General features: G+C 38.7%; 2 protein-coding genes across 2 annotated transcripts; one reads left to right on the top strand and one right to left on the bottom strand.

Annotated features, from left to right (window-relative positions):
* Positions 1–14,216: 14,216 nt before the first annotated feature.
* Positions 14,217–57,491, top strand: GALNT5 (polypeptide N-acetylgalactosaminyltransferase 5). The gene is made up of 10 exons (XM_082689897.1): positions 14,217–16,167; positions 29,990–30,156; positions 31,766–31,885; positions 40,699–40,834; positions 41,433–41,552; positions 43,807–43,924; positions 44,885–45,208; positions 50,256–50,336; positions 53,327–53,488; positions 56,433–57,491. Exons 1-10 carry the CDS (start codon positions 14,717–14,719, stop codon positions 56,574–56,576), a joined length of 2,823 nt encoding a protein of 940 aa, XP_082546023.1. The 5' UTR covers positions 14,217–14,716; the 3' UTR covers positions 56,577–57,491.
* A 5,291-nt stretch (positions 57,492–62,782) lies between these two features.
* ERMN (ermin) lies at positions 62,783–70,553 on the bottom strand. The gene is made up of 3 exons (XM_082689434.1): positions 69,990–70,553; positions 69,244–69,336; positions 62,783–65,904 (listed from the first exon to the last, which is right to left on the bottom strand). The coding sequence occupies exons 1-3, from the start codon at positions 70,228–70,230 to the stop codon at positions 65,387–65,389; spliced, it is 852 nt and encodes a 283-aa protein (XP_082545560.1). The 5' UTR covers positions 70,231–70,553; the 3' UTR covers positions 62,783–65,386.
* Between the last annotated feature and the right edge of the window lie 1,536 nt (positions 70,554–72,089).

Below are 72,089 nucleotides of genomic sequence, written 5' to 3'. Positions count from 1 at the left end.
GCCCAGGAAAGTTAAAGTACTTGTCCAAGATCACAAAACGAAAACTGATGGTCTATCTCCAAAACCTTCTCCTACGGGATGAATGGGACTCTATTGTCATTTGTGGAGGTAGAATACTTGATTAGATTAAACTGTCCCTACTTATATTAGGACACTGAGCATTCCACTCCTTCTCCCAATTAAATGCTAGTCGAAGTCCCCAGGCATTATGACAATTAAAAGTGGTTCTCAAATAGCATGGAGGACATGGGGAGATAGAGAGGAGAAGGGAGTTGGGGGGAAATTGGAAGGGGAGGTGAATCATGAGAGACTATGGACTCTGAAAAACAATCTGAGGGTTTTGAAGGGGTGGGGGGTGGGAGGTCAGGGTAACAGGTGGTGGGTATTATAGAGGGCACAGATTGCATGGAGCACTGGGTGTGGTGCAAAAATAATGAATACTGTTATGCTGAAAATAAATAAAAAATAAATTAAAAAAAAAAGTGCTTCTCAAGCACCAGCTTTTCCAAACACCACTTGGGAGAGAAATAGTCTAGGTTAAAAACACTATGAGCCTTATTTCCCCAGCAATAGCACAGCTCACTGAGGATTTACACACATATACATACACATATGCATATTCACATACTCATACACAGCCAGAATTTGAAGTGAAAATATAATTGAGTTAAACATTTTTCTTCCTCATTTTACTTTCTCAACAAACATTACCTTTACTCCATTCCTTACATCTAGAGGGCATAGACAGGATGAAGGAAAGACAAAGAAAAAAAGAACAGAAATATAAAACTTCAAGGAAACCAAATAGAAGGAAAAATTATCATTATCTGTAGGATCTATTGAGATAGGAGTGAGCTTCTCAACAAGATAAAAATAGTCGTAGAGCCAAAACCATTATCTGACTTGACTTGCCTCAAAATATGTTTATGTATGTTCAAAAAGCATTGAATTTCAGAATGGAGATGGCCCAGCAAATGACTACAGTCCCAACGCCCACCAAATGGAAGAATGCCCCCGACAACTTTTGTGACAGATGGCCATGCAGCCTCTGCCACATGTCATTTCCAAGAGCTAGGCAGATCATTATCTACTTTTAGAAGGAATCCATGTCTCTCTTGTATGGTACTAATTGTTAGAAAGTCTTTCTCACTTAGAATAGAAATCTGCTACGCCTCAGCCTCATTTCTACCCCCTGGAACCATATGGAATAAGTTACATTCTTCTTTCACATGATATTGCTCCCAAATTTTGAAGCAGTTGTCATGTTGCCCCTGAGTCTTCTCTTACTCAATATAAACATATGCAAAACATACAATATGTCCTCCAAAAAACAGGATAACTGGTAGAATGACCAATGTCTCTAAACGCCCTGTTTCATTTCTTCTTCAATAGTAATTTTTACAGAGCTCAAAATCAGCACATGTGGTGTGCATTTGTTTGGGTGTGCTCTATAAGCTCATCCATACATATGCATGTAACTATGAATATGTGCACACAAACAAACCACATGTGGAGTTTCTGGGTCTGCCTGGAAACATACAGACACATGTATGTGCACATGTGGAAAATCTACATGTTGCTCATCTTTCCTTCTTTCTCAAGTGTTCCTTCTTTGTGTGGCTCCAGTCTAGCCTCAATATGTGGGGAGAGTTTGCCTTATTCCAGACTTATTTCATCCCCCTGGAATTGGTTGGGGGTGGGCGCTCTAGCTGTCTCTACCTTTCATACCTCAGTTATGAGTGAGCTTGCATACTTCCATCACCAATGTGCCCAGCATTGAGTAATTAATTAATCTTCATTTTCCATTTCACTTAGACACGCTGCATCAGAGGACCTGAGTAACTCTGAAACTGTGTGATGATGTAAACAAAATTCAGATCTTGTGATTAACTACAAGCCTGACGTTAATCTGAATCTATTTGTCTTTTCCTTTTTAAGGTTCATTTCCAATGAGGTATTGTTTCCACCATTTCTCAGTTAGTGCATCACTTGACCCTTTCCTATCTTGTTTGCAGATTTGAAAAATCTACTTTAATATTGAGGGAAATGTCCAAAAGGCCTTGAGTTCAAATCTCTTTCATTTCTCACACTGGGATTTCAGTTTCACAGTTCAGTACTTTAGCAAGCCTCAAATGAAAGGGTTGTTTCCAGGTTATGATAATGTAATTGGATCCAAAGTCATTGTCAGCATTTCATCCCACAGAAAGTTATTTTGATCTTTCTCCTGGGGGCAGAAGTTGAGTTGGTGGGGGGAGTGGGGGAAAGAAGAAACAGCATCTTGCTGTGTTTGAAAGGCTTTAATTTCATCCCACTTCTTCACAGCACATGAAAAGTGCCCTCGTATGCCCTCCATAGCTCCTGCTATCTGCTCCTCCCATGACACTTCTTTTTCTACTCCTCTTTCCTTTGCTAAAATGGAGGTGATAGAGAGAACAGGAAGATTCCAGAATAGGAAGGATGAGAAGAGAAAACAGTGTCAGGATATGTTCTGAAGGCATTTTTGTGTAGACACAGAGAATACCACAGAGGGGGCCCTACACGGGCATGTGGAGCTCCTTGGGGGCACCAGGTGCTCATTCCATTGCAGCTGGCAACTTTGCTTTGGCCAAAAACTTGCCCACATCTCTGTTCTCTTAACCCAAGCTCTACATATGAGAAAATGAAACTTTTAAGTGAGTGATGTCAAAGAGCAGCTGAAGATTAGTCCAGTTTCTGCCAAAAGTAATGCAGGAAGAATTTTTATATCATTGGTAATAGATTTTCAAAAGATAAATCCCTTGCACATCTGCGGTCATCATTGTATATCTCCTTCCACCAAAAAAAGCAAACAGCAACAACAGAAAAAATAAAAAATAAAAAAAAAACAAAAAACCAAAACAAAAAACAAACAAGCAAACAAACAAAAACAGTATCTACTTCCTATTCTAACCTGTACAGGTTCTATGAAATTCTTCAAGATCCAGGCATTCCACTTCCTGTAAGAGGTAAGAAGTGTTCCATGAAATCCTGCTTCCCACCAAGCTGGTCAGAAATCACCACTCAGGGGGTGCCTAGGTGGCTCAAGCAATTAAACCTCTGATTCTTGATCTCAGCTCAGGTCTTGATCTCAGGGTGGTGAGTTCAAGCTCCACTATCGGGCTCCACCTCAGGTATGAAGTCTTCTTAAAAAGAAAAAAGAGGAGAGGAGAGGAGAGAGAGAAAAGAAAAGAAAAGAAAAGAAAAGAAAAGAAAAGAAAAGAAAAGAAAAGAAAAGAAAAGAAAAGAAAAGAAAAGAAAAAGGAAAAGGAAAAGGAAAAGGAAAAGGAAAAGGAAAAGAAAGGAAAAGAAAAGAAAAAAGAAAAGAAAGGAATCACCACTCTGTTTCTGCTTCCCATCACCCTCTGTCACTCTGCCATGAATGCTGTGTGACTGTCCAGATCCCCACTCTGTTCTATTGTCACTCGATCTGTTTTCCCCTGGATTAGAGACATTGGTTTAAATGTCAATAAGACTTGCAAAGTTTTCTGACAATTCTTACTCTTGTTCTGAGTTAGACCCTTTTCTTTCTCTTCATAACTGATTCCAACCTTTTGCCAAGTGCATTGACCCCTTTCTCATTGGTACCCAACTTGTCTTGTCTGACTTGTACTTATTTAAAACAATCTGAAGCTTTGGGGCACAATTCCCCCAACTTCCTTTGCTTCCATTCATTTTTATCTGCCCTGAAACAGTTACAATATCAAAATCAAACATGCCCCTAGTCTTTGCTAATGAATTAAATCATCCACCTGAGTTCTTAGGCCTATTTTATGTCTCCTCTAGGACTTCACTTTTGTCTGATAAGGCCTTATCTCTACTTTATCTTCCATCTTACCATTTTCCTGCCTTACTCTTGAAAAACATTCAGGTAATCTCCATCCTCAAATAAAAGACAGTCTCATCAAGTTACTGTCTCCTCCTTTTTATTCCTTTACTTGTAAGAAAATTTTACAATGAAGGTGTTTATTTAAAAGACATTATTTATTTATAAAAAGTATTCCTTTATTTATAAGATTTATATACAATAAATTTTACCATAAGTTATGTGCTTATGAGAGGCATTACAGTGCAGTGCATGCATTTTTTTTTTTCTCTCAAAGAAATGATGTTGCCCTTCAAGGGGTAAAAATTGGTTCTTTGTAGACAAAAAGTTCTAAAATATTACAACTGTTTTTGGTCTTCCAAAGTTCAACTCTACTCAATAAAATAGTAATTCTTAGTGATTAATTTATTTCTTCAGGGAGAGTTTTAATTTATTTTTCTGCCAAGGAATGGGGTCTGATAATGAAAAGGAGATTGAGAAAAACTGGTGTGGATCCAGACTACCTGGGTTCACATTCTATACCCACCCATGCTTCACTGGTTGTGTGAGCTTTGGCCAGTTACTTAAGCTCACTGTGCTGCAGTTTTCTTACCTGTAAAATGGAGATATTAGCACCTATTCCACCCAGCTGATTTTTTAAAAAGACTAACTGAAGTAATCTATGTAATGCCATGAATTCTAGTCCACTCTTTCAGCCAATTCAATCGTATATACAATAATCTAGCTAGGAAATCTGGTTCCTGCCTACCTCTCCAAATTCACCTCTTTTTTTTTTTTTTTTAAGATTTTTTATTTATTTATTTGACAGACAGAGATCACAAGTAGGCAGAGAGGCAGGCAGAGAGAGAAGAGGAAGCAGGCTCCCTGATGAGCAGAGAGCCCGATGCGGGACTCGATCCCAGGTCCCTGGGATCATGACCTGCGCTGAAGGCAGAGGCTTTAACCCACTGAGCCACCCAGCCGCCCCTAAATTCACCTCTCTTAACTCCAGTTCTCACCCCTTCCACTCCAGCTGCTCTCGCATTTCTAACCATACCCCACGCTCCAGGCTTGGGTTCAATTTCAGGTCTTGGCTTTTTCTGCTTTCTTCACCTGCAATCTCTTCCCCAGGATGTTTCATACACTTTCTCATTTAGTTCATGTTTCTGCTTAGATATTATCTCTCTAAAGAAGCATGCATGGTTTCTATCCTTCTTCATCTCTATTCCCTTTTATTTCTCTCTCTAGCATGCATCAATAACTAAAATTGTACTTTTTGTCAGGTAATTTAGTTGTGTATCTCCCCCTAGAGTGTGAACTACAAGAGGATGGAAACCTCTCTGGTTTAGTCACTCTTGTATTCTCAGTGCCTGGAAAATTGTGAAAAGGTCACATATTGTATGATACCATTTACATGAAATATCCAGAATAAGTAAATCCATAGACACAGAAAGCAGATTCGGTTTTCCAGGTCCTGCTTAAAGATGTGGGTGTCCTGTTAGGATGATAAAATTTGGGGGGCAAGATAGAGGTGGTGCTTATACAACACTGTGCTGTATTAAGAGGCACTGAATTATTCACTTTAATTTAATTTTCTTATATGGATTTCATCTCAATAGAAACAGATTCACTAGAAGCCCACTGAAGAACTGTGAACTAAAAAATCTAAAAGACTATATTTAGAATATATTTGGCTTAACTTCTTAGACACCTCTGACCTTGTTGACTGTCTTCCATTCTCTCCTCCATGGGATCTCATGACATTATTCTTGTCCAGCCTTCCTGCTTGCTATTCTTTCTCATTCTTTTTTATTGTACACTTCTTCTACCTTATTTATACAAGTTTCCCAGCCATTTTCATGGCTTGTGCTCTTTGCCATATTAGAGTAACCTTATGCATACAATATTAAACATATGCTTATGACTCCACAGAGGGCTTGAGCCCTGACTTCTTTCTTGAAATCCAAAACACTTTTTTTTTTAAGCAAAGAGCATATTTAATCAAATATCCATTGGCATCTGAAACTCAACATGACCAATCAAAATCATCATCATCCTCCACACATTTATTTCTCCTCTACTGTCCTCATTCTTGGCAAAAGCCAATGTTTCTCCAAGTGTGGTCGCCTGACTAGCACAATTAGCCTCATTAGGGAATTTATCATAAATTACAAGTTAATTCTGGGACTCCCTCCAAACCCACTCAATCAGAAACTTTGGGACTGGGGCCACTAGTCCTCTGGGTGATCCTGGTTCATGCTAAAGTTGGGGAATCACTGGATAAAAATATATCCACCCTGTCACCTGAGTAGAAATCTTGAGTTTGTTCTGTACTCCCTGCATTTATGCCATATTCCTTCTCCCACTCACGGAGAAATTATAATTGATTACCAAACCCTCCTGATGTGGGAAACAGAAGCAGAAGAAAAATTATTAGATTTCCTTACCCACTGACAAGCCCTTGAAACAGGCAGAGTGACATTCTTTTAGGGACTCAACTACCTCCACCTTGGGGCTTTATTACAGGCAAAGAGCAATCCTAGCCTGACTGACCCCTACCCTCAGCCAGGGTCCTGTCAGTCTACTTTAACAATTCCTTTGGAAACTTCTTTTATCTCTAAACCCTCCACGATAATGTTGACAATCATTCCCAAACATATGGCCCACTGATACACATCTAAAGGGTCTCACGACAATGGTTTTATTACCAGTAATAAATAACTTTTTCCCAACAATAGCTAGCCCCTCAAGGTCCTGGAAACCTTGCTTCCAAAATTCCTTAGAGACTTACACCATCCCTGACCCCCTCCCAACTCACAAGCATATAATGGACCACTCCTCACAACCCAGGGGCAGCAGCTCTTTGTGCCCATGGGTCCTGTCCCCATGCTATAATAAGCCACCATTTTGCACCAAAGATGTCTCAAGAATTCTTTCTTGGTCATTGGCTCTGGACCCCACCAAACCTCACTTACATTCTAAAACTTCATCACTCCTAAGCATTGAGTTCTGTTTCCCCCACCCCTCTCACCCTTCCTTCACATACTTCTAAAGCCTTCACCATCATTCTTGGAAAGGGACCCTGGCAAAATTTTGCCCTGAATCTGGGTCTGGAATCCCTCCCTTTCCATAAGGTGAATTCACACACAATTGTTTTGGGATTTCTTTTCCTTCAATGCCCACAGTTCTTGGTCATTCCACTTCAAAAGAATGAAGAGGTAGACCATATGAAGAGTGGTGGGCAGCAAGGTGAAGTTTTTTGAGTGATAGTACAAAGCTCCTGTAGAGGGAGGGGACTGGGAGAGGGTTGCCACCAGAATTTCTAAATCTTGGGGGTTTTATGGACTTGTTGGCAGGCTTTTTTAATCTGATTAACCCTCCATGCACCTGTCACCTAACTATCCAGTGGGAAAGGGTGCAAAATTTCTTCCAGAGTGGTGCAAAATCCTCTTAAGGATGGTTTCCTCTTATAGAGGGGTCCCTTGTTCGTGCCTGCCTTTCTTCCAACTATCCTTCATTAGTCATCACCACCAGAAGCTTTCTCAAGCACCCTCAATAAATCGGTTGCTTGTTTCACTTTTTTCCTTTAATATTAATATATTTGCCTCTGCCATTGAACCACTGAGCTTCAAAACATGTTTCTTGGTTCACCTGTGTAAGAATCATCCAATAATCTAATTTAAAAATCTAGATTCCTAAGTCCTACATCTGACCTCAAAATCTCTGAGGATAGAACTCGGAAATCTATATTTTAACAATTGCTCCCCATGAGCTTTTTTGATGTACAAGAAAATTGAGAACTACACTAAACTATGAGCTTCAGTTTCTTTGTTTTCCCAAAGCCTACTGCATGGTAGGTACTCAATAAATATTTGTTACACACATACACACACACATACACACACACACACAGAGTTTTATATAGATGCGTGTATATACACACACATACATTATTCAAGTATAAATGACATACAGTGTTATATTAGTTTCAGGTATAAATATAATCATTTAACAATTCTAAACATTTTTTCAGTGCTCATCAAGATAACTCTACTCTTAATCCCTTTAAATCTAACCCATCCCTCCACCCACCTCCCCTCTGGCAACCACCAGTTTCTCTGTATTTAAGAATCTGTTGAAAAATAAAATATGGTAAAGACAGAGAGGCAGGCAAACCATAAGAGACTGCTAACTATAGGGAACAAACTGAGAGTTGCTGGAGGGAATGTGGGGGTGGGGGATAAGGTAATTTGATCATGGCCATTAAGGAAGGCACTTAATGTAATGAGCACTGGGGGTTATCTGAAACTGATGAGTCACTAAATTCTGCCCCTGAAACTAATACAATACTATATGTGGACTAATCCGAACTTAAATAAAAATTTGAAAGAAAAAAAATAGGTCTTTTTTTGTCTTTTTTTCTTTGTTCATTCATTTTGTTTCCTAAATTCCACATAAGTGAGATCATACAGTATTTGTCTTTCTCTGATTGACTTATTTCACTTAGCATTACACTTTCTAGATCCATCATGTTATTGCAAATGACAAGATTTCCCTTTTTATGAGTAATATTCCTGTGTGTGTTTGTGTGTGTGTGTGTGTGTGTATGTGTGTGTGTGTGTGACATCATCTTTATCCATTCATCTATCAATGGACATTTGGGTTGCTTCTATATTTTGGCTATTACAAATAACACTATAATAAACATAGGGGTGCATATATTTTTTCAAATTAGTATTTTTGTTTTATTTGGGTAAACACCCAATAGTGGAATTACTGGATCATAAGGTAATTCCATTAATTTTTTTTTTTTAAGAATCCCAACACTGTTTTTTCTTTTTTTTTAAATATTTTATTTATTTATTTTATTTGATGCAGAAAGAGAGAGAGAGCACAAGGGGGAGCAGTAGAGGGAAAGGGAGAAGCAGGCTCCCTGCTGAGTGGGGAGCCCAATGCTGGACTCCATCCCAGCATCCTGGGACCATGACCTGAGCTGATGGCAGATGCTTAACTGACTGAGCCACACAGGTGCCCCAGGCAATCCTTTTCAAGAACAAATGTCTAAAAGAATATTACAGCAGCTCTCCTTCTGTGGGCCTTAGCCACTGAGGCCATTTTTTTTAAATTATGTTTGTTAGTCACTATACAGTACGTCATTAGTTTTCGATGTAGTGCTCTATTTCTTAATCAGCTTCCAAAACTTCTGAAGAAGAAGACATACACCAATGCTTAGATGGCTGCCAGAATTTATAGTCAACCATCTTCTTTGGAAGAATTGGTTAAAATAGAATAAGATTCTGATTTGTATTTTTAGTCTATCCATGGATTTTGCAATAACTCCAGTCTCAAAATTATAATTTTCAATCTTCTCTCTTTTTTTGTAGATTTTATTCACAGGATGGTGGTATCTTACTAAATACACCTTTTTCCTCAAAAAAAAAAAAAAAAGAATTTTGAAGGAAAAAAATGACCATATTAAAATAAGAAACCAAAATGATGCATAATATTTATTTGATTTTCCCACTTGAATTTCTCAAATGAATAATAACTTCATCCCATATTGTCTTTAACTAGATTCTCTAAATTTAAATCTAAATTCAAATTCAGTGATACACCTATAAATTATCATTATTCTCCATAAAATATATGCCTAGATGCATTTTTCCTTTTTATATCTTTTGTACTTAGGGCTAAGCAGTTAAGTAAAAATCATTAAAGAAAACAGATATTAATTGGAATATACATATATATTCAAGCAACACTCAAATATCCTGAAAGAGTAACACTATTGCAAATCCAGAGAACTAGAATCAGTACTTCTAAGATTCTGTATTTCCACTAGGGAAGTTTGAGGCTAGAAATAAAAACGTGTTTATTAATCTTCAATTAACAATGAGGATGATTCAGAGATATTTGCCATAGAAGTAGTATAAAGGTTCAGATCCTACTCTAAAAACAGAGCTTTCCTGTTGAACAGTCTGTGATCTAGTCCAGGAGAACCTAGTGGCAGGCATTCAGTAATTTTCAATAAAAGGTTTTTGTTAATATGGTATTTGACAGCAACCAAGTAAAGGAGAGCACTCCCTCTTTGATATAGCCATTTTATAGAGAAAAAACTTAAACTATTTTTATTTTTTTTAATATTTTATTTATTTATTTGACAGACACAAGTAGGCAGAGAGGCAGGCAAAGAGAGAGGAGGAAGCAGGTCCCCTGCCGAGCAGAGAGACTGATGCGGGGCTTGATTCCAGGACCCAGGGATCATGACCTGAGCTGAAGGCAGAGGCATTAACCCACTGAGCCACCCAGGCACCCCTATTTTTATTTTTTTACTAGAAGTTGAAGTCAGAATGAAAATTAGAATAGCACCTCCAAAACCCTCCCAAGGATTACTTCATTACTCAATATTTTTAGACTGATAGTCACTCCAACTAAGTATGTATAGATTTTTAAGAAATTTAAGCAGCTAAATCTATGATTTAGGATGATAGCCAGAAGTATCTTAAATAGTCAACTCACCCCTCTATTTAGGTTTATGATGGTAACATGGAAATAAATACAACTAAAATAAAAAACAGCATCATTTACCTATATGAAAGGTCTTCTGTTGGATAATATGTGTTTTGACTTCTATTAAGTGTAGAATTTCTTAATTTCTTTGTTTTCTATTTCTTTTTATCTACACTCTGTCATTGGTATGAACACCATATGTCCAGATAAGAGAGGGAAAAGAGGAGATATGTATAGTTCCTGGAGGCCACCAGAAATTATTGTCGGGTTCCTGAAGATCCATCGCATTAGGACTATAATGTACCTTATAACCAAATTCTGTCATTCCTACAGATTCTTATAGACTCGCCAGGGAGAATAAATGGAGAAGTGGCTGGAAGAGGCCTTTAGAGGAGCTCCTTCCTGTGTGATCCTATCCATGATCATGTCTATTAATGGTCAAGTCAGTACTTTAGACCAAATCTGCCAATCTACTCCTTCTGTTGCAAGGGACTAGGTCAACATTTCTTTTCTTTCTTATGTACTCTTCATGTCTTATTCTGTATTCTACATCAGTTAAAACTCAAAACTAAGCCAGAGTTAGTAAGTAATTTTGCCTAAGGTAGATAAGCCAAGACCCTCCTTTAATTTTCTTAACAATTTTTCCTCCTGTTGCAAGTGCTTTATATTTTTAATTTATAAAGACAGACCAGAGAGAGAGAGAAAGAAATCATTGTTCTTAGATCAAATAAATATAAAAGACTTAGGATATTTTTCAAGCAGTGTTTTAAAGCTGTCAAGATTAGTAAGGATGTAATAAGTGTTGACTTTTCTAACAGGAGTTTGACTAATTCCAGCTGCCATTTGAGTTGGGGATGTGGTTGGACAAGATTTAAATCTTGGATAGTAAAATATTCCAAAGCATTCTGCTTTCATATCTAAAGCAATATTGTAATGTAAACCATATATCCATCATATGAAAAACAATTTCTCACTTTATTTTGGAACTTGGATCCTAAATAGTTGTGCTACGTTTGATGTCGAAGGTGTTCTATTCAGTGGCATTTTAAAGTCATTAGGACGCAGAAACAAAGTTACCTACTTCAATATTTTGGTCATATAGTGAAACTGTTCATTGATCGAATCCAAAATAAAGGAATTAAGAACAGGAAGCCAAAAATAAAATACTCAAATATCCTTCTAGCCCTGTTGCCAAAAGCATGTTAGTCATCAGTCTTATTTGATTTTCGAGAAGAGATGGTATGTTGTCTCCCCCATGCTCCCCATACTCCTATCACACGAAATATCAGCAACCGTATCAGAGGCAGCGACTACATCATTCAATATAACAAGAACTTTCAATTGTTTTCTCTAATCTTTACATTTACCTGCAAGGTAGAATTTATTTTCTTTTTTTTAAATCACAGAGTAAACACACAAAATTAACTAACTTACAAGATTAGAGAGCTAGAGAGAAGCAGTACCATGTGGCATTTAAGTACATGGACTATAGCATCGCAGTCATTTATTCCAGATCCAAATCCTCCTTTTCTACTGCAAGTGGTTTCACCTCTCGCAGCTCTGTTTCTTTGATAATAGAGTGATAGTTCTCACTGCATCTCCTCTATTGGGTTTTTTGGAGATTGAGTGAGATATTCAAAGGAAAGAGATTAATAAAGTGTTTGGGACATTTGGGCCCATCCCCCCTCACACACACACACACAAACTCATGCCCATTCATGGCAAAGCCTATGTTTCCAGTCGTGCTTGTTCTCAGACATTTGTGCTTTCCCCTCATGTACTGTATGTACTCTGTCTTCACTTCTATGATTTTGCTAATTTAGCTGCCTTTCAACATCCAAATAGTATTTCTTTTCTCGGACCACAATACAAGCAGAAACAATTATGTTCTCATTCACCCCTCAAGTCTAAGGATAGTTTCTTCAAAAATTATTCATGCAGCCCAGAACTTAGCTAGATCCCTATAGAATCCAGTAGATTATTCTCTCATATTACTTATCATGTCCCCTGTAAACCCTCCTACCTGTCTGTATCCACCAATAGAGGGTGAGATCTCCAAGACAAGAGCTATGTCCTTTTTTGTTTTTAAGATTTTATTTATTTATTTGACAGAGAGAGAGATTATAAGTAGGCAGAAAGGTGGGCGGGGGCGGGGGGAGCATGTTCCCTGCTGAGCAGAGAGTCCAATGCGGGGCTGGATTCCAGGACCCTGAGATCATGACCTGAGCCAAAGACAGAGGCTTAACCCACTGAGCCACCCAGATGCCCAAGAGCTATGTCCTTTTACTCCATATCTCTCAACACTTAACACAGGATCTAAGCCATAAAACATAACAAATATTGGAAAGGTGGATGAATCATAGCACGCAGGAAATGACTGAGATACCAATGCTGTCCTCCATGTGGACAATCCAAACCAGAGTAAGCAGGCACTGAATAAAAAGGAGAATCACGAATTCAAGACACATGTTACCACAGCTGCATTTATCAGGCTTTTCTCCTTTGGGGCAAGGTACAAATTTAAAGACCAAATGCTACAGAAGGTAATGCAGACATATAGAGAATTCAGACTTTGTCCTTCTTCCCTTCCCAAGTCTGTAGGGGGCTAAATTTACCTGATAACAGAGACGCTATGGGCTCCCAACCCTAGAGTAATAAGTGGTATTGCCGTCTACAGATCCCTCAAAGTTCCCAGGAGAACAGGGCTCCTGGAAAGTGCTTCTCAAACTTCATGGGTAATGTTTTTAACAGGTGATGTTAAAAATGCAGATTTTGATTTAGTTTTACTCTGTCTGGGAGGGAATTTCACAAAAATTATAAGCAGTGCTCAAAAACAAACAAAAAACATGGGGCACCTGGGTGACTCTGTCATTAAGCAGCTGCCTTCAGCTCAGTAAGAATCCTGGGGTCCTGGGATTGAGCCCCATGTTGGGCTCCCTGCTCAGTGGGGAGTCTCTTTCTCCCTCTCCCTCTGCCACTCCTCTTGCTTCTGTGCTCTTTCTGTCAAATAAATAAATAAAATCTTTAAAAGAAAATAAGAGGTATTTTATTCTAAACCAGTATTTCTCACGTTTGACTGTACATTATAAAGACCTGGGAAGCTTCTTAAGAGCACAACACCTGGGGCGCCTGGGTGGCTCAGTGGGTTAAAGCCTCTGCCTTTGGCTGAGGTCATGATCCCAGGGTCCTGGGATAGAGCCCCGCATCGGATTCTCTGCTCAGTGGGGAGCCTGCTTCCTCCTCTCTCTCTCTCTCTGCCTCTCTGCCTGCTTGTGATCTCTGTCTGTCAAATAAATGAATTAAAAAAAAAAAAAAAAAAAACACAACACCAGACCAACTGCTGTCACTGCCCTCGCCCCCCATCAATCAATCAAAATTAGGGGCCGGGGGACCTCTTTAGAGTGAGCCTAACATGAAACCTGCATGGTGACCACTGCTCTGCCAGCCCCCCAGTGCCTCCCCAAGTCAGGACACTCTGCAAGGTATTTGTTACTGCTTGGTATGTGGTAACTGAGGGTAAGAGTTTAGAAGCTTTTACAGCAGTATGACAAACTAAGTTGATGTCTCGTCGATCTAATAATGAAAATAGAGTCATTTTAAAACACCATTGACTTCTAAAGAAACATTTTGCTTTTCACTCAAGGAAAACCATTGAATAATTAAATATCCACTACTGGAATTGAGATCGTGTTAGACCCCTTCTTTAAGCTGTTGCCTCTCAAAGCCAAAACAGGAAGGTCAGAGATTATTTGCTGGACCAGATCATTCAGAGACCTGGACACAACAGGGTTAATGAGCAGGCATGGGGTAGGTGGGGTTACAAACCAGGAACACATGCCCTTCAAGTTTTCTTTCTCTTTAATTGCCAAAAAAACATACACACTCTCACATAACACAGAAGGTGAGAGCTGAATGAAGTTTTCTGGGTAATGGCTTGAAATGTTTTCCTTATGAGAAGTGGTGTTGAGTTACAGCGTGCAGACGGAGCAGAGCGCTGGCAGGAGAGAAGTGGCAGCCCCAGCCCGGCCCCCACCTTTTCTTGGGCTCATAGGACGGTGGACGTGGGCTCGGGGAGACAAGTGATATGTTGAACTGTCTGGTGGCTGGAATTGACTGCTTCCAGAGTGACCTAAGGACAGTGTTTAGCACAGTTTAGCCAGGGGCCAGCTGAGCAGGCACAGATGCTCCGCTGGGAAATGCCACGCAGGCAGAGACTGACAAGCAGTAGGAGCTGAGCTTTCCCCTCTTGGACTGCTGTTTCCTGCTGTGTTCAGGGGAGGGGGCATTTCTGGCAACTCTGCTGCCTCCGCTGCTACTTCAGCTCTCTCTCGGATCAAGGTAAGCAGGCTCCAAGGGAGGGTAGGCAGCAAGCAAAGCCTCTGCACCATGAACAAGATTCGAAAGTTTTTCCGAGGAAGTGGGCGAGTCCTGGCATTTATATTTGTCGCTTCTGTCATCTGGCTGCTCTTTGACATGGCAGCTCTCCGCCTGTCATTCAGTGAGATCAACACTCGGGTCCTCAAGGAAGACATCGTCAGGAGGGAGCGGGTAGGATTCCGAGTTCAGCCAGACCAAATGAAGATCCTTTACAGCAGCATAAAAGAGATGAAGCCCTCACTGAGGGGACACGGGAGGGGCATATGGGGTAAAGAGAACTTTAGAAAAACTGAAAAGAGTATGCTCAAGGTTGAGGATGTCTTGGACCAAACCCAGAAGGAAAGAACAAGGCAGAACGCCCCAGAAAGGGGCAAGGTTGCCCCTTTGTGGCATCCTGAGTACCTACAGACCCTTCCAGTGAGTTTTACCAAGCAGAACTCAGAGGGGCAGGACCTCAGACCTGAAGCCTACTCTCGCCGCTTGGCAAAGCAAATGAGAACTCAGGGGGCTCAGAAAACCCCATTCATAGCTGCAAGAGAAACTCATTTGGCCGAAATCTCTGTACACGCGGGACCTGCTGGTGTAAACCAGGAAGCCTGGAAGAGTCATGGTCTCGGCAGTGACACATCAAAACAAGCAGCTGAAAGAAATCCAAATGTGACCATCAGACCTAATACTGACGGATCAAAGCAGCAATCACAGGCAGTAGCAAATGAGAGGACACACCCTGCCGGCCCACTGTTGCCAAAATCTAGGGAAGCTATAGCCTTAAATAAAACTGAGACTCAGAGCAGAGAACTAGATTCAAATAAACGTGGAGCCAATAAGAGCCTTCCCTTTTCCAAGTTTATTGCCAACTCAAATCGCTCAAAGAAGCAATCTATTAACGAAGTACTATTGGGAGGCTTGCCAAAGGATGATGGAGCCAAAGTGGCTGGTGGGAAGAAATTCAGTTTCTCTGAAAGCCACGTTGTGATTATAACCAAAGAGGAGGAGCTCCAGACAGACTCCAAACAGGCCCCCAGTCTTAAAAACAAAACTGTGCTCCCTATTATTTTGGGTGAAAGCCGAGGGAAACACATTTCTGGGAATAGAAGTGAAACATCTTTCCCCACACTTGCTCCACAGAGAGCAATGGTAACTCAGTCTCATCAAGCCTTAGCTGAGGGGCTAGAGCCAGCAAGAATTGACTTGACTGCCAAGGCCCAACTTCCAGAACTCAACCAAAGTCACATAAAAGCCTTGTTACCTGAAGAACATGGACTACACCGTGTGTTAAGAATTGATGTGACACTTTCTCCAAGGGACGCCAAAGCTCCAGGCCAATTTGGACGGCCTGTAGTGGTTCCCCGTGGAAAGGAGAAGGAGGCAGAAAGAAGATGGAAAGAAGGAAACTTCAATGTCTACCTCAGCGATTTGATCCCAGTGGACAGAGCCATTGAAGACACCAGACCTGTTGGGTAAGATCCATTTCTCTTCTCTTTCTTCCACCTGAAGTATTTTGGCCCTTGTGGAGAAGATTTATTTCTAGGTAATTTTGCATATTTTTGGTCACCTAGAGAAGGAAAGCAACATTAATCGTGAGACAGAGCCCAGATAGTCCACCATTCACACAGAGAAAAATTCAGATAGAGCATACCCACTGTGTTCTCTCTCTACACTTAACTTCTCTGAGATTTCGGCTCTCACCCTTATTAGCTTATGCCCCATTGTTTTCCTCTACTGAAAACCTATTAAGACTATTGATGAACTTAATTCCTAATAAGGTCTATATGAATGGTAGAACTTAAAATGTAATTCCATTAAAATAGTGACAATGACATGGATTCCCAATTTCAGAACTTTACATTATTAGCAAGGGTGTCAGGAATATATTTGGGAAATGAGCACAAATAAAAGGAGCCTTCTAGGCCTCCCTGGAATTATATTCTAACCAGCAGAATTCCACCTAATCATGAGTAATGATCACCATAATAGGAACTGAAGAAATGACTTTACTCCCTAAAATGTAATATCCTTTGTAGGTGGGATGGTAGATATTATAAGAGTTTAGTTATAGAGGGAAAAATAATGTTGGGAAAAGCAATCAATCAATAGCTTGTAACATCTGCAGGATGTATAAGAGCATATCAAGAACCACTTATACGTTTAGAATTTCACCATTTACAAAGAGCCTGCATACACATCACATGAACTGCATAAGAGCCCCCAGGTAGGAGCCAGTAGATATGATGGGTTCAAATTCATAGATGAGGGCCCTCTGAAATGTTATCACTTTCCCAAGGCAGCACAGCTCCAAAGCTGCTCAGTGAGCCTACATGAGCCAGCTCTTCAATGAATTAAAGTCCTGTAACTACACCACAGGGATGTGGATCAAATCACAAATATCTCATCTGATCCAAATGCAGTTTGGTTCCTGGTTCTTTTTTTTTATTTTTATTTTTTAAAGATTTTATTTATTTATTAGAGAGAGAGAGAGATCACAAGTAGGCAGAGAGGCAGGCAGAGAGAGAGGGGAAGCAGGCTCCCTGCTGAGCAGAGAGCCCTCTGTGGGACTCGATCCCAGGACCCTGAGATCACGACCTGAGCCGAAGGCAGCGGCTTAACCCACTGAGCCACCCACGAGCCCGGTTCCTGGTTCTTTTTAGTAGTCATATGTTCACTATCCATTAATTGACAATACGGTTCCATGTAGGCCTTGATCGTCAGTTCCTGAGCTAAACGATGCTTGCCTTCAAGTTGGAATTATGGAATGTCATAATTCAGAACTAACACCTGGGTAGGTAAGCCAATGGCCTTGTTTGGCCTCAGTGAAAAACTCTTGTTTATGATCTAAGTGGCCAGTTACTAGGAGGAAGGCAGGTATAGATGGGCCTCTCATATTAGTAAGAGGAGCCTCTTCATGATGATGTCTATCTATCTATCTATCTTCAACTCTTTCGGCCACTGGCAGGTAGCTATCAGTTAAGCACCAATACCTGCTAGGCTAAGGACCGTGCCACTCATGTCCTTTTCTCCTAAAACTCAGAACATGGGGAACAACACAAATATGCCCAAAATAAAGATGATAAAACTGAGGCCATGGGAAGTTATATTGTCCGTGGTCATAGAGCAGTAAATGTAAAGAAATTTTTAAAATCCATGCTCAGAATTAGGCTGTGCTCTTTATCGCTGGCTGATTACCCCCCAAAAGGATCCTAAAAGTTACGTGGGACCAGCTCTGATCTGAAATGCTGTATATCACATGCCACACATATATTTATGTATGCATATGTAAATTTGCCAGTTTGGAACACAAAATGCCACAGAATGAAGCAGTACATTTTGATGTCCTTTCGGTGGTCTGACAGACTGCTTTGGAACCTGGGGAAGAGTCAGGCACTACACAGAAGCTCAGGCTGCAGTTCCAAACCAGAGAAAGGGCAATTGTGTGAGGACCAGCAGCAAGTAATCATGAAGTTAGTGGTCCTCTGAGCTACTGAAGGCTCAGCGGTGCCCAGCACCTATTAGGTTCTGAAAATTGGTGTGCGGAAGATGAAGGTGGCAGAAAAGTCACAGTCAGGCTCAGTCATCTGATGGAGGCTGTCCCAGCTGAGGAGATGCTGACACGTGTGCTTGAGAGCATGAGTCAGCCAGCATGTGGCCGGGCCCCCTCCCTCTTATCACACAACCCACCTTGGCTAAACATAGGCGCTCTCCGCAAGCTGCTTCCCTGATGCTCCACGCCAACAGGAGGGAGGTGACTCCGTAGCCACCAGGAATCCTAGGCAGAGGGCCCGCTGAGGTATTTACAGCCCGTGTGTGCCACTCTTCCTTGAAAGAGGGTGAATTATTTTTCCTCTCTTTTATCCGAACGCCCTGACTATAAATATGTGCCAATTATGGATTCATATGGATAAAGGTTGGGGAAAAAATACAAACGAAAAACATTTGATTCATCATTGGCACGTTGGCACGATTTGAAGTCTTCTTATTTTGATTTTATTTATTTTCAGCCTTGCTCAGAAAGTATCTGAAATGGCTTACAAGAATGCACACATTAAGATTTTTTGAAGATAATACATTCTAGAAGTCAGCAGAAGGGGAAAACTGTCATAGAATATAATAAGAAAACATGTGAGAGGGAGAGACAGAGAGAGACAGAGAGATCTATAAGGACACAGGAGGACAGGAGGGCTTGCCTTGAAATTAGCCACAGTAGCAACCCACGGAAGCCCTTTAATTTTAAGAGTTCTGGGGAATATCTTCCACACTGCTCTTTACATTTTCCAAAATGCACTGCTATGGAACGATTAACACAGTAACTGGCATAACTAACTGCCTATTGAATACACACTGAGCCAAATAAAGGATGAAAACCTTTTACTAGATTGGCTAGTACGTTCCTTTAAATTCAGTTCCCCTGAGTAAAAATATTAACCAGTACCAGTGAAGTTAATATCTTCTTAAGGATGATTTAACTGATGCGCCAGGATGAGGTTGGCCCTGAGAAGGAGAGGAGACAAGCAGGATGTCCAGGACAATTTCACTGGCTCTCTTTTCAAAATCAAACTCTCTTTTCCAAAGCTCCTCTTCCCTCCTATTCTCCTGAGTCCCAGAGAACCATTTCTAAGCTGTTGAGATGCAGTCATGGCCTCTTCCAAAAGCACAAGGACCCCTGTGGGTCATGAACAGTATTCTCGATCTCCTTTTCAGTGTCACCCTAACCTCTGTCCCTTGCATGATAGCTGGAGCTTTCTGCATATGACCTTCTCTCTACTGTGGGGTCTCTGCATTAGGAAAGTATCTCATGACATTTTCCTGCAATCATGGTCAGTACCATCCACTGATGTTCCTCTTAACTGGTGCCTTCCTACTGGCCCCACCAGCCTCACCTTGCGGAATCCTTACCCTTTCCTCCCACGCACACTGGTCGGACATTACTCAAAACCCAACTGCAGCTTATCTCCTCTTAGACCATGATTTGACTGTGACCTCTAAATTCCAACAACCTTTAATGCGCCCACAGTCACTGAAATAGTCCCTATCATGTGCTCTTCCTTCACGAGAGCCTTAAGAATTTGTTTGTCTCCTCAGTGAAAGTATAAGCTTCTCCAGGGAACTCTGTCTTTTCTTTCATTTTCTGCCTCCTTGGCCCTGAACAATATGGTTTTGTTTTGTTTTGTTTTGTTTTTTAAGATTTTATTTGTTTATTTGACAGACAGAGATCACAAGTAGACAGAGAGGGAGGCAGAGAGAGAGAGAGAGAGAGGGAAGCAGGCTCCCTGCTGAGCAGAGAGCCGGATGTGGGACTCGATCCCAGGACCCTGAGATCATGACCTGAGCCGAAGGCAGCGGCTTAACCCACTGAGCCACCCAGGCGCCCAACGATATGGTTTTAAAAGATATGTTTCTCAGAAATGCTTTTTGAAAATTGATACTATTTTAAAACAATAAATGAAAGGTAATAATTCAAATACGGCATGCAATAATTCTTTTTATAAACTAATAATGGCTTCCTAATTTTTCATTTTGGATATATAGAGTATGTTATTAGTATCTGGTTTAAGGTAAATACATCCTGTTCTAACACTATGATCTATTCATTGATTCATACTTGTTCTTCAGTCCATAAGTTCATTGTTTGGTTTTTCCTTTTAATGTTTTGACTTTCAGGGGAGGAAAAATCTCCTTATTTTGTTTATAACAATGCTTGGTGTCCGTAAGTAAAATACAGTTTCATTTTTGCCTAGAACTTTTGCCTATAAAATATGCTTCAAATAAAAAATTTTTGATATAGTTATTTTAAAGTTCCATATTTATTTATTTATTTATTTTTAACAAAGAGCCATCCTTACAGTTCTTGCTCTCAACTACTGAAGTTCGTTTCAGTCAGCAATAATCAATACACGCAGATTTTGCTAAAACGCTGTCCTATCTATGAGAAAGGCAGGGCCTTTGTATGGCAAGAAGTCTGTCTTCTGGCCTGCCACGATCTAGTTAAGATAACACTCCAAAAGTGAACTTATTTTAAGAGTGCACTTCCGGAATATGTTTTAGAGAAAAATGACTCAAAATTATTTTTTTGCTGCCAGCCTTTAGTTTTTAAAGTACAATAAGAATGATAGCATGCTGTCCTACCACTGCTGCGTCGTCATGAGGTTACTCGGTTGCTTAATTTAATGCTTTGCTTTTCTACAGAACTCCGGCAGCTCCTTTATAAAGCAATTAAAACTGATGTTTACTCTCTTAGCCCAGAGCCAGAACTATCCACCAATGACTTGATTCCTTCCCACACAGCTACAGAGACTTTTTCTTTGGGCACATAGGAAAAGGAAAGGATAGCGCCACGCGTTTGCCACAGACCAGTCTAAATTACTGAGGGGACAGAAAACCCTTTCTAGAACGTTAATTTCCACTCCTTCCTCCCCTCTCAATCCTACTGAGGTCAAAAACCGTAACTAATAAATTACTAGAGGAGGAGGAGCAGTCAGGAGAGAACACATAAACCGACCACATGTGTTTCTGAAGTTCAGGCTCCTGAAAGTTTATCTGGCTGGGAGAAAACAGAAACTCGAAAGTTAAATGAAGTTCATATTCTTTATTTTTACACAGTGTGGATATTTTAATTGACGAAAGGAGACTGCTTTTGTGACTAACAGTGAAAAGGGAATATTATCTAAAACTGATTGCAGGAGCTCCCTGGGAAACTAAGCAGGATCATCATCTGACAAGATGATTTAAAAGGGTTATTTCGGGTGCTTCTGAATTGTTTGTGTGTGTGTATACATGTACATTGGTGCACATCTGTGTGTTTGTGTGTTAGAGCACAGTGTGCTATTTCACTGAAAAGTCATGTCGGAGAGCAGGAAATAAACAGCAAAATTTGTTTAAGCGGTACAGGCTACACCACAGCATAACAAAGGTTAAACGTAGCTGAAAGATGACACAGGGCCTTTCAATACGTTCATTTATCCCACTCTCCCCATCACTTGAGAGCAGTAAGGAGAAAGATGATCAGAGGACACAAAACACATTTCTGCTACTAACTCAGAAGAAAACAGTGAAATAGTGCCTGATTATGTAAAACTGAGAAATGTTAGAGCAAATCAGTGACTTTTTCCCCTAAATACTGCCAAAGACCCAGAAATGTCTCTGAAAGAAAGGAGGGAAAAAAAAAAAAAAATGTAGGAATTCGAACCTTTTACACTTCTCTTTTACTCATCTAATCCATGTGCCTAATTTAACCGCCAGCCTAATTTTATCAGACTCTGGCTGCAGTATTGCCCTGGGTACACTTTGTCTCAGAAAATAACTACCTGTTGCGCTGTTCTGGGTGACCCATTCCCCACAGAGCCTCTCAAGAATGAAACACTGTTTGCTCAAGGGTCAGAAAATTGGGGAAAAATAACAGTGTTTAGAAGCTCTCTTTTGTTGTTTGCTTTCAAAATGAAAGGAGCTTTTTAGAGTCCCTTCTATGTTTAAAAAAAGTCTACATTATTCCAAACTAAATTATCTCCAAAATTGGCTCCGCTTCTAAAATGTTGTTATATGGACATGTGTGAGAAGGAGTTGTACGGAGAAACAGTATTTACAAGGGCCTTCCGACTTGCCTCCTGTCATCTGATCCTTCAAACCGTTCCTTGAGGCAGGGACAGTCACCATCCCAGCGCTGCCTATGGAGAAACTGGACCTTGAAGAGGCAGCTGAGCTTTTAGACAGCGGCCGATAATTCACTGGTGGCAGTCGTCTTTCTTCCATGTGCTGTCTGCTCACTGCCTATGAGGAGTGGGGCTCCCTATACCGGGGAGCTGGGACCGTTCATCCTTCACGCTCACCTTCCCACTTGAGCCTTACAACAGTCGTGCCAGACTGGTAAGCGTTACATCCCCTGAAGAGATGAGGCGGTAGAAAAAAAAAACTCAAGGAAAGGTATTCTGGCCCAGGGTCCAACCGCTCCCAAATGACACCACTGGAACCCAAACTTTTCTGATTCTTCCTCACTCCATAAAGATTCTACCACCCGGGGTTGGCTCTCTCCCCGAACCAGCTCCTCCTGCCTCGGAGTCACCATTACCCTCACCTCTCCTGTGTTGGCCGAGGCTGTCTGAATAAGGGGATTCTCGCTTGCAGGGCCTCACCGAAAAAGGGCTTATTTATGTTCTAGGCAATGCTGTGTTTGTGTGTGCACGTGCATGTGTAGATTTTATAAGTGTATGTGTATGCACACTTTTGTTCCAACCAACCCTCACAGCAACACTATGAAAGACATATTATCTCTCAGATGTTTTACAGGTGAAAAAATGAGGCCGAAGCTTGAAAAGAACGGACCATGTATCTGCTGTCCCTGCGAGCCAATAGCCAAATTGCTAAAACTTCCTAACATCTAATCCCAGTCCTCTTTCCATAAGGATACATCTCCTCCTTCCTTTTCCTTTGCTTCCTTAGAATCATACAACTTTGACAGAAATTAAAACATCTCTCTTCCTCTTCCTTACACATGAGTCAGAGTTGTGTGAAAAGAATTAGTGTTGTTTATCAGCTACCTCCTCAGAGAGAAAATTGGTAGGAAAGTATTTTCTATACAGCACTAAGCAAATGTCGACCACAGCAAATGGCTCTGAGCTCCCACTAGGTGATCTACCATCTGAGCAAGCTCCCTGCCTCCAAGGCAAGGACTGCAGAACGTTTTGCGGAAGCACAGGGTATTCCCAGAGTAAGGAAGGGAAACCCTGTACCTGGCCTGAGAGAGGACAGAGACCGGAAGAATAGGGAGTCAGAGAAGTGGGGGAAAAGCAGAAAAAAAAAAAAAATCCATTAAGAAACTGAAGGAAATCCGACATGAGGTTGGGGAGTGTTGTGGAAATGAGATCATGGAAAGTAAGCAGAACACAGATCCCCTCAGAACCTTGTTAAGGTTCTTCTAAGGACCAGTGAGAAAATGTGGAAAATAAAACCACTTGTACCTTTTCTCAAGGGTCTTGTGACACAGAGGGAAGCACTTACAGGTGAACAAGGCTCAAGTTGCATAGACAATCTCAGAATGTTACTACTGGATGAAGCATCAAAGTTGATCTAATCCAGTCCCTTAGGTTAAAGAGAAGTCTGAGAAGGGAAGTGACTTGCTCAAGGTCATAGCTACCCCCAAGGTGCCCTGACCGTCACCCAGAACTATTTCTGCCACATGACATCACCGCTGTTCTTTTCCCTTTCATGCTGATTTCACTCCAACAGCTGCCTGCTCAAAATAGCCGATTGTTAAACTGAGAAATGTTGATCCAGAGTCCAGTAGCTTTGATGGATATAAGGCGACCTCAGAAACCACAGCCTCAGCTGGCTGAGGCTTTTGGGGTAGAGGGGGTGAGTGTGCCTGAAATCTTCTAAATTAGCAGTCAGGCAATTTTGACTGAATGTCAGGGTCGTCTACTCTAGAAAGAACAAAACACAGAAGTAAACTTTTTATATAACTATACCCTATTATCAGGGAGAAGTCAAGAAGCCCCAATATATCAAACATCTCCTAGAAAAGAATATAATTCTGGAGGAAGCTCCTCAGTGGGATGCCCTATTCCCCCTTCTGATCCTCCCAAAGATAGCAAAGCTTAGAGAGTGAAGGCCCCTGAAGGCTTACCTCCAGGCACTAGTTGAATTGCAAATCGGACTTGAGAAATATTCTCTACGACCTTCTGTTCAAACCTGAGAAGACTGAGACTTGACCCACATAGTACATTTTGACGGTTTCGGAATAAAATGAAAAATTCATAAAAATGAGAGAATGTTATCATTTCCCCAATCTTATGATTTGAAACCTTCTTTATGGGACAGACTACATTCAAATCGGGTTAGTGGCTGAGCATTCAGCACTCACAAGCCAAAAAGGCAAAACACATCACTCCCTGAGTCTCTTGATAACTGACGAGCCCTTGACAGATCTGAACTAAAGGTTTGCCTGAGAAAAGGTCATTGTACCCAGTCAAAATGTGTGTGTTTGCATTGTGGATACTCTCAAGTCCTCACATGGGTTTTTGCTATGGACCCTACACAGTACTTTTATATCCATTATTGCATCAAATCTTCACAGACACTCTGTGAGGAAAGCATTGTAATCCTCACCCTAAAAGTAAAGAAACTGAGGGTGTGCACAGTTACACGGCTTACTTGTGGTCACGCAGCCAGTAAGTGTCAGAAAGGAATCAAAACTCGGTCCCTTCTCATCTTTCTCAAGTCTAGAGAAAGTCCAGAAAGCTGTTCCATCAAAGTAGTATCAGCCATGCGATGGTCAGCTGACCTCACGTCAGAGCCTCCATTAGGTCAGTACCTGGATTGGCCGCCATGGTGTAAGTCCTAGTTTTTCCCAAACCGAACAGATTGGCTTAGTTTTTAGAAATAGTACGGAGTCTGTGGGCTCTAAACACCTGACTTGTGAAATGGATGAACATCTAGAATAAAAATATGACTTCTTAACCTCAAAAAAGATTACAAACCCAGGAATAGCTTGCATTTAAATGAGACTTCACCTGAGCTGCAACTCCTCCCCTCACTACAGCAGAAAGCAGGGTTTCCAACAGGCAAATCGTAAGAAAGGAAATTTGCTTTTAGCTGGTCATTGGAGGATCATTTGAAATTCTTTTCACAACCTGTAGTAACCTAGATGACTGTCAGTACATAAAAAGGGTGCAGGCGTTAATGTGGAAAGCCCTCCTGGTCTGGTGTACTGCACCTTTAAACAAAGCTAGCTTGCTAGTTTTTCTAGACACCTGGAAACTTGTTTGCCCTGCTGAGTTGTGCAGGCAAACAGGTACATATAATTGTTAGCGTGGCCCGGCTTCTCAGCCACCCAAAGCAAGGCACACTCTGTAACTTTGTATTTCCAGTCTCTCTCAGCTCCTTCTGTGTCCCTTTTCCCCATCCTTTGATGCTGCCTCTTTTTCCAGGCACCAGTGTGACATGTACAATATAATCTCCCACAGAGTCATCTTCAGTGGGTTCTTTAAATGCATCTGAAATATGTGTCTGCCAATAATTGGCAGATTTCCTGCTTATTTCCTGCGATTCTGGCATCTAGTGGAATCCTTCATGACCCCACCCATTTGGATTTCTAATTTTAAAACTAAGGCACCATGATGGGCTGAGGAGAATGGAAGCTCAGATATTTGGTTATGGAGGGGCCTCTCCCCAAATCTCAAATCTCTGAGAGCTCTTCCAATCTCTAATTTCAAACTGGCTTACGTGACAACACTTCTTGGAACTTCCTTCTAAAAGAGACCAGAAATCTACTGTTTTATTATTATATGAGAAGATTCATCAGCATTAGACTACAAGGTTAACTCCCCAATGTATTCTCGTTTATAACTAGATTTTCTAATATCAACCAAATTTTAACAGTAAAGCAATTCTCAGGACTTCACAGAGAGGCATGTTGGTTCAGACGGCTCAGGCAGAATTTGTGCAGCTGACCCTTTCTTTTTAGAACTGGTTTATTTTTCTTAGCACCGAATCATGTAAGGAGTATTTAAGTGTAAAATGTGCATTTTCCATCCATTTGCATTATAAAATTAGAGATGAGGAAGTCATAGGGAGTCACTGATGTCTTCCTCAGGCTATTAAACTCCTCTTAGCTTACTTCTTCTCTCCCAACATATAGCTCACGATGGAACTTTTACCCATTTTATACCAGTATCCTCAAAATCCTCTACCATTTTTCTTTCTATTTCGTTTGCTCTGATGACCCCTAGACTTGGATTAATTTACCAATCTTCTTTTATCTCCTCCTAAATTTGGGCTGACAGACCCTCGTGGAGTAAATCACACCAGCATTTTGACTAAAATTTTCAGATCTCCTAATTCAGGAAAGCACTTAGTGGCCCTCAGAAATCCTTTCATAAGTAGTTGGCCATTACTCCCTCCCATTATTCATAGTGTCAGTTCGAAATACTCTCTATTCTTCTCAAAGCCCTACACATTAACAAACAACCTTTCCTCCAACATGAGCTACAAATTCTTTCAACTTCTCTGTGCATAAATTCATCTGTATACATTACCACCTTTTTTCTTCCTATCTCAAAGAAAAATGTCTCTTCTTCCACCATTAATCTTTTGATTTAAGCTCCATTCCATTTCCATTTTTTTATCCACCCATTTAATACACATTTGTCAAATATTAATTATGTGTAACTATGCTAGAAACATTGTAGTAAGCAGGAAATTCTGGATGCAGAAAATAAAAAATAAAATCAATAAATTAATGCTATGGCCTCCAGAACCATGAAAGAATATGTTTCTGTTTTTTTAAGCTATGAACTTGGTTATAGCAGCCAGAGGAAAGTAATATAATTTGGTTTCAAAGAGTGGGTTGCTGATGTCACAAACACCTAAAAATGTGGAAGGATTATTCAAGTAATATCGAAAGAATCGAATAATAGATAAAAGCAGGGAAAATTTTGAGAAACACAACAGGCCAAGCCTGGATTGCCTTGAAGAAATTGTTAGTAGAAACATACATGTTAAAGATGCTACAGGTGAGGGCTTGGAAGGAAGTGAGAAGTATAGAAAAGAAAACTTCTGTCCTCTTTAAGAATACACATACTGACTTGAATAGAATGTTGGTAAAAAATATAACCATTCTAAGTGCATCTTGTGAGGGTTCAGAAGTAAATGTAGAATACAATACTGGGAACAGGAGTTACAATGACCCTTGCAAGATAGTGGCAGAAACTTTATCTAAATTGTGTCCAATAGCTGTGTGGAAGCAGAAATTGTAAGCCATGCACTTGGATAATTAACTGAAGAGAATTCCAAGTCAGATGTTGAGGGTGTATACTGGTATTTCTTTTCTTTCATAGTAAAATGTGAGAAGAAAGAGATAAATTGAGAAAGAAACTGATAAGCAGGTTTTTTTTTAATTTGTTACAGCAGCCACAGGAAACTAATACAGCCCTTAAATATCTCACATTATTTAGAAATGCCAATTCATTGATCTCTAATGTAGAATCAGATCAGTTTGAGTTGCCTACTAGTTGATGTTAACACTGGGTACCTGATTACTAGATCAGGGTATCTGGTAAAAATGTATCATTTTGATTTTACATCACTTGAAGATTTGGGACATGCTCCCATCAGCGCTCTCTCTCTCTCTCTCTCTCTCTATATATATATATATATATATATATATTTTTTTTTTCTTAAGATTATCTACAAATGCTAAGTAAAATTAAGTCTACTTTGTCTTAGAGCTCAGATTCCCAAACTGGCCTATCACAACTTGTGGGTTGTCTAATTGTTTGTAGAATTTTACTTAGATTGTTTGTTTGTTCTTTAAGACACAGATTCTCAGGGACTATTCAGAATTGCTGGATAGAATTTCTGGGGCTAGTGATTGGCTATGTATGTTTTCATAAGGCTTTGTAGGTTAGTATCATAACTATCCACTTTAAGGAACCATTGAAAGTACAGACCAAAGCTGGGTTTGCCTATCTTTTCTTAAGTATCTCCTGTGTGTCAGATAAATAGTAGGTGAGTTTTATAAAATACTTGCACTTAATCTCACAATAAATCCATTCTTCATCTCTGCTTGGATGTTCTTAATCTCGGGCAAATTCAGGTTCAAAGGAGTTACACAATTTATCTAAGCCAGTAATTAGGGGACCTGATATTTGACCACATACTTACCTGATTCCAAAAGCCATGCTCTTAGTACAGAAAAATCAGGATAGTGCAGTGGAATGACAACAATTTGTTCACATTTCCGTATATATCCTTTTTAGGTGAATCATATTGGATAAGCCATCTAACTTCTCCAGCTTCAGTTTGCTCTATTTAGAGAAGAGGGTAAAAATATGGATCTCAGACCATTGTATTAGTTATATACATGATAATACTTTATTAAGTACTATTGATAAATGGTGAGTGCATGGAAATATGGTTTTACTATGGTTTTTGCTCTTATCTATTTCTTTTTTAGGGACTAAGCAAAGTGTAGCTATGTCGTCTGGCAGAAGTGCCTGCTCCCACAAAATGCTACATCTGCTGCCAGCTTCTTTTATTCTTGAGAACTTAAGGCTTCCTGAATGGCTATTTCTGGAGCCAAACTGGACAGAGTTTGAGTCCCAACTCTGCCATTTACTAACAGTATAATCATGAATTGCCTTGCCATGATTTTAATTATTCATCCATAAAAAGGGGAAGAGATGTTGTTGGTTTAAAATGAAATAATACAGCATGCCTATAATATTTATTTATGGTCATTATAATTTAATTATGACATTATAACAGTAGTTGTGTTAGAGGATGGCAAATACTCTTTGTGAGGTTCCACTCGGCACCCTCCTATGAAGAGTAACAGGCAGGGGATGAAAGAATGCCAGCAGTGAGGCAGTACACATTGCAGGGTGTGGGGAAAAAAAAAAAAAAACAAGACCAATTACAACCCACCTGAATACCAACTCCCACTGTAGCCTTATCCTCCTCTCTATCCCAGGACTTATTTCAACTGTGGTTACTCTGTAGCACAGAGAGTCTCAGCAAGTAACCCCTAAATAGATAGAGAAGATGAAGAGTTTAATTATATATCTCCATATACATCCATAAATACACTCACATGCAAGGTGGGAGAAAAAATATTTCCTTTGGCACTTGGCAGGAGGCCCTTTGGAAGGGCAATCAGAAACTACTTGGTAACATTAAATAAGTCAGAGTGTTCTCTTGTGGTATATGGTCTAAGTAAGATAGCACTAGCTACCATTTGGTGAATTCCTATGCCAGGAACTGTGCTAGACATTTCATGTGTGTTCTCACTAGACTGTAAAGCTCTGTTGAATAAGAAACTTTACCTAATTTTAAAGATGTAGAAGCAGAGATACAGAGTGATTAAGCATGGTATCAATGGATAAAGACCTGGGAAATATTGGGGGTGAGATTCAAAATAGTGTCTAACCACCTGCAAAGCCTATGTCCTTCCTGTCCACTACAGCGAGTTGCCGCTACGGGGACTTCTCACATCTTGTCTTGCATTGCTAGTCCTTTCACAGCAACTGCTGTTACTGGCTATTCTTACTCTGCTGTCTATTTTGCTTATAACCCTCCCCAAGAAAAACACATGATAAAATCATCACTGATATATATAGTAGATGTTGGATGGATGAATGAATAAACAGATATACAGACAAAGAGAGAGACAAACAGATAGATATACAAACAGATAAACAGAGCGTGTGAGTGTATGTATACCTATATACAATTGCCCTCTGTGACTTGTAAAACCATATCATTAGTTTTAAAATGAGTCCTGCTTGTGTCCTGGCCCAGGTGTGCAGAGCAGCTCGTTCATGATAACCTCCCAACCACCAGTGTCATCATGTGCTTTGTGGATGAAGTGTGGTCCACTCTCCTGAGGTCTGTTCACAGTGTCCTTAATCGCTCTCCTCCACATCTCATCAAGGAGATTCTGCTGGTGGATGACTTCAGCACCAAAGGTAGGAAAACCACTCCTGAAAAATTGAAGTTTGATATGAGGCAATAGCACTTTGGGTGGATGGCAAAAATATCAAATCATTGTTTCATGTGGTGCATTGGAGGCATAAAGCCAAGCATCTATGGGATATAGAAAGTGAATTCTATCTTCAGTTAGCTGTCTCAGACTTTCCTTCCGCAGTGCCTTCTCTGCCATGTAGAAATGATTTTCTAACTATAGCTCCTTGGAGCACTTTGAAATCCCAGAGACCAGAGAAGATACTCAACAGTTTTATGAAATCTAATAAGCTAGAATCCTCACAATTATTAGGATGCCTTTCCCAGTGATAATAACAAGTCAGAGTTAGACTCTACGGAAAACAAAGAAATGGAAGGCCGATGGTTTCTTCTTCAATGGCAAAGCAAGTTATGTGTTAAGTGTTGAGAAGACAAATTGCCAAAAGAACCAAAGAGATGAGGCTTCAATAGAGTGCAAAGGCAGAAACGGTCTGGAAGAAGTGAAGAATCTCCTTTTGGGGTCCTCACATAATTTGTGTATATAAATGGTCCATTTCCACCTGAGGTCCCATAGCTACCACATTACCAATTCCCCAAATGCAGTGCAGTTTAGAAAATTTAAAAAATAGCAAAGAGAGAACAGCCCCAATAGAACAACTCAGTTCTGTTCATGACCAAAATGGCATGAGCCAGTTTCATCAGCCTCAGAATTCCTACCATAATCACCCTGAGGTCCATTAGCACTAAAATGCCTTAAAACAAACAAACAAACAAACAAAAAACTGGTTGAAAATCTTGAGAAGGGGCCTTGAAAACATAAACAGAAATAGTATCCATTCACCAAGCAAATAATAGTCTTTTTATGAATGACAAATCCAAGGACCTGAAGAACCATTTGGAGAGATCTAGCTTACATGGTTTTGAGGGTTCTCTTTAAGGAAAAAAAAAAAAAAATCCCACAAAGTCAGTAAGAAAGTGAGCAGCAGAAGTACTTCTGGAAACCTTTCCTACCTGGGGTATCTGTCAATAGCTTAATTACACATAGAAGTGACTACAAGTCATGTAAATATATCCCATAAAACCCCAACAACATTCCTTTAGATGCATTCCTCCTTGGCCACCCAAAAGACAAAAGATGTATGGCTCCGTGGTGTCATAGTAGGGAAGTGACAGTGCCCTTAACCAATTGCAGTTATAATAACTTTCTTTCACAAATTTTCCAATTTGCATACAATGCTTAGCCTCTGGTCTGGGTCTTGGAAGGGGCCTTTGTAAGCCAGGAATTTTGTACAGAAACCGGAGTTTTCATTTATCTCAGGGCAAATTTGCCCCTGTCCTGACAAATATTTAGAAAAGGTAAGCCCTCCTATGGGTCATTTAGCAACACTAAAAAAAAGGATTTGGAATTTGAGAAACAGATAGCTTGGTGTATTGAATACAGAAAAAAATTCACCCAAGAAAATGACATCAGAAAATAAAATCATGCCCCAAGGAGTAAAATTTACTGACTACGGTAAACATGGTTTCTGGAATTTGATGTTGAGAAGCCACTGCTGGTATTATCCCCATCTTGTTACTTAACATGTGTCCTTGTCTGTTCTTACTGTGATATAGACTACCTAAAAGGTAATTTGGATAAATACATGTCTCAGTTTCCAAAAGTTCGGATTCTTCGTCTCAAAGAGAGACATGGCTTGATAAGAGCCAGGCTGGCAGGAGCACAGAATGCAACAGGTAAGAAGCTGCCAATTCTTTTTTGTTTTACCTATATTTTCGTTTTAGTTTATTTGCTTTCAAATACATAGCAAATTTGAAATAATACTTCAGTGAACACCCACATGGCCATCATCATGCTACCAATTTGAACTTTCTGTACCGTGTGCTTCATCACACATATACACAAGCACGTGTCTATACATACACAGTTTTGTCTTCAACTTTTTAATTCACAGACATCATGACACTACAGCGCTGTGTACCTTAGTAGGCATCTCTGCAAAATACAGACATTCTCTTAGATAAGCACACTTTCCTATCTAAATATCCTCTGGTTTATACTCTTTCAGACCTCCTCATTGCTCCTAAAATTGTTTTGTATAACTACTTCTCTCTTTTGAAATTTGAGATCTTATTACGTCTCATGCACCACACTTAGTTGTTTAGTTTCCCCAGCTCCTCAGTCTAGCGTAGACAACACACTACTTCCAGTTGACGTGTTTTCAGAGTCCAGGCCACATTCTGAAATTTTCTCATTGTTTCCTGATGTTACACTCAGCATAAATGTTTTTGGCATGAATAGTTTGTAATATTCTACTATGTAGGTGGTAGGAATTATGTATTGCTTAATGGCTTCAAATCATTGACACATGATGTCAGGTTGTCCCACTGTGGATGATAGTAATTTTGAACATTTGGTTAAAATATTGACAGCCATATATTTCTTTTGGGGGTAGGAAGTATTTGTAATGTGATACTTTTGATCCATATGAATACTTTTTTCCTTACATTTTACTCAGTGGTTTTGCACCCATTGATGATAATTACTTGAATCAGTTATTACACCGGGGGCTGTCCATTTCTCTGTCCTTCCCTCCTCTTTTTATTCCTCCCTTCCTCTCTCTCTCCTTCCTCTTTCCCTCTTATGCTCCCATCAACAGGAATTTATGCTTTAAAAAATTCTATGTGTATATTATTAACTTCCTTTCTTCTGTCTATTCTTCCCTCCTTCCTTCCTTCATTTATCTATTTCTTTATTTATTGTACTCAGATTGTCCCAAATTGGACCACTTGGAGCCCCTTTAAGCCTATGCCTTTTTGACCTCATCTCATTGGTATTTGTGGACTTAGAATTGTTTACTTTTCTCTTCCTTGACCTATGTGTATGTCTGCTCTTCTAATAGGGCTGTGTTCCCAAAGAGCAATATAATCTTCTTCTCTTCGCTTCTTTTTAGGGTGTGGGTGTTGGTGAGTGAATGGGGGGAGCCAAATCTCTTCTGCCCATGAGTACTCTAAAAAAAAAAATCAAACATATTGATTTATTTTCACAGCCTTCTGTGGAAAGACCCATTCCCTGTAATAATAGCTGAACTTATGTACCAGGTTCCATTCTAAATACTTTGTACAGTAATTGATTTCATCCTCACAATAACCCTAGGAGCTAGGTACAATAATTTTCCTCATTTTACAGATGAAGATATGGAAGCACAGAGAGGTTATGACTTGCCCAAGTTCTCCCAGCTAGTAAGTGCTACAGCAGGATTGGAACCCAGAAAACTTAGCTCCAAATTTGCACTCTTATCTGCTACATTTTCCTACCTCTAGACATCTAGCTACTCTCGCCCTAAGCTATGGCATTATTGATCTCCACCAGCTTGAATTTAAGCATGTTCTTTTTTTTTTTTTTTTTTTAAGATTTTATTTACTTATTTGAGAGAGGGAAAGAGCATGAACTGGGAGAGAGGCAAATGGAGAAGGAGCTCCTCACTGAACAGGGCGCCTGACGTGGGATCACTACCTGAGCCAAAAGGCAGATGCTACTGACTGAACCACCCAGGTGCCCTGCATTTAAAAGCATGTACTAATGATAAATTATCTGCTCATCTAGTTATACTTCCTTGTAACTAGGCCCCAAATTTTGAACTTTTCTTATCCCATTGGTTTGCTAACAAATTTCTTTGGCCTGTAATGGATATCTAAAATGAACTACAAATACATCACACCAAAATTGACATTGTGGTGATAACTAAGATTATTAATGATAAACCGTATTTGGAACATTAAGTAAAAATCCACGTTTGATTTCTTTTGGGAATAATTACACGCAAATGATACAAAAATAGGATAGTGAGGAAATAGGCCAAGTGGGCAAGTTTGGGGCTAAGATCTGGTTGAAGAACCTTCCCAGGCAAGTGGAAAAAGAAGTGCAAAGTCCTGGTGGAGAAATGTTCTGTGTATTAAAGTTAAGGAAAGCTTATTCTGGCTGATGGGTGCTGAGCCTGGAGAGAGTGACAGGAGATTCATCTGTGGGGCAAGACAAAGGTGGGCTTTTGTAAAGCACTGAGTCATTTAAGGAGTGTAGGCATTATTCTTGGTATCATATGAAAACAATGAAGTGCATTAAAGAGGAGGATAAAATTGTTTGGCTTAATTTAAAGCTCACTTTGACCACCTGTAGACAATGGGTATTAGGAAGAGGAGAGAGGAAGGAGGGAGACCAATTAAGAGGTTACCATAGCAGCGCCTGGATGACTCAAGTCAGTTGAGTGTCCACTTCTAGTCTTGGCTCAGGTTGTGATCTCGTGGGTGGTGAGATTGAGCCCCACAGGTGGCTCTGCACTCAGAGGAGAGTCTTCTTGAAGATTCTCTCTCCCTCTGCACTCCCATCACTCATTCTCTCTCTCTCTCAAATAAATTTAAAAATTTTAGAGAGGAAAAAAGGAGGCTGTTATAGTTGTCCAAGCACAAGGGAGGTACAAGGACAGTGAAAGGAAAGGGTCAGAGGAAGACTATATTGTGGACATGGAGACCACAGGACTTGTCATCAGATAAGATATGAAGAGAGCAATAATGAAAGGAGTCCCTCCAAAAAAACCAAAAACCAAAACAAAACCCTAGAATTGGCATCTGAGCAACTTGGTGGGCTGTAGGGCCATAACCAGAGGAACAGATTTGGGATTGCAGTTGAGTTCTGATTCTGTCCATGTAAATTCGAGATGAAAATGAGACATCCATGTAGAGAAAGCTGACAAGCGCAGAACCAAAAATGTACTGCTTTTAAAAACCTTCTCTGTGCCTGCCTGGAGCACAGAGCATGCTGGCGATGATCTCCAGAAGAGTCCAAACTGTTAGACAACATAGGAGTCCTCTTCGGATGGGCTGCATGAACTCGCTCAAAGCAGCTGCCTAAATCGGCCTGCTCAAGTACTTGCGTTTATACAGCCAGCAAATAATTTCTTTGAATTTAGAAAATCCAAATGTAAAAATATAAACTTGGCTCTCAGTCAGTCATTAACATGCTTGAACACATTAGCTCAGTTTTTGTTGGGTAATTCTCAAATTATTTGGACCATGACCCATGTTAAGAAATAAATCTTACATCACAACCCAGTGCATATATATATATATATATATATATATATATATATATATATATATGTTACCCATATAACTACAGTAGACATTTCATGAAATAACATGTGTAGCAGATTCTAATACCTTCTTTGCTATTTTATTTGTTTCTTAGAGTCTGACAAAGCCCACCATATTGTCGCAATGACTTGTTAATGGGTCACAACTCTACTTTGGAGAGTCCAGCTACGTACATCTTAACTGCTTGCCACTGTCTAGTGAAGAGTTGCTTCTCAAACTATCAGAGAAGAACTTTTTTTCTTTCTAATTTCCAAATTTTGTGGACCCACCCCTTTGTAAATTATAATAAAGATAAACTACCTAAGAGAGAAAAAATAAAGCTATAATCACAATTATATGTGCATACATCTATACAATATGTATATAGATATATGCATAATTTATTATGTAGAACATATACATGTGTATATCGATAAAATACATAACATAAAAAATGACATAAAATAAATACACAGCATAAATAATGACATATAAGTTATACACATGCACATATATAAAACAGAGAATAAATTAACAAATTCCAGCAACCTGCTGGAATTTTAAAGCAATCATTTTCAATTTCTGTTCCTGTGTCTGATGGCAGGGTCTGTGGCCCACAGTTTGAGTAGCATTGGAGGGACACCAATCCCTGAATTTGGAAAGGAGTTGAAACGTGTGTTCTGTTGGGATCAGTAACAACTTGTCGAAGGATACATCCAAAAGGCCTAAAGTGTACCTGACTCCTGTGGGCAATTCAAAGGGATTCAGAAGCCCATACCAGTTTTGGCTGAGGAAATAATTCAAGGACCATTCGGGGACTGGCCCTAAGTGGGGCTGGCCAGCCTGTTCACTCTCTCAGACTCTCCCTGGGCATTCCACAGCCATCACAAGTAAAGCACAGGCAGGAGACATTGTGGGCCTAAAAAGTCTCTGTAATCAGAGATCAGCAAAGATACCAGGGCAGAAATTTTCTCTAGACCACCTCGGCCAAACAAAGAGATGAGAGACAAGAATCTGAATTCAAAATCTGACAGGCCCTGACAGCTTTTGTTTCCTAAAGGATTTTTCCTTTAGGATTCAGAGAAAAGGGAGGGGTAGCCACAGGCAAGGATGAGAACAAAGATCCAAGCACCTACAGAAACTATCCAGATGGCCCCATTTTGGTCCCAGGGTTTTTATTAGACTCTCCAAAAGTATGTAATATGAAATAATAAGTCACAAAACAGTGACTCTCTGAACACTAGCAATGTTCACTACATGTTTAGTTTCCAGTGTATGACAGGTTCTTCATCTGGATATGATTCAGGCAAAAAGATCGGGTCCAATCAGTCATTTCCTGAGATGGAGGAGATAGAGACTTCAAGTAGGACTTAAAAATCTGAACGGCGGTCCAGGGTCAGTGGGTCTCTAGGGGAAGTGTCCTGCAGGAAGCCAACAGGAGTAAAAAGAGATGCAGTAATTGAGGTACAGGGTGAACAAGCCGAACATTTGGATCTCATGTGAGTATTGAACAAAAGAGCAAGTTATTGCCCTGCCAAGATGAGTCTACATGGGCAGGTTCAACAGTACACTCTGGAGAGTCAGAGTAGAGATCAGATTCTCATTTCCTTTATAACAAGGGCATTTGGCAAAATACATGACATTGCCATGAGCATTCCAAAGAATCAGTTGGCTAACTTTAAGTATCTGAACTAAAATGATATCTAACTCCTGGACAGCCCTGAGGTCTTCTGAAAAGCGATAGTCCTTCTGTAAATTTCTACAACTTGTTTCTGTTGCAAGTAAAACAGATGGTTTCCTTAGCATCACTTATAAATTATTATGTAAAATTAAACAACCAGCCAGGCCCACATCCCTCAAGGAACCCTAAACACAACATGCCAACACTAATTGGTGCTGGCAACAATATCCCAAGCTGGTTGGCTCAATAGAAATGGGGGGCCTGTACTCAACAAGGAACCAAAGCTTTCTGGTACATTGTGCATCTCTAGGTTGGTCAAAAAGTAAATAAATAAATAAGTTACAATCAAACCCATCTGCAAACAATCCAGCATCACTGTTATCTACTCAGGAAACAGAAAAACCTGTCATGTGGTCATCAAGATAAAATTCTTGGGACGCCTGGGTGGCTCAGTTGGTTGGACGACTGCCTTCGGTTCAGGTCATGATCCCGGAGTCCCCGGATCAAGTCCCGCATCGGGCTCTCATCTCCACGGGGAGTCTGCTTCTCTCTCTGACCTTCTCCTCACTCATGTTCTCTCTCACTGTCTCTCTCTCAAATAAATAAATAAAATCTTTAAAAATATATATATATAATTCTTTGGGCTCTAGCTTAAACACTCATTGAAAAAACAGTAATATCACTAGCTATTTATAAGAAATTTAGGTTTCAGAGAGATCTTAGAACTATCCCCATAAGGTAAATCTCAGAAAGGGTAAGTAATTATCCAGTGTGGCTAAGGAAAGCAGAGCTCTGTGGCTTCGATCCTATGTTCATTTCACCATGACACTTGGGGTTAGGAAGAGTGTATGAAATGTCCACAGATCATACCCACTACAAGTAGAAGTCCTAGCCAGAGTCAGCTACATAGACAGCTCCCTGGTCTAGTTCCGGAGATCTTATTTTAAGTGAAAGTGTCTGAAAGTGGAGCAATGACATTCATGCATGGGAGGATTCTTTTCTCACCCAAAATAAAACAGTATAAAATTCCAGTCTATGTTTTGGGCAGAAGCTGCTTCCTTTGGGTTCTGGCAACAAGTGAATGAAAATCTGTATGGGAATCTGGGCCAGGTGGGAAGTGAATGTAGGTTTGGGTACCCATCCTGCTGCCACCAGGGATTTAGGAAGTTGATCCAGGCATCTTTCACCCTGCCAGCTTATTCTGGGGACAGGGACTGGTAGTCTGGTAGACACTGTTCTTTAGTTTGAATGGACCAACAGTCACTGAAGTAGTGAGAAAAAGGAGGTTATCTTCTGCATATGGTATTTATAGCCAAGTGGGACCTTAAGCAGGCCATGTTTGCATACCCTACATACCTAGATAACCCCTATGAACTTTCCCACACAGGGAGCAGGCTGTGCAAAATAACACCCTTAGTTGATTATGAACCATAATCAACTAACCTATAATCTCTGAAAATAGGACTCCACCAGCATGATAGGGGTTGTAACCACTGTCTCCAAGAGTTGGGGGTAAGAGAAGAGGGACTTCAGTCTAGCACAGCCTGGTTATGCCTGGAGACTTCTCAAGGACATTCCTCAGCAAGACCTTGGCTAAGGTCAGTTTCCATACCCTCATGCGAAAATACCATTGTTGATCAGTTAATAAGATATGGAACCACTAATTAAGAGGTAGTTTATCGTTTTTAGTGGCTAACTTTAAGCTTTCTCATTCTCATAGCCCTGCCTCTTTATGGCCATTTTTTTTCTTTCTTTTTTTAGGAACACATGCAATGGAATAAATTATGTGTTTTCTGATATCAAGCTGCCACTTGGCTGAGCAAACTTGAAAAAAGTGCTTAAGTTCTTTGTTTCTATTAAATGGGAATAAAACTCAGACCTACATCTCATTTCTTAAGGGACAGACAAATTAGATTGATACATCAGGTTTGTTGTGTGGATTAAACAAGACAACCATGAAGAATGTTTAGGACCGTGTCTGGCATAGAGTAAGCACTTAATAGAAGGTAACTGATGTTGTTACAGGTTTGTCAAGAGCTGAGGGGAGCAGCCAGGGGGCAGAGTGGTCGATTCAAACAATAAAGCCAAAAGGAAAGTGACACTCAAATCTGTATTTCCTCCACTAATATAACTAGGAAGTATAATTGAAACAGAAGAAAGTTCTGACTCCCTGAATGTTCCATGTTTCCCTGTATAGAAATGGGCTGGTAGATTGGGCAGATGTGAGAATCATCTCACGGCCTAAGGAGCCCAGAACAAAAGGCTCCTCCTATATGCATTACAGCCTGGGCCTATAGTGGGAAAAGGAGAGGACTTGGAGTGGGAAAGTACTGAATGTTGAGGCAGGTGAGGAAAATGTCTTGGAGACCTCCTGACCTCCCATGCAGTAAGACAGAGATCTTGGCCTAAAGGAGGTCTCCAATGGAGGAACCTGAGCTAGGAATGAAGCTATGCTGAGAACATGTCCTCTTGACTGCAAGTCCCTTCACAGGCTGTGGTGTACTGGCTGCAGACCACGTCTGGTGTGAAAGGACAGCCTCCACACATGAGGACTTGCCGGAAAAGCCTTTGTAATTTGGCTATAGTTGGGCCTGAAGAAGCACATCTAGGATTTTGGTCATAACATAACCCAGATTCCTCAGGTTATTATTCATCTTCTCTCTCTCTCTCTCTCTCTCTCTCTCTCTCTGTCTCTCTCTCTCTCACACACACACACACACACCACTTGTATAAAATCATTTGGAACAATGTAGATGCTACAGAGAGAGTGTTACCTCACACAACTAGTAGGAAAAAGAATTTTTAATGCTTGTTTTTTGGACTACAAGTTTTTTTGTTCTTTTTTTTTTTTAAAGATTTTATTTTATTTATTTATTTATTTGACAGAGAGAGATCACAAATAGGCAGAGAGGCAGGCAGAGAGAGAGAGAGAGAGAGAGAGAAGCAGGCTCCCCGCTGAGCAGAGAGCCCAATGCGGAACTTGATCCCAGGATCAGATTATGACCTGAGCCGAAGGCAATGGCTTAACTCACTGAGCCACCCAGGCGCCCTTCTTTTTCTTTTCTCTCTCTCTCTCTCCTGCAAGCTTTGGATTTTTTATTGTGGTAAAATAAACATAAAATCTTAGTTATTTCTTCAGTGCAGTCCAGTACTCTGAAGTATATTCACACAGTGGTGCAACCAATCTCCAGAACACTTTTCCTCTTGCAAAACTAAAACTCTGTCCCCATTAAACTATTCACTATTCTCCCTCCTTATCCCTGTAACCCTTTTTACACTACCTTCTAGCTTTGCTGATTCTTCCTCTTTTGTTTTCACCCCTGTTATGTAGAATGATTTCTCCTTTTTGTCATTCCTAAAGCCCACCTTGGAATACCAAACTCTGCCTGGTCCACAGGCCCCCATTCCAGGTTAATGGGACCCACCCTCCTTAGAAAAGACAAAGCAGCCACCTTTACTACTAAGGATTCCCTTCAAAGTCTTGGCTATCCATTCTAAGTGGCTTATCAAGTTTTCACAAGCGAAAATGATGCTTGCCCTAAAGACTTCTAGAAACAAAATTCATTTTATTTCATTATAGAATGAAATTCTAGGGACCATAGAAGCCTAGAAGACTATTACCCTTATAATCACCTTTCTGGAGCAATCCCCAAGACCTTTGGACATGAAGTACACACACTCAGTAAATTGCGTTTTTTGTTTTGTTTTGTTTTGTTTTGTTTTGTTCCTGGCTCTCTAGGTGATGTGTTGACATTCTTAGATTCTCACGTGGAATGTAATGTTGGTTGGTTGGAACCTCTTCTGGAAAGAGTTTATTTAAGTAGAAAGAAAGTAGCCTGTCCAGTAATTGAAGTCATCAATGATAAAGATATGAGGTAATACTGTCATATTCTACAAGATACTTCTAAGTTATCTTTAACTAACAACAGCAGAAAGTACTGGTCATATTCCATATGACCATATGGAATGACCATATGACCATTCCATACACAGTTCATCCATTTAAATAAATGAAAATACATAATAGATATCTTGGGATCAGAGAAAGTCAATCCAGTAGTTTATTTGGTCATCAAAATACTTAACTCTTAATAGCAATAAATCCTAATATTCATTGTTCAGTTCTTTCCTCTTTCTAGTCAGCTGTACCTGAACCCAGAAAATATCTACCTTCCTTAAGATTAGTTCATCTTTTTGTGGGAAAAATACATTTGCTCCTAAATTGTTTTTTCCCCTCAAAAATAGTCAGAACATTGTTAAAAGTTAAGTTAAAAACTAACAATCCAACCAGTTAGTCACTAATATGACTTGCACTCATAAATTTGCTTGAAATGTTATTAAAAAGTTTGTGATAATCTAAAATCATTTGTGTAAGCACTTCCTCCATTCATTTGAACAAGACATGGTATCAGGTTGATTAAGTATATGTGATGATCTCAGGGAGCACTTTTGGTTTTTGTTTTTCTGTGTTAGTTACATGACAGTAGACAACTTCCAAAGAGGCATCTTTGTGTGGCCCATGAACTTTGGTTGGAGAACAATTCCTCCAGACATTGTTGCAAAAAACAGAATTAAAGAAACAGATATAATAAGGTAAGTATGTGAAATTTAAGATTAGAAAGCAATCATGTATCTTTTTATAAATGTGTAGGAAGCTATTCACAAAACGAGTATTTCCTGTCATTCTGTAGACCATCAAGAATTACAACTTTAACCAGTAGATGATCAAAAGTGAACAAAGTTTTCCTAAGGTATTACTTTCCCACTACCAAAACTCATTTTTGTATGGTCAATTGTACCTTTTTCACCATGAACCCAGAGAAATTCACTAATACTTTTCCTGTTCTCTGGGGTTTACAACCTAAGAAATACATACTAATTGAATATGCTGCATAAATGCTATATAAACACACATAATGTTAAAGCCAACATGAGTAAAAATTAGAAGAGTAAGTAATAGTAGTAAAAATATTGTAATAATAGCTACTGTCAGGATTTTCTTTTTAATTCTAATCTTACCCTTTCCATGGGAGGGGTGCCAAATTCTGTGAATGAATTAAGAAATAGATACAGAAGGAAGATTTGAATTAAAAGTGAGGCTTTATTGCTGGAGAACCTGAATTGAAGAACACAGCTTAGACCTGAAGCCAAAGTGAGAACTTCTGAACACTTCCCCCAGACTATAGACCTGCAGAACAAGCATGCAGCCAGCCTCAGGCAGAACAGCAGGAATCCCAAAGCCTTCCCCCTTGGAGAGAGCAGTTGAGCAGACTAGTGCCAAGAGAAAGCCTCCGGCCACAGTGGATTGTAGCACTATTTCTCAAAATTTAACCCTCAATAAAGCATGCCTCATTCCTTGCTAGATGTGATCCCTTCAGAATTGTTATTCCTAGTAAGTCAGGGAGGAGTACCCTCTCTATTACTCTAGGAGAGAGATGGTAGTATTGTCATTTTAGAGATGAGGAAATTGACCCTAAAAGAGGTAATTTCCCCAGGGATGTACAGTTAATAAAAGAACAAATTGGGATTCAAACCCATATCTGCCTGAATTTAACACACTTAATCTGATCCCATATCTAAAGAACCTCTGCCGAGGTGCCTGGGTGGCTCAGCGGGTTAAGCCTCTGCCTTCGGCTCAGGTCATGATCCCACAGTCCTGGGATCAAGCCACACATTGCATCAGGCTCTCTGCTCAGCAGGGAGCCTGCTTCCCTTCCCCTCTCTCTGCCTGCTTCTCTGCCTATTTGTGATCTCTGTCTCTCAAATAAATAAATAAAATCTAAAAAAAATAAAAATAAAAATAAAAAATAAGACTCCGCTTTGAAGGTCAGTGTAGTGATTGAGTTCAGATTATATTCCACGTAACATTAGGAAGAGAATGCATTCTGGATGGACTAGAAAGGACATTTGGGCATTCAGACAGAATATGTGCATAAATTGTAGGGGAGGGGAAGTAGATGTGGGGCAGAAATTATCTTAAATTGCATTGTACTCTAAACCCAAGACAGGCTGTCCACACAATTTCAACTGGGTCAGTGGTTGCCACCATGGAAAGTGATTACTGCCTTGTCCAGTTGCTGATTCAAATGTAGTTTCTATCCCCCATAATCTATAACAGTCGTGAAGACTCTGGAATCTGACTCTTTGGATTTAAATCTCAACTCTACTTCTTCCTAATGGTGTGAGCTTTAAAAAGTCTCTTAACCTCTCTGAATCTCATTTCCTCATATTCGGCCTTAAGACTAAAAAAGGAGCTACCTCTATCATCTAAGAATTAAATCCAATTATATGACGTGCTTTAAAAAGTTTTGCCACCTAATAAGCTGTCAGCAAACTCTGTCTACAGCTGAGGCAGTAGAGTGGAGTGAGAAATCATAGAGTCAAACCAGACCACCTAAAGTGAACCCTGATGTACATCATAGTAACCGGTGACCTTGATAAATTCCTAACCATTTCTTTATTTTAGTTTCTTAATGGTACATACTTGTAGGATTTTCATAAAGTCTGAGATAGTACATATATAATGCAACAGTGCCTGGTACTCCCTTTGCACTGTTAAATAAGCATTGTTAAAAATAACCTATCTGGAGAGTTTGTACCAGAAAGTAAAGGGCAAATAAGAATTCTACTTCCAAGCCCCATCCTTCCTAACACTAATCAAGCTCTGCCACCATGAACCAGGGAATGATGACTTCAGGGCTATTTGTGACTCCATTCTAAGACCTCCCCATGCTTGGTAGCTATTTTGAAATATCTCTTAATGCCATCACAGTTGCACAAGGGACCCACTTGAAAAGTGAATTCCCATGACATGCAAGCTTAAAAACACAAACATTTCTTTTTGTAGGTGCCCCGTCATGGCAGGTGGATTGTTTTCTATTGATAAAAATTACTTTTTTGAACTTGGAACATATGACCCCGGGCTTGATGTCTGGGGTGGAGAAAATATGGAGCTCTCATTCAAGGTATTACCAAGTGGTCCTCAAATTCTCTCTACAATTAAGACTTTATCATTTGGTTTTACTAATATAATTAGATATGGGACTGCCTCAGGGAGGAAATTCCACAGAAATTTTAAGGCCTCTAGATTAATGTTTTAATATCACAGGTTAAATTTGGATGAATCAATGGCTCTCATGAAATTTATTAGAATTCCCTACTTTTTTATAACACTGTTTCTACATGTGACTATGGGGGAAATAATTGTCTGCCATTCTGTATAAGTGCTGTGGGATTCATACTTCATACAAAATATCTCCAGGAATGTTTTTCTAGTATATCAGAAGTAACGAAATCACTGAGTAACGGGTCATGTTAGACAGCGCAAGTGACAGAAGTACAAAAAGTGCCTTTAGAGCAGGCCATCAACAGGCAATGGTGCAGCAACTTTGGACATTTCAGATAGCTCTGGTATTTATAACCATTGATCAACAGCTAAGCAAGTCTTGGCAGCAGCCAGAGTAAAGAGAATCCAAAAGGCAACTGCTTTCCTGAGGAATGGGGTGATATATTATAAAAGGGGTATTATTTTGAGCTCATTTTCAAGTTGTGCTCCATATGGGTCATCTCAAGATGAGAAGGGAAAGTTGAAAACAGAGAAATATATACTCCTTTCCTTAATCCAACCAAAAAAGGAATCCATATTCCATATTTTACACTTTGGGGTTCAGTGAGAATTTCTTCGTAAAATAAGAAGGACACTACAGGGTAGGGAAATATATATATATAACGGATCCTAAAATGGTCCACAGCAATGTACAAAACTAAATAAACCTGTTGAGTTTAACTTGAAACTATTGGACAAAACTACTTCAAACTGGGGGCAGGAGGGAGTGGTCACCAGGTAGTTCTTTGTTATTGTTAACTAACGCCCATGATTTGGGGACATCATTTGATAATTGATGTTTATTATCAAACTGTTTCAGGTGTGGATGTGTGGTGGTGAAATTGAAATCATTCCCTGCTCCCGAGTGGGCCACATATTCAGAAATGACAATCCATACTCCTTCCCCAAAGACCGGATGAAGACAGTAGAGCGGAACTTGGTGCGGGTTGCTGAGGTCTGGCTGGATGAATACAAGGAGCTATTCTATGGCCATGGGGACCACCTCATAGACCAAGGATTAGATGTTGGAAACCTCACCGAGCAACGGGAACTTCGAAAAAAACTAAAATGCAAAAGTTTCAAATGGTACTTGGAGAATGTTTTTCCTGATTTGAAGGCTCCCATTGTGAGGGCTAAGGGTGTGGTAAGTTCAAGCAGCAATTAAGTTCTGACTCCATAAAAATAAAGTTTAAAAGTTCTTGAAAATGTGTGGAAAAGAATAAAGGTTTACATTACAAGTAAATACCAAGTACGAGCGCAGATGAGAGAACACTGTTAAGGGTTAAATATAGGTAAACTTGAGGGAAGCTTTTAGGCATTCAGGTTCATTGATTACCTCAGCAAATATCTACTGGGTATCAATAAACCAGACAGCATTTCAGAACCGTACTATAGGGTGATGTATAAAGCAGACTTGATTCCTATTTGTGGAGCTTAAAGTTGAGTAGGGAAAACAAGGTATGAGTATGTAATGTTTAAAAAAAATAGAACGGCTCTCATTTAGGGAACTGGTCTTAGGGATGAATCTTTCTAAGGTAGAGTATTCAACTCCGAGGAGATGTTGAAGCCTAGGCCTGAAAGACAAGTGTCAGCCAAGCTCTGAAGGAGAGAGTCTTAGGCAGAGGATGACCTTTGTGCAAAATCTCTTAAGATAGATGACTGTCCAGGCCCTGAAGAACTGCCAAGAAGATGAATGTTGTCAGGGTATGAATGAGAGGAATGGGACGATATGAAGGGGAGGAGGGAGAAAGTCAGGTCACATAGTCCTGGCAGGCAGGATAAGGGTCTTCCTTGCTTACTTCCTTCTTCCCTCCTCCTTCCTCTCCTTCCTTCCTCCACTTTTTCTTTTTCTTCCTTTCTTCCTTCCTTCCTTTTTTTTTTTTTTAAGTTTTATTTATTTGACACAGAGAGAGAGGGAACACAAGCAGGAGGAGTAGAAGAGGGAGAAGCAGGCTCCCCACTGAGCAGGGAGCCTGACGACATGGGGCTCGATCCCAGGACCCTGAGATCAGGACCTGAGCAGAAGGCGGATGCTTAACAACTGAGCCACCCAGGCGCTCCTCTCTCTCTTTCTTTCTTTCTTTCTTTCTTTCTTTCTTTCTTTCTTTCTTTCTTTCTTTCTTTCTTTCTTTTTCTTTTTCTTTCTTCTTTTCCCGCCCCCTCTACTGAATGTAACAGGAGGTTATTGAGTAAGGTTAAGCAATGGGACGACATGATTTAATTCCATTTTTACAGATGTCAGACGGGTTGAATATAAAAGAAATTGTCAAATAATGACCAAAAAAAATTCCAGTGCACAGTATAATGTACCAAAAGGGGAAGAAACCACACAAAAGAGGTTGGACAGAGTACAAAGCTAAGAAATTAAAGCAAGAAAGCAGAGAACCTGGATGAAAGCCATTTCAAACCCATTCTAGGAGTGGGGCTTAATTTGAAGAGGATGGCAAGACATGAGATTATTTACCGTAGAATGGGTTTAGAAGTGATTAGTCAAGCCTTGACCTAGAGCTCTTTCCCAGTCAGGCATACGGTTTATCTGCGTTATTATTTTCTCATTTATTTTTATTTATAAATATTCCTGGCATTATTTCATTTTCTTTAAGAATTTTCTTCTTCTTCATAAAAGAGGTTCTCAGACTTGATCATCAGTAAGCCTGCTGTTTTGGGCCATTTTTGTTCAGTTCTCCCTAGAAAGTGAATTGTACAAACCAATCATTCTCCGCCTAGGAAATTTCCTGATGACAAGGACTTAGTAGAGCCATTCTCCCTGACAGTACAGGGGAGAATTCTGGAAGAGTATGGAAGAGAGGAAATGTAAAAAATTCAACTGACAAACCAGTACATGTGACCTATTTGTATGTAACATAATGTAGTATAAAATTGTCATTTTTATAGGTCAAAAGAGAATAGCAACTATTTCTGGTGGTTCAACCTGGTGTCTTTTTCTAAGTAACCCATTAGAAAGAATATCCTGGATTTATACGCTGTTCAAAATTGTGTCTGTAAAATAAATTTACATTTTTCTTTTTTAATTCTAACTCCTGAGTAAGAGAAAAAGAAATTCTCACCATAGTAATTTTTTTTCCTGTCCTAACAGACTCTCAGCAAGAGCATTACTGAACTTTAACCACCAGAGGGAACTAAAAAACTACCTTTTGCCTCCTCTGTGAGATTAATTTATAATTGCATTCCCATGAAAATTTCTGAAACGCTCTTAAAACAGCCTTCCGCTGATGCCTGAGCTATAATATATTAAAATGCAGAAAATATTTTTAAATTATTTTTAAAAATTCTATTTGTTGCTTTCCTTACACAAATCATAAAGAAGATATCATTTCCTCCCTTCTGAAATAACCAGTAAGGAGCATTATTATTTTTTTATTAAAAGTTATTTTCCAGACATTTCAGACTAAGATTAACTTGACCATTATTTTGAACAGACAGTTTTGAAAAGTCCCAAGAAAATAAACTCTGCAACATTTTGTTATTTGCTCCACATTTTCCTTCTTTCAACTAATTTAAGAATTTAAATCCAGTGCAAGGTCTTTTTTTTCCTTTTCATTTTTTTATAAGAACACATCAGATCTTTTTGAACCACAAATACTTAGTGAAAGAAAGAACCTCCCTAATAATGTGTCTTTGTATTGAATTAGATGCTTAGCAAATAGCCTATAGCCCAAGGTTTAGTAGTTCTGTGATAAACTGTGGGGAACTCCACCTCCTCAACTGGAAAGTGAAATAATTCAAAATGGGTGATTTAAAATTTAGATACTGACTGATTTTTTTTTTCAAAAAGATTGAAATGGTTTACAATAAAATCATAAATATAATTTCTTGAAAATAAATGAAGAATCAATTTTTAAAACCATTCATAATGAGATAAAAAGTAACAACTCTTTGGGAGTTCATGAATCATTTCTATGTGAAGAAAAGTAGTTTCTCCAGAAATTTCTGGTGGGGAAGAAGGGAAACAAATCTTCAGAGAAAGCGAAGGGTGGCAGAAAGCAAGGGAAAGAAAAATTTCCCCCTCTCTCTAATGCTTTTCTATGCTTGGCAGACGGGACTGTACAAAATAAATACAAAGAAATCAGTTAAACCAGGGGTTCCCATACACTGCTTTGGGCAATGTTAGTTGTGCTGCCAGAAATAGGATCCCGGGCCAGATACACTTGGCAGCCGCTCACCCTGCATTCCCTCTTACAGCAGAGAGCTAAACATGAGCGAACTGGAAGTTCTGTGAGATTCTGGAGCAGTACAACCTGTTCGGCTGTATTGAAACCAGGTTTCTAAACCCGTGGGAAGAGAGAATGTTTTCTGGGTAATCCACAAATACAGAAGTTTATGTTTATCTCTGTTAAAAGCCAGAGAACAATTGGAGCACATTTCCTTTCTTTAATCTCCAGGATTATCCTACGTTCATGCATTTCTATTAAATCTCTTCTCTGAAGTTAATTCCTTTTGTGCGTCCTGACCGCTCCATTTACTACTGGTAGATAGTCTCTCCCCATATTTGTCACTCTACATTGTGAATAGAGCTTTCTTTGAAGATTTCTGATGGAAATTCTGTCCTTCTAGATTTGTTTCACATGCCAGCTACCCAAGAAGTAACCAATCTGGTACTTGTTGTTGTTGTTTAAGATTTTATTTATTTATTTGAGAGAGAGCTGGGTTGGGGAGGGTGAGCTGGCAGAGGGGGCAGAGGAAGAGGAAGAAGCAGACTCCCCACTGAGCATGAGCCTTTTGCTGCAGGCCTTGGAATTGAGCTGATGTGGGTCTATATCCCAGGACCCTGGGATCATGAACTGAGCCGGAAGGCAGATGCTTAACCAACTGAACCACCCAGGGACCCCCAACCTGGTACTATTTTTATGTCTGTCAAAGTTCCTATCCAATGGAAGTAGAGTAAACTTGTATCTCAAGCCCAGATGAAGGTCCACAGAAGGTTCAGATTCCCAAGAGAGACTCTAGCTACCATGTTGTCTCCCTGTGCTACGGGGTAAATTGTTTTTCCCAGGACACGGTTCTACTGAGGGTCTAATTCTTTAGTCGTCCATCTTTATGTGAAAGACTGCAGTTCCAACCCTCTGGCTTACCCATGTTTTTTCTCCTGTCCTTAATAATGTTGGTCCCTTGCCTACCAATATTTGCAGTTTTCCCACTTTCTAAAGGGTTGTGTTTTACTTCATTTTCTGCATTTTCTGGTCCCCGAAGATGCCCCTGATTTTCTTGCAAACTAAGCTATGCATGTAAAAGGGAGGGCCACCCCAAGAGCACCCTGTTATAAAGGCTTTCAACTCTGAGCTACACAGCTATATCATACAACACCCTCAGAAGAGGACGGGGCACAAATAGTGTCCTTGCCAACATAGACTTCGCCACCTCTCAGCTCAGAAGGCTTTTCTGAGTGTAGACTTGACTCTACACTGCTCTTCCAGAAATCTAAGAAGTCTAAATTGCACTATTAACTCACCATCTCGTTAGCCTTGCCCAAGATGTCAAAGGGGTCCAGGGAATCAACATTTTTCTGCATTAAATGGTGACTTATAGAAAGCTGCCTCCATATTTGACCCTGCAAATCCATTAAAAACCTGGGGGCCTGCCAGAGAGTGCCTTTAAGGTTGGCTCTGTATTAGCTTTCATGACTTTCCTGTAATGAATTGTGGCTTGCCTGAGTCATTAGGAAGATTCTGACAGGGAATCAGCTGGAATCTGCTGTTCTTTGAAGGACTCAATTTATCTATGATTCAGTGCCTAAGCAGTGAAATTGCTTGAAGGGGTCAGCCAGGGAACAGAGCCCATAACTGTTGGTTTGATTAAATTGCAAGTCTGTGCATTGACTTAATGTATGCATCAGAAAAACTTGAGACAAGAAAATAACTACTTTTCATGCTACCTTTTGCTCATTCTCTATTTAGCATTCCAGGCAAGGGTTAATTAAAAGCTTCTGTTTGTTGGCTCTGAGGCTGAATCATAGGCTTAAATTGACAGATTGAAGCTGTACTTTAGCAAGATTACATTATGTCTCTGTTAGAGATAGCAACCAATAAAATCGTATAGTGCTAAGTAATGCTAAGCTATCAACTTAACTATCTTTTAACCTTATTATAGTTTTATAGTCTGTGCTTTCTGAATGTCTTGTTCTACTTTAAAATATTTTTTTCTTAATGCATATTTTATATTTTGTTCCCTAGCTTATTAATGTGGCCTTGGGCAAATGCATTTCCATTGAAAACACCACAGCCACTTTGGAAGACTGTGATGCGAGCAGCAAGGTACCCGCTGGGCTGGGTTTTCTCTCTCATCAAAGACACAGTTGATAGAAGGCCCAGGTGTACCTGATAAGTGCAAGTGTGGTACATTTACTGCTCACTTGAGAAATTCATTTTTGCTGTACAAACAATAATTAATTTATAAATTGCTGCATGATCATAAGGTTGGTGATAAGGTAGCCCACCACTCAGTGTAAAGATAGTGACTAAGGGAGTAAAATTGTGCATACCAAAGTCAACCCACCAGGGACCTAGTTCTTGCTCCATCACTTTCAAGTGTGTTAACATTGCAAATCCTTTAACTTTTAGGTAAACAGCAGTTATAACAGAGCCAACCCCTAAATCAGGTTTTCGGATCAAATTATGTCATACAGATGAAGCATATAGACCAGTACTTAACCCTCAGTGCTCCATAGACGCTTACTGTTCTAATAATAAAGACAAAAAATGTGAAAAATAAAAATTACATCTAAAGGAAAAATAATAAAGGAAATAAAGGCAGAGAATATTTTCAAATAATCTAAGGGAGCCATTTTGTTGATTCAGTTCTCCTGAATCCATATTGAGAGTAATGCAAATTACATAATCTATGATCCATGGTGGAAACCCTTCAACAATCTCTGACAAACTCAGAAAACAATGGGAAGGGGAGGAAGGAGAGGCAGGGAGACCAGAGCAGGGACTCTGCCGAGCTGGAGGTGAGCTCTGAGTGATGGTACCTCCCTCTTCAGTGTATGTTCCCCACCCATTCTCATTCTGTGCAGATATTATTGGTTTGGATGCCAAATAGAACTCATAGAAACATCAATTCATGAGTAGAACTCAGCTTCCTAAAGTTGTAGATCACTCTTTGGTAAAGAAATTCTTTTGTGGTTAGAATCTAGGTTTCCCCAGGCTTACCTATTTGCTTTGACTTAAGAGATATTGCTTCTATTTCTGACCACATCTCCCCTCTACCTCTGAATTAAAGCGGGAAAGACATTTTTGTCCTCTCTGTTGCTACAATTCAGCTACAGACTGTAAACTTGCGGCTGAGGAAGCTCTTTCTTAATTAGGAAAGAGAGGAGGTAGAAGGAAGAGAAACGTGTCAGAAATCATTTGAAAGATACAACTCATATTAACAATTCAAAGAAAAAATAAAATCATAAATTGCAAAAGAAAACCACAAGTAGTCCAAATTATATGAAAGTAAGGTATTATTTAATTCAATCCATCAAGACGCATTCTTCTTGTGATTTTCTGTACCTGATTAACCAGGATTTTTTCTGAAGATCCAAGTTGTAGTCTGGATAACCACTGAGGCTCTCAAGGGGAAACTGGGAGGCAAAAGTATGAATCCGTAGCCCCTGCTTTCCACAAACCCCCATCTCCCTTTTTGTCTTCTTCCTCATTTTTAGCTTGTAGTTTGTTTTAATAACAAAAAGTAAAGGGACTTGGAGGAAGTTAATTTATTTTGGCAGAATTAATGAAGTTTAATACCAAACCAGTTTATAGCATTCAACCAAAAAAGCTCGAAAGGAATAAAGGCTGAGGATTGAACCACCAAGCCTTAACCTTCACTTTACCTAGAAAGTCCCCTTAGCTATTAACTTTTCAACCGTTTGAGATGTCCCTTTTAAAGGTAATGCCTAGCTTCTCTTAGTAGCCATTTAACTTCCTTTTATTATGACATAAGACCATGCTTCTCAATTTTTTTTTTTAAGATTTATTTATTTGACAGAGAGAAATCACAAGTAGACAGAGAGGCAGCCAGAGAGAGAGAGAGAGAGGGAAGCAAGCTCCCTGCTGAGCAGAAAGCCCAATGCGGGACTCGATCCCAGGACCCTGAGATCATGACCTGAGCCGAAGGCAGCGGCTTAATCCACTGAGCCACCCAGGCGCCCCCCATGCTTCTCAATTTTTAATGTGCATACAAATCACCCGGAAATTTGTTTCAATATAGATTTCTGATTCAATAGGTTCCTGGTGGGGCTGGGATTCAGCAGTTCCAGCCAGTTCCCAGGTGATGCTGTTGTTGGTCCAGAGATTACCCTTTGAGTGGTGAGGTCTAACCCAATGACATACCTGATGATCTAAGTTAAATCTCAATTACATCACAAGTGATTCTCTACACAAAGGCATTTAGATAGATTTTTACCAGCCGTCTACTTTTTTTATGTTCACATTGGTGAGAAAAAACAAATTTCCTGCAGACCCACAGACTTAGAATAAATTGACCAGGCAGATGATACTAGGGTGTAAGTAACTGGAAAAATTACTTATAAAAACTGAAAACATGGTTCCATTACCTGAATCAGTATTTATTTTAGACATTGGCAACTCCCCAAAACTGGACTTCTCCCAAGAGTAGTTCTTACAAACCACAGGATGCTAACGGAGCAAAACCTGATCATTCTTTCTGCTATCAGCAAAGAAAGATTTTTAACCTTTCTTTAAATAGGAACATTTTTTTTAGCCTTAAGAAAGATTTTTAACCTTTCTTACAAAATCTCCAGGAATCCAGTAATCTGGATAGTCTTAAACAAAGAAGCATAATAATTTTCACCAAAGCAATTTAGGACTGTGACTTGGATCTCCTTATGGCCCTAATGGCTACAGATGGTTTGAATGTTCCACTACTTCAAGCACCAGGCTTGTCTAGGATTCAGACCACCTGAAATAACCTCCATTTGCAGATATACACTAACTGTACTAAATAATTATTATTATTGCAGCTCACATTTATTGAGGGCTTACAGTAACTTCACAGTCATTACCTCAACTCTCTGAGATACTCCCTATTGCTATCCAACTTAAAAATAATAAAAATGAAATGAAATATGGTAATAATATACCCATGCTGTCAGAATTGAAAGTGGCAATACTGGGATTTGGGTACAAAACATTTGACCCAAGTGCCTATATCCTTAACCATCGCTAACCAAAATGTTTGGCAGAAACCCTACCTGTATCTGCTGCCTAAAGTGACCTTCTCCTTGTTCATTTCCTGACAGCTTCAACAATTCAATTACACCTGGCTAAGACTCATTAAACATGGAGAGTGGTGCTTAGCTCCTGTGCCTGAAACCGGGGCCCTGAGGCTGCACCTTTGTGATAATAGAAACAAAGGGCTAAGATGGCTGCATAAATCAACATCAGTCTTCCAACCAGAGCTGGTAAGTAAAATATGGGTACCTCTTCTTTATTGCAAATCCAACTTCCAGTTAAATGGGACGTAAAACTCCCATTGTCTGCGTCCTCAGTTGGAAGCTTTCAATGTGTTTATGGCAAAAGAGGCAGTGTAAAAAGTTCATAGAGAGAAATAAACAGATATTTTTGCAAATTGTCAAGTCCTTTTATTCTTTTACAAAATTTATTTCAAATCTGTTATTTTTTAAACACAAGCCACCCGTTGCTTTGGTTATATTGCTATCAGCATCTTTGTTTCTATAAGTCATTCACTTCAGTCAACTAACAATGCCAAAAATCCTGCTTATGGGCTAGAACTGGTTCTCCCTGGTTATCAGAGAAGCCTGAAGGAAAGTACATAGGGAAAGCAAGAAGCAGTGTTCTTCCTATAAGCTTTGCACTTTAGAATGACTCTGCTTTTCAGCGTTCTAACTCCTTTCCATAAAGGGAGACTTTTTCTCACCCCCCACCTATTCATTCCCAGAGACCTGAGCCTCAACAGGTGGTGGAGGCAGCTCCCACCTGCTTGTCATAGAAGCTGATGGTGTGTCTCATGCACTTCCCAACATCGCATTCAGTGACATCACCCTGAAAGCTTGAAACCAGCCATGGTGGGAGGAATTACACAACCCTATGCTACTAATCCAGGGATGTTTTTCCAGAGGTCCAATTATTAATACTTACCAGTCCACCCCTGCTATATTCTATTCGCCTTCAAAATGATAAATGTTAAAGTTCTGATCGGTTTCCCCAATTCTATTTTAACAAGATACGAAGTGATAAGTTTTGGTGTAAGATCTTGAGGTAACAAAAATAATTTCAGGTCAACCTTCTTAAACTTTCTATTATCTCACTGCAAGTGACCACCAAATCCACAAAATACATTGGGTATACGAAGACCATCATTTTGCTCAGGGTTGTCACCAAAGTAAGCACTTTGTTTCCCCCTTGGAGTGCATCCATTTCTTTTGATGTCACAATCAGTGACTACTCCCTTCATGGTATTTTTCTTTCTACTTGGGGTCAACATCATATTTCCCAGTCTTTCTCCCTTTCAATCTTCTCTGTTATATTTCAATTCCTTTTGGGCATTTTTTTTTCTTTTTAGTGATAATGACTACCATTGAGTTATTTAGGAAAATTAGGAATTAATAGTGTACCAGTTACTAATTTTATGTTGCATAATGTTGGAAAAATCCATAAACATCTATCAAATATTACCTTCTGCTTCCTTAACCTTATGCCAAAGAAAGCTGGAGGCTGGGCCAGGGGTGAGAAAGGATGAGAATGAGAACACATTTTTAATCTCCGGAAATGAATCTGTTACCAGAAAAAAATTCAAGCTAGTTAGAAAATATGTAGGAGGCAGCAGCCCTTAAATCACAAAGGTCTTATTTATAAACGGGGTTGGCCCCATTGAGAACTTAAGCCCTCATTAGCTGATTTTCATATAGGCTTAATTTTGGTCCCTCTAAATGGCAAGCCAATTAGTAAGACAGTAATTTAATTAAGATGGCAATAATTCAATGTTTCCCGATGCTGTTTGTGCTTATGAAGTTGTAGCATGTCACACAGCTGTCTTCTTCTGCCTTAAGTTCCCCTTTCCATGCTGCTAGATATCATGGAGATTAATATCTTAATAGTCTTCCCTATATTTTCAGTGTTTTGGTAATTTTCATACTAAACCTCCTGAGTCCTCTATATCTTGTTAAGTCTTTAAAAAATAAACAGAGCAAAAGAATGAATAACAGGAACATGTCTTTCCCTTTAGCATTAGGAATTGAGAGCTTCTTAGAAGGAAATAGGGTAACAGTGAGTTTGTTCCTGAATACCAACGAATTGTTAAAATTATACATTTCTAATCTGCATTTAAAAGATATTCTCTAGGCCAGCTCACTCCAAGTGTTATGGATTATAGACCCTTAAGAGGAAATTCTTTCATGGGTAGTTCCTATGTACTGTGACATGGAATGACCCTCCAACCACTTGTCCCTTCATCAAGTATCTTTAGACTGGGGACAAGTTATTCAATTACCTCTTTACAATCCACTGACAGAATGTTGTAGATAATCCAGGATGATTTTGCTCAAGGCCAACTCCTTTACAAAACCATGAGCATACTCAAACATCATATTTCCAAAGTCCTACAAGGATGACAGTGGTTTTGTAGGAATATCTTTAAAATACACTATTATGAAATTACCCCTATTTGTTATATTTTTTAAAACATTTCAAAATAATATACATATAATTAAGATTATCTTTGTCATAGTCATGGAAAAAACGAGAGGATTAATAGGTAAAAATATTATAAAGTCATGAGCAAGTTCTAAGTTGCTTATCTATTATTTTTAGGATATTCAATAAATATTAACAAATAATAGAACTCTGAAATACCTTTGATTTTTTTCTAATTACATCTGGATTTTCTGAACATCAGGCATTACATATTATCAGATATTATGGTGGATAGCTTATAAATATATACATAATTTCTGGCACTTTGTATTCTAAGTTTGCTTTCAAAGGTATGAACTTAATTAAGAAATTAACTGACTCGCTTTTTGTGATGGTTGTTTTTTCATGACCACCATCAGTTAGAGAGCCATCGTCTATCAAATATAGCAAATGCCATATGGAATTATTTCTTTTAAATAATACAGTTACCAGACCCATCAGAAAATAAATCTTTTGTTTCCTCCCTAAGGAAGTCATAAAAGTCTTAAAAGCCCTGTAGCTTAAAGAAGTGAGAGGTTAGTTTGAGATGGAGACAAATTTAATACAGTCCAAAGACTATATTCCTGTTGTTCATTTAGTTCAGAAGAATTCCTAATAAATCAAAAATAAAAATTTTTTATTAGTTTTCATTTCTTTATATTTCAGTTGTCAAATTCATTCTGTGGCTCATTCCCAGATCCCTTTTCTTTCCAGGTGAATCACATTGTTTTTGGGAACTATCATCATCAGTTGTTATGCTTAGAAGGAAACATTTCTCAGAAGACCCTGAAAGTTGCTGCTTGTGACCCAGAGAAGCAATACCAAAAGTGGAAATTTGAAAAATATTATGAAGACTAAAGAACAACTAATATTTTTTATCTAGTAAACCCATTAGACACTGTGAAAATGACAGTGGACGTAGGGACTGTATTTCTCCATGGTAGTTTACATTTTCAAAATTAATGGCATTTGAATAGGAGATTTAAAAACCCGCAATATTTGAGAAACCAAAAGTGAGCTCAGGGAAACAACCTAACATTGAACTGGAGCCCGTCTTCAGCTCTAGGTGGCCTTTTGAATTGCATGCTTCCTGCCCTGTGCTGGATGGACCTCAGCCTGCAAACTTCCCCCATGCAATCAAACAGGTAACAGGAAACACAGGAAATGAAGCCAAAAGTACTTGAGGAAGTACAATGATATTCATGATGACTGAGTTGGATAATAACCAGCTCTTTTGGCCCATAAGTAGGTATAATCAATGAGAACGTACACTTTTATTTGCTTTTTTTTTTTTTAATTAAAAGTTGAGTTCCAATGGCAAAAAGACCTCAGAAACACAGCTGTCCTCTTGGTGAAGTCCCTCCCAGGACACGCCTGCGCACCTAACAGTTTGAATGAGTATCGGTTATCATACTACTCAATGGTAGGACTTTGATCTAGATGACTACATAAAGGTTTATGTTTTTTGTTTTTTGTTTCCCAATCTGAGTCAGTGGAAAAAAAAAACTTTAAGTGAGGAAGTCAAATGTTTATTCAGTTCCAGATATGGACATGGTTTCAATTCATTTTGTGCTTTTAAAGCTACACTTTTAAGAAACGGTCATACTAGTAACTTTTAAGACTTAGGTGGATATTTTAAAAAAGAAAAAAGAAAAAAAAAGCCAAGGAGAAAGAGGCTAGGCCATAAGGCACTGTAGTCACCAGAAAGGCACCAAAAATGCACTTAATTGCAGTGTAATGTAAGACCAAATAAAAGGAGCTGAAACGAATAAAGCAGCGACAGAGCACTAACAATTATTAAAGATTTATACAAAATATGACTTTAGATTTAACAGCATTCACAAGGATGAAATATGCTAAAAGTAAGCTCTAAAAGATTTCAAAGTAGGAATAAAATGAAGTAAACATAATGAAAGGGGAAGAGAATGAGGTAAGAAACCCTCTGGAGGAGAGTTAAGAAAAAAATTGACCTAGACTTGCCAGAAATAAAAAGGAATCCGGCACCTCTGTGGGGTGGGGCTGAGAGATAAGGCCTTAGGTGCAGGTCTGATGATAACATTGATAAATCTGAGGAAACAATATCTCATCAATCCACATTGAATTCCTAACCTTACCTATGCCAGTATTTAGGCATACCAAAAGAGAATCTAGAAATCCTAACATCCTTTATATTTATTTTTGGTAAGAAAACTGATGCCCCGAAAACATATTACATAAGAGTCCTACACCAGTTAGAGATGAGGATTACAATTTGGATCTCTAGAGACAGGGCTCAGTTCACTGCCCCAGGCCACTGGCCTAAATAAATCTGTTCCACAGCATTCTTAAGAGAGACATAAACATTTTTGCTGGGTTTGGGTGTCTGGAGGAAAACCGTGCTATATGCTTGTTAATATAAAAATGAAGCTTTGTTCAGTTGAGCTGGTGGTTAAACTGGGCATCTTTAGTTCTGACTTCCTATTTAAAATTTAATTTTATCTCCCAATTAATTGCACAAAAGCAGAGCTATAGCTATGACTCAGAAGGGGAAAGAATTCTGCCTATTTGCATCATATTTAAGATGTTTTATTTAGATAATTGACATTGCAGATGAGATAAGAGAATGACTAGAAAATGAGATAATTCTTTTCAAAACAGAGCCATATGGGGATAAAACATAAGTCAGTTGCCAAAGGACTAACTGAATTGCTGACCAAACCGAATGTGCTGAGTGCCTCATACAATTTTTTGTGTAACTGCAAAAATGTTGAAAGGTTTTTTTGCCCCGTCTGAAGACGCTTTTTATTCAAAAACAGTTTCCACAAAACACATCAAGTCTGTTCAGAAAAAGACAAATTATGGTTCAGAAACACTTACCTAGGGGCATAGCAATGAAAGAAATTAAAATGTTTTCACAAAACAAACAAACAAACAAAAAAAAACTACAGTCTGTTGTTCAGAGCGTGCTCTTCCTGACTTCACCTTGACTTCATACAAAGCTATATGGTTGTCAATATAGCAAAGGACTGTTTCCATACATGACATGTTTGTTCTTGGAAAAAATTTTTAAAAAGAGCTTTTTCCATGTATTTGCTCAACTACTCTTAAGATGCAAGGAACTAGTCACAAATTAGAAGTCTTATAGACCTAAACGTCAGAGTATTGACTAATTGTGAAATCTCCTACCAACATTTTTTTAAGCATTACTCTCTATATTTTGTTTTCAGAAGACTAAAATAAAAGTGTAAATGCTACTAGGCCTCTGGTACTTCTAGTGAGAAACCCCTGAGTGGGACACATTAGGGTCCTATTCAACCCTAAATTCTTTTTTTTTTTAGATTTTTTTTTTTTTTTTTTTTTTTTTTGACACAGAGAAAGAGATCACAAGTAAGCAGAGTGGCAGGCAGAGAAAAAGAGAAGCAGGCTCTTTGCTTAGTGGGGAGCCCAGTGTGGGGCTGGAACCCAGGACCTGAGCCGAAGGCAGAGGCTTAACCCACTGAACCACCCAGGTGCCCCAACCCTAAATTCTTTAGTAGGAGGCTGTGTTGGGAGACATCAGAGTATTCCGTGGGTTGGCTTAAATCATTGCCTTTTCTTAGAGAAGTGTCTATACGTTTTGTTACTTTAAACACAAGCATAGTTTCGGTATTTTACAGGACTTATTTGATCAAAAACTAACTTACCAGACCATCTGAGTGCTTCTGAACTTTTTGGGTTGCACCATTCCTTTCTCTTTTTCAGCAGTTACCCAGAGCTTCTCCCTGAAGGATGACACAGCTGTTGTTGGTACAACCATGTTTTATCACCAGCATCAAATTTGCTCAATTCTGCTTGCTGACATTCAATCAGCTGTCATTCACAGGGCCAAAAACCACCATATGCCACAATCACAATGTATTGTTAGTGTCTCCACAACTAACTTGGAAATATTCTCTTAAATAAGGAAACACCTTGCTTATAGTATTGCCTTAGGTATTGTAGAGGGGCAAAGATATCAGCTATAGTGTATAGGAATTCAAATTCTCCAGTCAACCCTGAATTTATGAATGGCTTAGGATGATTTTCAAGAGATTCTCATGCAAAGAGAGTGGGGTTGAAGCAGGCCAGATAGTACCATCTTTATTTAACAACTAACTTCCATGTTCAAACACAGAAAAGAAATTATGCCTCAGATGAGGGTCCCAATATCTTTGGTATAAACAAGGAATTTACAGGGAATCAAGGGAAACCTGATGAGAACTGATTATCTTTGAGTACCTGTCATGTGCTAGGCACCAATTATTCCCCATCTCACCGTTGTGTACAACTCAGAGAGTTAGGTCTTAACTCTTCTCATTATGCAGACAAAGATGATGGCTGAGAGGTATTTTATCTAAGAGCATCCCACTAGTAAGAGATTAAAATCTAGTTTCTATTCTACCTGACTGGGGAAAAAAAAAAAAAAAAAAAAAAGAAGGACGAGGAGGAGGAAGAGGAGGGGGAAGGAGAGAGGGAGAGGGAGGAGGAGGAGGAGAAGTAGAAGAAAAGAGTCTCGTGCTCCTGTGACTTGTTTTTTTCTCTAAGTAGGGAAGTCAGCTCAGGTGGGCTCAGTTAAAATCCCTTTATTGTGAAGTCTTAGGTCTCCCTTGGTTGTGATATAGAGGCTGCACCCTTTCTGTTAATCACCTAAGTGTGGGCTTAAGTTTAGCTATCCGCACATGCTTTACAGTGGTCTATCTCCTTGACTTCATGCAGGACATAATCTTTTCCATTTCCTATAATAAATATGAGAAGGAGAAGCAGACATAGAGAGATTGCTTCCCCTTAAATAATATTGCCACCTCTTTCTTTCCCCAACCATTAATCAAAGCCGACAGATTGCCCAATTTGAACAGAGGTGGGAAGTAAACATTGAAGAGTCCTTTAATTTAAAATACGAACCAAAACCTGTAACTTTTTCTTCGTTGTGTAGATTGTCACCATAGTGCTTTTACAACTTTTGTGTAGGTTGTTTAAAAATTGCTATGAGCCACAAGCCTTAAAATGAGAAAAGGAACACTAATCAAAGCTAATGTACAAAATATTTATTTTTGGCAAACAGCCATTCTGTGGACAAGTTTGCGTAAGCTATGTAAAGTATTAAATACTGCTGATGAGGTTTAATGTATGGTATTTCAGGTAGGTGTTGGAACCTTAAAGAAAGGGGAAAAAAAATCCCATCACAATAAGCAGATTCAATGCCTCTGTTTCAACCTAATGGGTCAACTAGGAGTTATCATTCCAATTAGGGTCTCCTTGCAACTTTATGTGAATCATTGTTTTGCAAAAACACAGGAAAGTTCTCATTTTTCAGCAAACAGAACAACTTCTAATATGGTGAGTTTCTAATGATGACAGTTGCCATTAAATAAATAACAGATAATATCTTTGAAAACAGAGGCTTTCTATTTTATTATTGATTGACTGGCATTTACCAGTTCAAGGATTTCAGTTATAAATATCTGTATAAAATAAAACCTTTATATTAGATATAAAACCAATTTTTTGAGGGACTAGATTATCATTACTTGACCAAAATGCATCTATCTTTGTAAATATATATGTATATATACATACATATATTCATATAGAAAAGTATGTGTATATATTCTTATATGTGTATATATATAATTATATCTAGGAATCTCTACATTTTATGCTTTGTAGAGGGAGAAAATAAGACCAAGACTTCCTGCTTACAAACATAAAGAAAACTATGAAATGTTTTTGGATAATTTTAATTCTTTTAAGTGCACAATTTTGCCTGCATCTGGCCTTCTGTACAAAAGTATCTCCAGTGGACTTTGACTCTGGGTATCATTTTCCATACTTGAAGGGAGTAACCAAACTCTAAATCATCAAGATGCTTATACATTTCGGATTATGCACATGTCTTAATTCTCCTCCTTCAAACAACTGCCCAAACATTGCTAGTTTTATACATATTAGCTATTAAAGGTGGACAGAAAAATAAGAGAAGGCAAAGGTCAGATTAGTGAATTTTCTTATTGATTACCTAAAAACTTCTGTTAATGGGACAACAAGATTGAAGCACTGGAATATAAAGGAATTTGGAGTTAAGTTGAACATTTTGAAGTAACCAATTTTCTGCCTCTACTCACTGATGTTATCATAAAGAAGGAATCAAATATATAATTTTAAGTCACTAACTAAAGATTCAGATCACTTTCCAAATTCATTTCCAAAACTCTCCCACACTGGCAGTTGATTATGAGGCATTGTCCTTTGATTTTGTAGTTTGCCATGTATCTGTTGGGTGATTTCTGCTGTTGATTACTACCTGTGTCATTGTGTTTATGTTGATTGTGTGACTGAGTCACTTCATGTTCCTCATGAGCTGTATGCACATTTTGGTATTCATATTTTTTATGTTACTGTCTGATATTTTAATATTGGCAAATGTTTGCTACAACTTTTGACATTACTTTTTATAGCGCTCTTGTTTTTATAGAGCAATGAAAGTTAAGCCTTTAAAAGTAGTTGCCTTTCTCATATGGTCAAACATATTTCTTTTTTATAATACTCTGGTGCTTCATCTTTTTCCATAATTCTCTATTATTACTTATTTTAAGTGTTTTTCCTATCACTTTGAAAAACTTAAATGTCCGTTCTTCATTTGAAAATGTGCCAAAAGTACTAGCCCATGTAAATAGGCAGAAACAGTTACGATAAAAGTGTCAGCATGGTTTAAATGTATTTCCTTCATGGCTAGAGAGATACATATGTGTTTTTCAAGTTGTGGAAGTTAAGGTGTATCTAAACAAGAGCTCATTTCCTATAAAAATAACACAAATTTTTCAGGAACATTAGGTATCTACCTGCCAGAAGTTTTTGTGTTTCTTTTTTTTTTTTTCTTTTTACAATCATTTTAAGACCTTTTTGAAATAAATAATGCTTTTTGGATTTAAATAAAGTGTTCTCTTGATTTCTAAAGCATCATTTCTTAATGGTCTTTAGTAGCTGCTGATATGCAAGCATTCTTCCTAAATTTTAAAGGACAGCAAAAGAAAATAAATCCTTCACACCAAAAACAAGGACACACACTGTTATTGAAAGCAAGTCAGACACAGCAGTTCTTTATTTAAACTGTAGACAGATGATAGGTGGATTCTGACATATCCCATGTCTTCCAATATAGCATTATAGGAAAAGTAAATTTTTTATTGACAAAGAAATAGAGATTTTATTAATTCATATTCACCCCAAAACTAAGAAAAATTAAAAGTCATGTAAGAAATAGCAACATTCTCACAAGAAATCAGTTCCCCCTCCTACCAGGTACCAGAGTCCTTCTTCCATCCAACCCGAACCTTAGATCACAAAAGCAGAAAATCTGCCAGTATTATTACCAATTTGTGTTCTAACTTGTTCTGTAGGAATGCCTAATATGTTAAATATCCCTCATGAAATCAGAACCATACCCTTGCCTTTCCTAGGTTATGAAGAATCAAATAGTCACCTAACCCCATCATTTTGCTTCTGATCACTTTAACTCTGTGGCCTTAGTGTAAGATGGAAGCATCTGGGTGTTAATGTCCAAGAGTAGTTTCAGTGCTCTTTTGTAACTGCACTGCCTCATCCATAAGCATTAAGCATTTGCTCATTGAACATACCCTGAAAAAGTCTTTGTGGACAGTATCTTTCATGCTTGGTTAATTAGATAGTAAGAGCACAAAGCTTTGAAGGCCAGTGTTACTCTGTACTGGATCCCCATAAGAGCCAGTAGCTTGACTATGTCACACCATAGACCACCCAGTTCACTCAGATTCCATAGAAATTCAACACTTCTGTTAGAACAATTAAAAATAGAGGCTCTGTTGATGTTAGGTTAACAATATGCTCCTGTTCCTTGATGGATAACACAATACTGTGCTTTGAAGTTAAGTAGAAAATTGTAGGGCTCATCAGTAACCCAGAAAAGAAAATAGGTTGCCCAGGTGGAACAATTTAGAGGATCTAAATAAATAGGAAATTGTCTGAGTGCACCAATCTTTTACCTAAATTTACCAATAAACACCTGATTTTCTCTGACTTTCTTCTGAAAAACTTGCATCATCAAGAATGAAATCTATAGGTTCTACAAATGAAGAGCAACAGCACTTTTACATGATCAGATTGTGAAATATCTGTTTGAAAGAATAAAAGAAGCACTTCAATCTTGAATTCAAAATTGAATCTTGTAAACAGTAAATAATAGTAAATGATATCCTGGAAATATATTATGTGACCAGGAAGAATTAAAGAAATTTCCATTAGAATGTGTGGGATTTGTTACACATAAATAAGCAATAATCTAAGAAGGCCTAACCCGGGTTTTTTCACAAAATGAAAAAGAAATAAACAAAGGGTTGAATAGTACAATGGAGACTGTATTACATTCAGACAATAAGGAATTGTCTTTTTATTTGCAGGGCCAAAAATATCTTTATCTGTGGTGACAGAAAGTTCAGGGTGATATATATGAAAGCCTGAAATAAAAAATTATGAAACTATCTAAGAATAAAAATATAGACTCTCCCTTTTCATAAATATTTAATACATTATTTGATACACTGGCTTGAGTGAAACTCCATAGGCACAGTCTTAAGCATCTTGATTTGGGCTGAGGTCTAGTAAATTCTATATTCCCAACGACTATCAGAGCTTTCTTACTAAAAATACATGCTCACACTCTACTTTGAAAATATCCTAAGATAATTATTTCCATTTTCATAGTAACTAGTACAGTTATGACTAGAGTTGTCTTGGGTTTCTAAGGAAAGAAAATTATTCTGAGATACTGTTAATAAGAGAAAGTGTGGTAATAGAGAAGGGTATTTTCTTAAAACTGTGCTAAAGCTGTCATTTTCACTTTTAATGACTTTAACTGTGCTAGACGAGATTTTATTTTCAGTCACAAAAATAAACTATCTGACTCCTTAGTCTATTGCCCACCAATCTTCTAGTCCCTCCCTGTATCAACCTCACAATGGATTTTATTCATCTTGACTGCATAAATCCAACATTTAATAACAGAATTCTCCTGACTTGACAACTGCTCAGCCCCTCTAGTGAGAAAATTCAGTCAATGGTAATACCTAGGAAGAAGGCCTATACAGATTTTTCACTCTGTAGATGCCAAGGAAAGCCACTTAAAATCTTTTCTGAAGATAAGAGGAAAGGCAAAACATTTTGGACAGCTTATTGCTAGTGTCTATAAAAACAAGTTGAAATGAAATAGGCTTAATACCAGACTTTCTAGCACCCTCAATGTACAGGAAGAAAGACACCAAAAGAAATACAGGTCATTTCTCATAGTCCTCTTTCATTTGATGACTGTATTTCCCAGTGTTGTTACTTTTAACAAGCCAAATCATGCCAGATTCTCTAGGGGTGCTTGCTGTTTGCTGTTTAGTGCTTATCACACAAGGCCATATTAGTGAAATTTTAAAAAGCAAATGCCCATGAATGAATCTAAAGCTTTTTGACTTGAGGTTACCAGACTGAATTTTGTCTAGGATTATTTCCATATTTTTCCTACAGTGAAACAGAAGTTAAGCTTTCACATCTTTAAAGAGGATGACTCAAATAAGACATGCAAAGATGTGTCTCAGGAAAATAGAATTAGATTTTGCTTTAGTGGGCAGGAGAATTCCTCAGTTCCATTTAATTTATAAGTGCATCATAGACTCAAATTCATCAATTCTCTGCTTGGTGTTCCCCTTTCTGATTTTCCGATAGGATATTGTATTGTATCTTGAATAAGCATTTCTAGAGATATCACTCTTCTTCCCAAAGGTTGGCTGCTCCTCAGGCGTCACAGGTTGGGAACTGGGGCTGCTCAGTGGGGAGTCCTCATTTGCATCACCTTCCCCTTTTAATTGAGAACCCTCTTCATTTTTTTTCTTAAATTCTATCACTCGAACTTCATCTTCATCATCATTGCAATCATCGTCATCATTATTAATTTCTTCATCCCAAACTTCTTCCTCCTCCTCATGTTTAGAATGCAACACATCAACTTGGCTAGGTTTCCGAAATCCCAACCATTCAATTTCAGCTGCCTGGCGAGCTTTGTTCTTCCCAGCCTCCTCTTCCTTCTCTTCTAGAAGTTGTTCAGCAATCCTTTCCTTCTGTCTACTTATTTCCTGGTTACTGATGCTCAGAGGAATCTTCTCCCATTGATGTCCTGTAGCAAAATCAATTGATAATTGAGATACCCAATTCTTTTTTTTTTTTAATTTTATTTATTTACTTGACAGAGAGAGAGAAATCTCAAGTAGGCAGAGAGGCAGGCAGAGAGAGAGGGGAAAGCAGTCTCCCTGCTAAGAGGAGAGCCCTATGCAGGGCCCAATCCCAGACCCTGAGATCATGCCCTGAGCTGAAGGCAGAGGCTTAACCCACTGAGCCACCCAGGTGCCCTGAGATACCCAACTCTTATTCTTTAAATTATGTTTCTGGACAATCATTTCCCTACACATACCTTATAGGATATTATTCTGTGGGTTAATAATATGTTTTACACAATAAAATGGGTTGTACTATCAAATTAGTTTGGAAAATATCACATTAAACACAGTTAAGTAAGCCTCAGAATTTACGCAAGCCTTTAAAATGCCAATAAATATTGTGGATCTCTAAGAAGTTGATGCCTCAACTTCATTTGACCATAAAACGTTTTTTTGTTGTTGTGGACTGTTGTATCTGGTGAGACTGATGTTCCTGAGACAGACTTTTAAAATCCTGTCTAGTCTGTAGTGACTAGAAATGTGAACATAGAAAATAAAATATTTGGACCTATCTTTTACACACATACACACACACACACACACACACCACATTCCTCAAGGAGAATTAGAAATATATCTCACAGGAGAAAAAAGGTTTTCTTCTAGTAGTAAAAACAATGACTCCTCCCAACTGGGCATGCTCAGAGTAGCGCATTCAGTATTTGCTACCATGATTCTCAGAGTTGTGCTAAAGTACCAGTTGTGGAAGGAGGAGCAGGGAGCCATGGGTGGTCAGGGGTCCTATGTTGGGCTAACAGTGACACCAAGTCCATCAAAGCACACACAGTGTCATCTAAGATCTGCCATTGATTTCTAGAGAGCCAGACTTTAAAAATCTTGTTGTGGTCCTCTCTATATATTGGTAGATTAGCCTGTTACGTTAGACATATCCCTACTAACGACTAATTAACTCAAGCTGTTTGGTATCGTGCAGTGACTTTTACAAGGCTTAATTCATGTCAAATTTCACTTTTCAAACAGATCACATCAGCATATCCTTAACAATATTTATTGAGTTTGCTAGAAAGAATTAGAGTGGAGGTTGTTCTCTGGGCTTTCACCTCTCAAGGGGCTACTATGAGAAGCTTCAGTCTACGTGTGACTTTAAAATATTGTCTAGATTGTGTGCCTTGTCAGGCTTCCATTTCTTCATCCCAAACTTCAGTCTAATTACCTGTAGTGTGTTGAAACTACACTACAGTAGTGTGTGTTGTAGTGTGTTGGGTATTCCCTTTCAACACCATAAGAGTCCTTAAATAAAGTGAAAGGCAGTGTTTTTGTCTTTGTCTTTCCCCATCACGGCTTTCTACTTTCACTGAAAGATGTTCAAAGTCCATTTCCATTCAAGATTTTTCATTCTCTTTTTGTGTTTGTTTCTTTGTTTGTTTTGTTTTCCCAACACAGGGATCAGATTGTATACTTAAAGAAAGAGATAGAAGTCCTAACTGGTTGTACACAATTTCTATTGGGTTGTTGGTGCCCAGTTAATTTTCTTTACGTTATAAATAAATATACATTAGCATGTTTTCTGTAATCTTAAGTAAGCTTTCTTTTATTCTATTTTTTCCCATAAGAGCCAAAGAAGCTGATCTTTTTGCTCACACCATGACTCAGGCATGGAGTTGTCATGCATGAAATTACTTCTTGAATTTAAATTATAGTTTTTCCTCAATATTTTTAGCATCTTGCTGTTTTTCAACCAAGGAGTATTCTCTTTGGAGACTTTATAGCTGTTTGTCATTGTGAAAATAGAAGACACCAACATGTGCCTTACAGGAAAAGCATATGTTCCACCAAACACAAAAGAATTCATTCAGGGAAAAATTCACCCTGACACCATCTACTTAAAAATCCAGACTGCTTTCATTCTGTATTTGACAAAACAAAAGATCCTAGCAAACTGTTACCTCCAGTGGATTTCCTGATCAGATATTTGAAGGGGTCTCTGGGCACCTGGGTGGTGCATTTGGTTAAGAGTCAGACTCTTGGTTTCAGCTCAGGTTGTGATATCAAGGTCATGAGATTGAGCCCCCAGTCAGGCTCCATGTTTAGCTCAGAGTCTACTTGAGACTCTCTCCCCTCTCTCTCTGCCCCTCTCCATTGTGTGTGCATGCTGTCTCTCTCCTAAATAAATAAGTAAATAAATCTTAAAAAAAAAAAAATTGAAAGGGTCTCTACATGCACTTTGAGATCCCTGCCTGTGATAACTTGTTATATTGGAAACAGAAAGATAAGGGCAGAGAAATTATTTAGTTCATTTCATGGGGCTTAAGGCTTAAGTTTTATAAATTACCTGTGTTAATATAAAAGCTTAATAATAGTTGTCCCTTACTACATTCCATTGCTACACAGGGACAGCAGATAATCTGGGAGGTATCCAGGCAAAGTGGACAAACCCCCAAGATGTCTTGCTTGACATCTACAATTTTATGTGATGTTATAATATTAAAAAAAAAATTCCATATTTTGCCTATTAAGGTCCAAACTAAGCTAAATTGCTCAAGGTCTAAAGAACCAACTTCAGTTTTGAGATAAGATGCTTATGGCTGCAAAAGAAGAAATGAGTGATTAATTAATACGTGTTTATCCTGAACCTGATTTGGAAATGGCTTCAACATAGGTATCTTCTTAGAAGTAAAATCTAAAAGGCTTTGTGTTTCTTAGTCTCTTGAGTTTATCTGAAATATGTCACTTAAAAATCAATGTTCTTTTTATTGTCTCATTTTCTGAAAGAACACAATTAAAATTACCTTCATTACCTGGTAGATTTCTTTAACAAGAATTAGATAACCATTTTCAGCTTACATAGAAGCTTAGAATTTTTCTATAGATCAAATAAATTTATAATATTATTTTAAAATGTATGTCAATAGTAAGCTTTTAGGATAAACCCATTTTTAAAACATTTACATTTCACAAGGTGCCTGACACAGATTTAGAGACACTAAATAAATCTTAGTGGACTGACTTATTAAGAGACTGATATCATTTTGTCAGGTCAAGGCATGCCAATCAGACCAACCTATGCAGTCTCAGTCTTGATGCTTCTGGAACACTTTTTAAGGTAAAACCCACAGATAATCAAGACTACTCCCTTATCTGCCTATAGCAGCTTTGAGCTTTTGAAGGGTCTGTCTGGATTGCTTTTTCAACATCACACTCATAGAACATACCATGCAAAAACTACCATCCATATTCAGTCAGACAACGTCTGTGTACAAAATGGAAGTTCCTCTCACCTTCTCTGAATGTCATTTCATCAACACTTGTTTCTTGGAGAGAAAGATCCGTGATAGCCTTATGAACAATAAAAAGATTCTCTTCTGGTTTTTCTGGGGGGAAAAAATACTCACAAGATTAATACTATATTTAAGCAGTTTAAGTTTAAATAAATTATCAATTTAGATTCTAACTACATAGATCGATTTGATTTGCAATTGTGTTCACTAAAAGAAACTGTTTCACTCTCCCAACTCATTCCTTCATTGGTTCCTACTTATAAACCTAAGGATAACCTATCCTTTTCCATCTAGTAAGTTATAGAACCATGAATTCAGACAAGTTCAGGTATATTTCAGAAGGAAAACTTGAAATGCTGAATTTTCTTCGCTTAAAAAATATCGGGGCTGTCCTTAATAATAATAAATAATATAGTTAACATTTAACCAACACTTAGTAATCCTCACAACAACAACGCTTCAAATATCAGTACTTATATTTCTGCTTTCTGCTAACTGGGAAAGCTAAGGAGGCTGGGGAAGTTGTCCAGGGTCTAAAGGTATCAAATAAATAAGCCTGGAATTGACCTGAGGCAGAGGGTTGGTCCTTAGTTATCCAGCCCCAGTAGAATAAGAGACCACATTTGGGCAAGGACATGGGTAGGAGGATGGACAGCACATTTCCATCATAACAGTTTATCAAAAGAATTACGAATGAGTTTACAAATTGAATTGAGCAAATCAAGGAGAAAGGAAAAGTGCTTTACCTTTTAGAATCTTCTCATCCGTGGACCAGTTGCCTACAATATTCCCTTGTAATTTTTCACTTTTCTCTTGATTTCCTTCTGTGGGTAGGTCTTCAAGATGGGGTTCTACGCGGTAGTATGGTGGGGTACCATCCACATCACTGGCTTCCTCATTTGTTTTAGTTATCGATTGTTGACCATTTTCGGGTGGTGTGTCCCCATTGCACTCAGCTGGACTGAGTGTCCCTGGAACATCTGTCATAATGTAGAGTTGAGTCCAAGGACGCAGAGAGAGCTATGAGGAAACTGAGTGAAAGGATCCTTGATAGATGTGTTCTCTCCCCTTCAAGTTCTGTAGTTCCAACTCCTACTCTAAGAATACAAAGTATTTGCTTCAGTACCTGGTATCAAGCTGCTTTTCCTAAAGGTGTCCAAATAGAGCTTAGAACAGAAGCAACAGGATTTGTCAGATTTGCCACCAGCCCAGAAGCAAGCATCCAGCCAATCACCACCTTCTTTGTCTCTGAGCAGCCCACTTGCTGAATTAATAGAAGCATTTTGATTTACATAAACAAACAATCTGAGGCAATCAGGCTTTTGTGTTGGCCTGTAGAAGGGGACTTTCAGCTTGTCAGTCCCCCTCTGGGAACAGAGATTTTTGTCCCTTTTCATAATGGCCCTTTGTCATTTTCCTTGTAACAGGAGCCACAATTGTTCCACAGCTTTAATCCAGAGAGAATGACCACCTTGAGGCATATTAGTTCTGTGTAACCAGCTTAACATTTCCAAACGGATTTTGTTCAAGTAAAACCTTAGCTATTTTGTAGGGGATAATGGCATCGTTTCTTATTCATTAAAGAATAAAATCAGCTTATCAAAAACCTGTAAATAGGACAACTTTATTGTAAGTGGTTCTGGCAGCAGATTCCATGGTGTGCTTCAGGAGCCCAGAGGAAAGACCTAAGGAAAAAAAAAACAAACAAGAAACTCTACCATTTTCCAATATCAAAAATTTTACATTTAGATAATTCATTTGATCTGTAGCTTCTTACTCTCTAGTTTATTTATGTTTATTAAGGCCCAAACTATCCTTTGAACCTGTAATATAATTTTCTCCATGGATTTTTCCCTTTCCCCTATCAGATTTATTCTCAATATTCCCTACTGATGTTGCATGATGCTGGTAAAATCATATAGCACCAACATAGCCTGCCCTTGGGGGAAACAGATAATTATGGAAAATATCCACTACTTACCAACCTTTACTTTTTTAATTTTAATTTTAATTTTTTTAATTTTTAAATTTTAATTTAAGATTTTTAATTTTATTTTAATTTTTAATTTTAATTGTTTTAATTTAATTTAATTTAATTTAATTATTTAATTTATGACACACTGAAAACTCATTTTCAATGGAAACACATTAAAGACCCATATGTTATTTTCCTTGTGATATTGAAAATATGAATTCAAATACACGTTCACAAACAAAATGTGCAAAATTTTTTCATGGCAGTGAATAATTCACTAGTTTGTTTTCTGTTAGAAACAAAATGAAAACCAACTTCTTAAAAGTTTAGGTTCTTTTCCATAAGAAAATTTGACTCATGGTACTCCAATAATTTGAGAACTGGAAAAAATTCCTTTAAGACTTAAAGGAGACAGAGCAATAACATCAAATAAACTGAAAAATAAAAGTGTTAGTTTGAGAATAAACTCTAATAAAACAGTGTGATTCCTTGTAAAGTAGATCAGCATTTTCTAGTGATTGGTTATCTAGATTAAATCTAGATAAAATCTAGATTAAAACCATACGAGTTGCTCTGACAAACAGGAGCAGAAAGATGGTAGTTTAATGTCGCCAAATGCTTTAAAAATAAGAATTGCTGCATTAGTTTCTCAGACTATCACAATGATCACTAAGTTAAGAAACCAGGTTTTTTGGTTTGTTTTTTTTTTTTAACTTAAATTCAAGTCACTTAACATACAGTGTAGTACTCGTTTCAGACGTAGAATTTAGCAATTCATCCCTTACCTGTAACACACAGTGCCCATTACAAGTGCTTCCTTAATAACCATCGCCCACTTAGGCCATCCCCTGCCCCGCTCCCCTCCAGCAAC

The sequence above is a fragment of the Mustela nivalis genome, assembly GCF_964662115.1.
Source record: "Mustela nivalis genome assembly, chromosome: 11".
NCBI lineage: Eukaryota > Metazoa > Chordata > Mammalia > Carnivora > Mustelidae > Mustela > Mustela nivalis.
The sequence above is the reverse complement of the archived record's forward strand: the minus strand, read 5'-3'. Positions and strand labels throughout refer to the sequence as shown.

Coding starts and splice junctions, on each gene's coding strand:
- GALNT5 (XM_082689897.1), top strand. CDS start 14,717: ATGAACAAGATTCGAAAGTTTTTCCGAGGAAGTGGGCGAGTCCTGGCA. Junction 16,168..29,989: donor GAAGACACCAGACCTGTTGG/GTAAGATCCATT, acceptor GTCCTGGCCCAG/GTGTGCAGAGCAGCTCGTTC. Junction 43,925..44,884: donor ATATGGAGCTCTCATTCAAG/GTATTACCAAGT, acceptor AAACTGTTTCAG/GTGTGGATGTGTGGTGGTGA.
- ERMN (XM_082689434.1), bottom strand. CDS start 70,230: ATGACAGATGTTCCAGGGACACTCAGTCCAGCTGAGTGCAATGGGGAC. Junction 69,337..69,989: donor GGATGAGAAGATTCTAAAAG/GTAAAGCACTTT, acceptor TTTTCCCCCCAG/AAAAACCAGAAGAGAATCTT. Junction 65,905..69,243: donor TGAAATGACATTCAGAGAAG/GTGAGAGGAACT, acceptor ATTTTGCTACAG/GACATCAATGGGAGAAGATT.